The sequence below is a fragment of the Lactuca virosa genome, chromosome 4, assembly GCF_052849685.1.
Source record: "Lactuca virosa cultivar CGN04683 chromosome 4, Lactuca_virosa_CGN04683_v6, whole genome shotgun sequence".
Taxonomy (NCBI): Eukaryota; Viridiplantae; Streptophyta; class Magnoliopsida; order Asterales; family Asteraceae; genus Lactuca; species Lactuca virosa.
In genome coordinates, this window is record NC_136429.1 from 140,901,519 (window position 1) to 140,973,607 (window position 72,089).

Below are 72,089 nucleotides of genomic sequence, written 5' to 3' on the forward strand. Positions count from 1 at the left end.
CGAGAGTAACCTAAAAGTTTAGGCTCTATTTGTCATACATGACATAATATGATAATTTTATATTGAGTTTAATGTGCATTTGATTAAGATACGAGTGATTTCGGTAATGGCACAGTAGAGTGTTTCAAGTTCTAGTTTGGTAAAAGAGAAATCGGCATCCAGAGAACTAGTGGATAACTTTTTGGTTTGATAGCAACTCTGGTGGAAGTAAGTATGTAAGATATTAATCTTCCATGTGTTTTGCTATCTATCAAAAAAACAGGTATCCATTCCAAAAATTTTGGACAAAGTGTAGACGTTTAAGGAATATGTTGGAAAACTTATGGTATATTATGTAACTTTATTTTGATTAGTAATAAATTTACGGGTTATTATAGTAATTAAACATGACATATTACATAAGGCAAACTGCCTTAAATACGTCTTTCACGGATTTTGTGATCTGAATGTCAATCACAATAATAGCTTAAGCATCTTGCTTCTGAACAATAATATGTTTATGAAAGGTGCTTTTGGTTCGTGGTAGATGTGTAGCCTCATCATCACCACCTATATGCTTATCTTTTATTTTTGCTATTTCTCAAATGAATGGTCAAAATGTGAATGTAATTAAGAAATGTGGTCATATTGGTGAATATCCCCAGTTTAATACATTTTTTTTGTTAAGTACATTGCGATCTACATAAAACATTCATGCACAGCCATGATCTTCCATGAACAGCAGCAAAATTCTGCATGAAAATATCAGACAAGAAGATACCACAGAGCTCAAGTCTTCAATATGTCCATTTTGCAGTATCAATTTATCAATAGCAAATCAGGACTGTAGTCAAACCAACTACCTAGTAAAATTCATCACAGTAAAAAAAACAATGAGAAATAGCAACATACTTCCATTTACTTGTATATTATGACATTATACTCTGAAAGTTCTACCCAATTAAACTTGAGTAAAAAATTATCGATTAACGATAATTTTTCATCTATTTTTCCTTTTAAAATCTTTAGGACCAACAAGATCCTCCATACATTCATTCATCTCCTCCAACAACTTTCCCGCCAATTCCAACTTCCCCAATCTCTTCAAATTACTAATCATGGATCTATAAACATAAATCGAAGGACGAATTTGCCCTCGCTTCATCTCTTCAAAGAGTCTCAATGATTCTTCCACATTTCCAGATCGGAAAAAACACTCAATCAAAGCAGTATAAGTCCTCAAATCAAATTTCAATCCCACTTCCCCAACCTCTTTCATAACCACCACACACAAATCAAATCTCCCGACCTTTCGCAAACTATTTACCACTGTATTATACGAAACAATATCCGGGGGTATTTCTGTCTTTTTCATATTGGAAAACACATCAAGCATTTCATCCAATCGTCCCTCTTTACCATATACCCCCAAAATGGTATTATAAGTAAGCAAATCTGGTTTACATTTTAAACTCTTCATATTATCAAAAACAAGAATCGCATTATGTACGTGTCCACATTCTGCAAATCCGTAAATAATCCGGTTAAAAACTGTCACATCTCTAGTGTAATTTAAGTCTGAGATTTCTTTAAGGAAAGATAAAATGAAAGTTAAATCGTTGCTCTTGGAAATGGCTTTGGTGGTGTAAAAATAGGTGGTGGAGTTCATAGGAAGGTGGTTAATGTACATATGTTTGAAAATATGGGCGGCGATTTTTGTATTGTTGTTTTCACTGGCGGCGTTGAGGAGGAGATTGTATGATGGGAGGATGTCGATGCCATTGATGGCGTGTTTATTGTGTAATAATTGGAGGAGAATAGTAGCTGCTTGGAGGTTTTTTGTTTTACAGAGATTATTGATGTGATTGGTGCATAATTCGTTGATGGAATTTGGGGTTTTTTGTAACTCAGATATGATTTTGTCCAAGATTTGATGTGCTAATTCTTCGTCCTCAATGGATGCTTGAGTTACCAATGAACGGGTTTTGAATGTGCAGGTTCTTAGCATGGGATATAGTGGACGTATCCATGGAAGTTTAACTGGGGTTGATGTGATTTGCATCTGCATAAGTAAGATTAGTTAAAATTTACAGTACATTATGGTCGACATTATGTATTTAGACTAAACAAGCTGTAGTCTATTGTGGAGATTTTTGCAACAATGGTGGTTTCTTTTTAACAAAAAAAAAAAAACATAGCTCAAGTACTCCCAATCAAATGCAAAATGCGTACAAAAAACAGAGCCAAAACACATACGACAAATGAGAATTTGAAAAACCCTAATGAAAACGCAAGAATATCAATCACCGTGAAGCAGAAATGGATGTTAACAAGCACAAACCCTAGAGTGAAATGCGAAATTTTAAATTTTGCAAAGAGAAGAAAAACGACTTACATGTAGTACCTTCGGAGAGAAATCTGATTCTCCACGATCAGAACTCTGGTAGCTACAACTATTGCATAAGGAGGAAATACACAACAAATAGGGGGTTTTCCATCGGGGAATAACCACTATTTTCAAGCGATTCGAAGCAGATAGCATCTAATCCGACAATATTTTTTCGATTTTTAGGGTTTATCTAGGGTTTAAGCAGAATGTCAGCATTTTGAATAGTCGGTTACAAATGTCATCGCTCAATTGTCCATTTTGCCCCTGACGACCTTTTGGGGTATACGAGGGTTCTTGCCATAGCGATTGATGCTGTTTTGAAGTTGAATTGAAACTGGAATTGCTAAAAGGTTTCCCGCAATTGAGTTGGGAGTAAAATTCTGAGTGCGGTTGCTTTGGTGTTGCCCTCAGATTTCTTTGCAATTGTGGGATATTTCCAACTGCCCATTAAATCTTAGTTGCAATATAACAATATTTGGTTAATCCCCCCTTTGTATGTGCTTTTATTGGTTCTGGTGCAGATTTTAGCTGAGTTCATTTATAGTAGTCTTCAATACTTCAATTTAGGGGTGAGTTGGGTTTCTGAACCAGCCAGGATAGAACTGATTCGCAATCGAAAAATGAGAATCAAATTTATGGATACGAAGGAATTGAGAACCGAACCGACATATTCGGTTTCAAATCGGTTCCGGTTCGGCTCCAACGAGTATTTTGCACACTCCTAGTTGTTAGGGTCCGGAACCGAAAAATCGAGAATCGAATATATGGATATGGAGAAACCGAGAACTGAACCGAATTACATATTGGATTCCCAATTGGTTTCTATTCCGGTTCGGTTCCAACAAGTATTTTTATTCAACCCTAGTCTTCATGGGTGTTTGATGGTGACACTATCTTGACTTTGAACATCTTGTATTGTTGTCCAGCTAACTTTTCTTTTTTTATTTATGCTATTGCTTGCTATTTTAAGAAAATGTCGTGAAAGTCTCACAAATCTAGAAATTTGATCCGCATACATGTTTGATTGCATCGAATTTAAGTTTGGTGTACAAGATTTTGTTTTATAGATAATGAGATTTAAGCCTAATGTGGCAATCGTGACTTGTGGGTTCATGTCGTGTCAAAACAGTAAATTGGTTGAAAGTGCTTGACGCTAACCCGACCCGTTTAATTAATGTGTTGTGTCAATCTGTTCATTTTCGTGTCGAGTTCGTGTCGGGTTTCACGTTAGGGGTATACCTTGTAATGTGTTGTGTCATGTGAGACTGAAATACTAAACATGTTGAAAGAATAGGAGTTAGGTAGGCGGACAATAAAAATTAATAGTTGGGAGACGGAATACATAAAGTCATAGCAAGTTCAGATGACTAAATAACCTTAAATACCCCTGTAAATGCACTCAACAAAGTCTAGAGCCGTTCATACTCAAAAGAACCAAAATATTGGGACAAAATGGCATAACTTCAACATCTAATCTAGATCTATCAATGGAGGCATAAAGGTACAAACTTTATACCTTCTGGAGATGAATCAGGGAGAAGAACTTCCAAATCCAAGGTTCACTCAAGCTTCCAAGCACCACCACCACCTTCTTCTTTCTTTAAATGCACCCAAAAACACACTTTTAAGCTTACAATGCACTAATATGGAGTTAGGGTTTCAAGGGAGTCGTTTGGAGGAATGGAGGGTGGGAATGGAAAGTGGTCATGAAGGTTAAGGTGTAACGCCCGCAGATTCGGGCTAGTCAATTCAGAGACGATAAGCGTCAAAAATGACTTTTTGATAGAGGATTATTTAGAATAAATAATCTTAACTAAGTTGTAGTATATGTGTGTGAAATATTTGTTATTGCCTGAAATACAAGTATTGATTAAAGTATTAAATATATGTGTGTGAAATATTTGTTATTGCCTGAAATACGTGTTAAGAGCATATATGATAATATATGATGATTTAGGATACAGAGTAAACCTAAATTAATTAAGAGGAATATTGGGTAGTATATTCTTATGAGTACGAGTGAGATATACACAGATGGTAGAACTTTAAAATATGTCATCAATTCGAGAGCATGGATTAGACAGTCATTCGTCCCTAGTCCGAGAGTATGGATAGGACATAGTTATTTGTTATTAATCCGGGAGTATGGATTAAGACGTAGTCAATTGTCCCTAGTCCGAGAGTATGGAATGGGCATAGTTATTGATCCGGGAGTATGGATCAGACATACCCGATCCGGGAGTATGGATTAGGTAAAGAGGTAAATTTCAGATCCGGGAGTATGGATTAGGTAAAGAGGTAAATTTTGGATCCGGGAGTATGGATCAGGTAAAGAGGTAAATTTTAGATCCGAGAGTATGGATTAGGTAAAGAGATTAATTTTAGATATGAGAGTATAGATCGTGTCGTTGTGAGAATCGACGGGGTAGGGTAAAGTTGCTTATATATTGTGAAATTGTATATTTTGTGAGTTCTAAAATATATATATGATATAACATTGTGGGATTGAAATCCCTATGTACTCACCAGGTTTCCCAACCTAAATCACTCAATATATTTGTATCACAGGTGTCGATATGAAGCTATATTACACTGAGAGATTAAATGAGATTTAAATCACTAGTGTAAATGAATGTAATATCTGTTTATGCTTATGTTTCTGTATTGACGATGACATCTCAATGTTTTAATATAAACAAAATACATTTCTTCGGAAATGCTTTGATGATATATTTATCATGTTTTTCTGGGAACAAATTCCGCAATATATTTCTTTAAAAATATACTCTGATTTTCAAATAAAGCATAAACAAATCGGTCTTTTCTGGCCGTGAAATTGGGAATGTCACATAAGGTGCTTAAATAGGGCTCAAAACCCCAAATTTAGGGTTTGGACCCTGGCCGAGTACGCCCTGCCTACTCCTATCTACGACTCACATAGTTTATTAAAGGCCTGCCAATATTTTCCCCATCTACGCAGCGCGTAGAGGCTATCTACGTCATGCGTAGATCGAAACTCATTATTCATACTTAACAAATATATCAAGGAAATACTTGCAAGGACCGGGTGTTACAGTTCTCTCCCACTTGAATCATACATCGTCCTCTAAGTCCGGTGCCATGAATAAATCTGGATAGTGCTCGCGCATCTCCGCCTCGGGTTCCCATATTCACTCATAACCCTTCCGATGCTACCACTGAACCTTGACCAAAGGTACTACCTTGTTGCGCAAGGCCTTCGTCTTCTTACCCAAAATAGACAGCGACCTCTCCACATAATTCAGGCACTCATCAACCTAGATACCGTCCAAAGGAACCACTACTGAATCGTCAACCAGAAGATGAGAAACATGGAAGGTGTTGTGAATCTGGCTAAGCTCCTAAAGTAGGTCCAATTGGTAAGTTACCCTGCCTACCCTGGCCACTACTCGGAAAGGTCCAATAAATCGAGCCCCAACTTTCCCCTATTCCTGAAGCGTATAACACCCTTCCAGGGTGATACCTTCAGCAAAACCATATCCCCGAACTGGAACTCTAACTTGGGGCGTGGTCTGCTAGCATAACTCTTCTGTCAGCTCTAAGCCGTCTGCAAACTCTGACTGATCTGCTAAATGAGCTCTGTTGTCTGGAGAACTACCTCAATCTTCCCCATGACCTGGTGGCCGACCTCTCTCTAGCATAACGACGTACGACACTTCCTACCGTAGAGAAGCTCGAAAGGCGACACACTAATACTAGAATGATAACTGTTGTTGTAAGTGTTAGGATCGAGACACTTAACACACGACTCTAAACACACACACAGCTCACGAAAAACAAGAACACAAGGATGAACACGAGGGATTTAACGTGGTTCGGTCCTTCTCTGACCTACGTCCACCGGTAACTAGGAGTTTATATTTCTTGGTGCTAATCTGCACTCACTCTTTGTTGCTTATTTTTTACAATACAGATGAGACTCATATATAGAGTCTGAAGTAAACAATTGAACAAGAAAAGCAGCCATGAAACATGCATCCGGGAAATATGGATCACCTCTCCTTTTCCACCTTTTTGACTTGCTTTTCTTCCATGTTTTCTGCCATGTTTTCTGCCATGTTTTCTGCCTTTTGACCAGCCCAATGGCTTCACACTCAACAATCTCCCACTTGAAGCCACAAAACAATCTTCACCATATCTTCAACTGTGTATCTGTATTTCTGTAAAAACTTTTGATCTTGACTCCTTCCTAGTTACCCTGGCCTTCTCTTCAATTTACCTGAAGGCTAGTTGAAGCTTCCGTTAGCTCCAACACATCAGTCATGACTAAGTCTGCCACTGACCTGTTCTCTGTCTCCACCGGCTCCCACTGAAATGAACTGCCCGATCCTGGAACATCTTGAGAACAAACGACACTCTCCATATGAAGCAGATAATCTGGAGATACTTTTACAGATGGAATACTGGTTCTCTTAACCCACTGTGTTCTGGGTATTCTAGCTGAAGCACAACCCTTGATCCCACTGCTATGAATGCCCTTGACTGGTTTTTCTGAACCGTTCCAAACACGTTCAACCTGAATCTGACCTGTGACTCTGGGTTTGCCATCTGCAAAGCAAACCTTCTTCTGTCCACGAGACTCTATGAACCGGATTTTGTTTTTCTTCTGAACTGGGACGATTACTCCCTCAGATGGTAATCTGACCATATATAATGAACCCTTCTTATGTCCACGAGCTATCACAAGATTTCCTTTGACAACCTTCCACTGCCCATTCCTGAACTTAACCTCGTGTCCCTGTTCATCCAACTGCCCAACAGAAATCAATTGTTTCTTCAGACTTGGAATTACCCGGACATCCTTCAAAGTCCATGGACCAACTGGAGTCTTCAAAACTAAGTCACCTATGCTCGTCACATCAAGAACCTCATCGTTCGCCAGTCTTACCTTACCAAAATCTCCTTCTTTTAGATTCTGCAGTGCTTCACGGCTGTGGGTAGCGTGAAATGAAGCACCCGAATCCATAACCCAGGAATCGACATTGCTCTCCACACTACAGATCAAAACATCATCATCTGAATGGTCTACTGCAGCGTTAACTTCTTTCTTGTCTTTTGGACATTGATTCCTGAAATGTCTAACCTCTTTACAGTTCCAACAAGTCACATCATTTCGAGTCCTCGACTGACTCCTTCTCCTGTTCCCGCTCCCACTACCTCTGTTATTTTTTCTACCTCTGACCGCATTCAATTGTTCACTTGATGATTCCCCGGAATTTCTTCGTCTGACGTCTTCGCCTAGAATTAAATCCCGAATTCCCTCAAAAGTGAGCTCTTTCGATCCTGAGGAACTAGTAACGGCTGTAACTGTTCCGGACCAACTGTCAGGTAATGATGATAACAGTAGTAAAGCTTGAACTTCGTCCTCAAATTTTATTCCCACTGACCCAAGTCTGGATAAAATCGAGTTCAAATTGTTGATGTGTACTGTAACTGAACTTCCTTCCCTCATCCTCGTGTTGACTAGCTCCCGAATCAGGAAGACTTTATTTGCTGCCGACGGCTTCTCGTACATATTAGACAATGCCTCCATGATTCCCTTTGCCGAGGTCTCCTTCAAAATGTTGAAGGCAACATCCTTTGACAACGTCAGTCTAATAAATGCCTTGGCCTTCTTATCCAAAATCTCCCAGTTTGCCTGTGTTATCGCCTCCGGTTTTTCACCTAAAACTGCGTCCAAGTCTTTCTGCACGAGCAAATCTTCAATTTGTATCTTCCACCAACCAAAATCTTTCCCATCAAACTTCTCAATCTGATGCTTACTGTTTTCTGCCATTTTCTGAAAGATTAGGGGCTAAACTGCAATTTTCTGAAAGTTCAGGGGCTAAACTGCAATTTTCTGAAAGTTCAGGGGCTAAACTGCAATTTTTCAAATCTGCTACAGTGTTGCTACAGTGCCTGCTGAGTGTCGTCTTCTCCGGCAGAACTCCGGTGCTACAGTGTCGTCTTCTCCGGCGGAACTTCGGTGCTACAGTGTCGTCTTCTCCGGCGGAACTTCGGTGCTATAGTGTCGTCTTCTCCGGCGGAACTTCGATGCTACAGTGTCATCTTCTCCGACGAAACTGGTTTTTCCGGTAACTATTCCGGCAACCTTTGACCGGCGATTTGGACGTCTTCCGGTGGTCAAAAAATTCAGAAAAAAATATTTTCGGAATCTTCGGAACGAGACCTTTCCAACGGTATACACCAAAATCGTTTTTTACGAAAACAAATTTCGACCAAAAAACTGAAAATCACCTTCTGGAGCTAAACCAACGCTCTGATACCACTTGTTAGGATCGAGACACTTAACACACGACTCTAAACACACACACAGCTCACGAAAAACAAGAGCACAAGGATGAACACGAGGGATTTAACGTGGTTCGGTCCTTCTCTGACCTACGTCCACCGGTAACTAGGAGTTTATATTTCTTGGTGCTAATCTGCACTCACTCTTTGTTGCTTATTTTTTACAATACAGATGAGACTCATATATAGAGTCTGAAGTAAACAATTGAACAAGAAAAGCAGCCATGAAACATGCATCCGGGAAATATGGATCACCTCTCCTTTTCCACCTTTTTGACTTGCTTTTCTTCCATGTTTTCTGCCATGTTTTCTGCCTTTTGACCAGCCCAATGGCTTCACACTCAACAGTAAGAAAACCCAGCTAGGGGAAGATAGGAGTCCCAACTCCCACTGAAATCAATGACACAAAGCCTCAGCATATCCTCGAGTGTCTGAATGGTCCGTTCACTCTGTCCATCCGTTTGAGGGTGATAAGTCGTGCTGAAATGTAGTCTGGTACCCAGCTCCTCGTGAAATTCTGCCAAAACCGAGAAGTAAACAACACATCACGGTCGGAGACGATAGAAACCGACACATCATGGCGAGCAACGATCTCACGCACGTATACGTCGGCCAACTTCTCGACCGAAGAAATATCCTAAATGGCGAGAAAGTGGGCACTCTTGGTTAACCGGACAACAATAACCCAAACTGCGTCAAAACCCTTGGCCATCCTCGGTAACTTGGTGATGAAATCCATAGTGATCTGTTCCCATTTCCATATGGGAACCTCTAAGGGCTTCAACTTGCCATGCGGTCTCCGGTGCTCGGCCTTGACCATCCGACAGGTCAAACATCTCTCTACATACCATGAAATCTCTCGCTTCATGCATGGCCACCAATAGCTAAGTCTCAAGTCCCGATACATCTTTGTGGCTCCAGGTTGGATCAAGAACCTAGACTTATGAGCCTCCTACAATACTATCTCCCATACCCCGCCATAAAATGGCACCCATACTCGACCGCACCGGGTCAAAAGTATGCGACTGTCGGTAGAAAACCTGTCGATTTCACCCCTGATCCTCTTATGCTTCCAATTTTCCTTCTTGACTCCCTCGGCCTGAGCCTCCCTGATCAAATCCATAAGCAGGGAGTCGATGGTCATCCTCAAACAGTGCTCTCGGGCAGAAGTACTAGCCACCTTGCGGCTCAAAGCATTGGCGACCACATTGGCCTTCCCTGGATGATAAATAATCTCGCAGTCATAATCCTTGACCACGTCAAGCCACCTACGTTGTCGCATGTTCAGATTCGGCTGATCCATGAGGTACCTCATACTCTTGTGATCCGTGCAGATGGTACATCGGAACCTATAGAGGTAATGTTGCCAAATCTTGAGGGCAAAAACCATAGCCCCCAACTCCAAATCATGAGTCGGATACCTAGCCTCATGAGGCTTCAACTGCCTGGATACATAAACAATGACTCTACCTCTCTGCATGAGAACTGCCCCTAAACCTTGTTGGATATAGTGTCTAAGTCCATAACTATATTTGGTATGTACTTGACCCGACCCGGCATGCTCCATTTGGGTTGCACTTCACCCGAACAATTTATGGATAATCTTTTGAGAATAGTATAAGTTATGATTTATTAATATATTATAAGTTCTAATATATTAATATAAATCATATTATTTAATTAGTATTGAGCTATAATTAATCTAGGATTAATTTAGAGATCAAAAGTATGACTAATTAAATATGGGCTCTTGTATTTATATAGTGTGGGCTAATGCTTATTTGGAATGGGCTAGGCTTGCATGGAAAGTCCATGGATACTCCATGGAGCTTTAACCCATGGATCTCATGGAAATGAAAAGACATGGGTATTAGGGTTTACATGGATGTAACCCTAATCCACCACACTATATAAAGGAGGTTTTGGTTCTTGAAATCACACTAGTTGTGGTAAGTAAACCAAGAGGGCCGATTTCAAGAAGTTTGTGACTATTCTCTCAAGTTTCCAAGTTTGCGGTGATTTGTGACTTCCATTTGAGGCATCCACATTATTGGTGCTAGGCTCTCAAACTCCAAGCAATCAACTACTACTACAAGGTAAGTAATTCTACTAGTTTTATTTGATTCAAGTATCCCATGCCATGCTAGTTAGGATAAGAACCTTGGAAAAATAATTATTTGCATGTATCTTAGTCAAACATAGATCCAAGGTTTCTAGGGTTGCATGTACACCATAGGAGTGTTAGAATGCTCAAAACCCATCAGTGGTATCAGAGCCATGGGTTGTTTATTTGATACTTGATGCAAAAAAAAAAAAAAAAAAAAAAAAAAAAAAAAAAAAAACTTGAAAATCAAAGTTTTGTTCAAAAGCTCGTATCAAAATTTCAAGTTTTGTATATGTACTTACGATTCTTGAAATTTTTGATATGAACATTCATAAACATATGAGTTTAGAAGATCATAGAAATTATGTGCTAATAATTGATTAGATTAATTCTTGATCTTTATGTGTTTTAATGGAGTCCATAACTAGTTCTTAAGTTATGGATAACCAAAAGTCACATTTATAAATAACCATTGAAAGAACACATAGGTTACAAAAAATGAAGAGTCTTCATTTTTAATAACCATTAACTCATAAGTTATGAGAAATGAAAAGTTTTGAAAGTTTACAAAACTTGCCCTCAAGTTTTGGAACATGTAAAGTCATATTAAAAACTTTAGTTCCAACCCCTAGAATTTTAAAAGTTAAAATTCAACCCTTATACTTTATAATATTATAAGTTTAATAATATTTATATATGTATAAGATCAAGTCGTCTTACCGCTAGTACGCCTCATTCACGAAGCCGGTCTATAAGGGGGGTATAAGGTTGTTGCCTATAAAATGGCAACTTAATGGGTGTCCACTCTCACCCACCGCTTCCTTGATCGGTGGAGGGTCGTTAGCCGAACGGGTAGGACAAGGACTTATAAATTCTCATTAAAAGTATAATGATAATACTAAAGTAACTAAACTTTATTGAATTCCCAATCTTAGTTATTTTAGGAAAATGTGAATAAGGTGCTAATCCATGAAATTACACTTTACACTTTGTTTAAGTCGTTAGTGGAGCGTGTGTGGTTAACCGACACACTAACTTGAACTTAACAAGGTAGGTAAAGGGTGACTTAATGTTTATCATAGTATCGATGGAGCGTGTATGGTTAACCGGCACATCGATTGAGGGGTAATACATTAAGGGTACCAAGTAATTTGCATGGTTACTTCACACCTTGTTTTGTGATCCTCGGCATCCCAGTCACAAAACTTGAAGGGCACACTCGAGATTGAAACATGCCATTGAAGAAAGTTCAATGAATCTAGGAGTTTCTAAACCAATTAAAACCTAATTAAATATTTCGTTTTTCATGGTGGAAATTGGTGAATCGTCATTCACCTACCTTCAAATATCTTATAGCTTAGATTACGACATCACTCTTCTAAGTTATAAAATATTGTGTTGGGTCCTAGCCTTAATATTACATTTGGGTGTTTTGTTAAGGACTATCTCTATATCTAATCTAATCTATTCCCTCTTATTTTCAGATGTCTTCCAATAACAATGCTTCTGGCTCAAACCCTACTAGCTCCTTCTCTCTCATGAATCTTTGTGGGAGAGTCATCTTTGATGGGTCCAACTTTACAGATTGGATCAGAAACATCAGGATGGTCACTCGGTATGAGAACAAAGAATATGTTCTCGATAAGGAGTTGAAGGTACCCGAGCCAACTGCTACTCCTGAAGAGCTTGCTGAATATAAGGTACATGAAAGAGATGCTACAAAAGTGGCATGCATCATGATGGCCACCATGACAGCCGAGCTCCAAAAGTCCTATGAGGACTATTATCCTTTTGAGATGCACCAGGACTTGATGGACCGCTACCATCAAAGTGCTCATTAAGAGCGATATGAAATAATCTCCTCCATGATAACAACCCGAATGAAGGATGGTGAACCCATCACGGGCCACATGCAGAAAATGCAAAGGTATGTGGACCGTTTACTGAAGCTGAATGTGAACTTCCCTGAGGAGTTAGCAATAGACATCATTTTGCACTCCTTGCCATCGTGTTATGATCAATTCCGCATGACATATCACATGAACAAGGAAGAAGTCACCCTCAACAAACTTCAAGGACTCTTGAAGACCGCCGAAAGTGGTCTAAAGGGTAAGTCGGTTGTTACTACTCCTACTCTTACTCCAACTGCGGCCAATGTCTTGGCAATCGGGCATGGCAAAGGGAAGAAGAGAAAGAACCCTTCTAAGGGTACCAAGGGTAAGACCCTTGAAGGCTCCTCCTCAAGCAAAACCAAGAAAGGTTTTGTCACTCCTTCTGCTAACCCTAATGAGGCTGAATGCTTCTATTGCCATGAAAAGTCGCACTGGAAGCGAAACTGCCCAAAGTACCAGCAAGATTTGAAGGATGGGAAAGTAAAACCCAACCATGCAGGTATATACACTATATTGTCTAATAACTCACCTCATTCTAAGTCTTGGGTCCTTGATACAGGTTGTGGTATTCACATATGTTGTGATTTGCAGGGACTAAAAAGAAGTGAGAATGTGGAGCAGAGAAAGATAAACTTGATCATGGGAAACAGGAAAGCTTCACCTGTCACCAAGATAGGAGTTTATTCCTTAGTGCTAAATAGTAGGTTTACATTAGATTTGAATAAATGTTATTATTCGCCAGAAATGGCAAGAAATGTTATTTCCTTTCATGCATTGTATAAACAAGGTTTTACCTTTTATTTTGATAATAATAATCGTAGTATTGATGCTTTCTTTAATAATGTTCTTTATTTTAAAGCATTACCTTGTGATGGCGTGTATGAAACTGTATCTGTTGTAGATAATCTTGGAAATAATGTATTGTGTATTAACTCTTCCACTAGCTTAGATAAAGCATCCTTATGGCATTGTCGTCTTGGACATGTAAGCAAGAAACGCATAGGCCAACTCCAAAAGGATGGAGTCTTGGAGTCATTCGACCTAAAGTCAGATGATAGTTGTGAATCTTGTTTGCTTGGTAAAATGACAAAGTCACCTTTTACTGGCACTTGTGCTAGGGGTGAAGGTTTGTTGGACCTCATACACACGAATGTGTGTGGACCCTTCAGAACCGCCACAAGAGATGCTAATCGGTTCTATGTGACTTTTACTGATGATTTTAGTAGATATGGATATGTCTACCTAATCAAGCATAAGTCAGAAACCTTTGAGAAATTCAAAGAGTTTAAGCAAGAAGTGGAGAATCAGTTGGGCAGGAACATTAAGATGCTTCGATCCGATCGTGGTGGTGAGTATCTTAGTACTGAGTTCCTTGACCATCTTAAGGAATGTGAGATTGTCTCACAATTGACACCTCCTACGACACCACATTTGAATGGTGTAGCTGAGAGGCGCAATCGGACCTTGTTGGACATGGTTCGTTCCATGATGAGTCGAGCTTCGCTACCAATCTCATTTGGGGGTATGCCTTAGAGACTGCCGCCCATATCCTTAATCTAGTCCCTACAAAGAAGGTTGCCAAAACACCTCACGAGTTGTGGACTGGAAAAGTTCCCAATCTAGACCACATCAAGATTTGGGGTTGCGAGGCTTTCGTGAGACGCGAGGCTCACGATAAGCTCAAACCCCGAAGCGAAAGGTGTATTTTCATCGGCTACCCACAGAAATCCTTTGGTTACATCTTCTACAGACCCAGTGATAATGTGGTCTTTGTAGCAAGAAGAGGATTCTTTCGAGAGAGAGAATTCATGAGCCAAGGAGACAGTGGGAGGCAAATTGACCTGGAGGAAATTCAAGAGTCAAGTGGTGAAGAAACCTCAAACCCTAGCCCTCAACCTGAGGAGGAAACTCCTGTTGAGCCGACTGAAGAATCTATACCTCTAAGGCGTTCCACCAGAGTTAGGAATGCACCTGAGCATTATTATGGTTTTCATATTACTGCAGAAGGTGAGACACTTATAAGTGATAACACACTGGTAAATCTGGATGAGCCTAACAGCTACACGGAAGCCATGGCAGGCCCTGAGGATGCTAAATGGAAAGAGGCTATAGATAGCGAGATACAGTCCATGTATGACAATCAAGTTTGGAAATTGGTTGACAATGTACCTGATCGTAAGATAGTTGGGTGCAAATGGATCTTCAAGAAGAAGACCGACATGGATGGTAATGTACACACTTATAAGGCACGACTGGTTGCAAAGGGTTATTCTCAAACTCTGGGAGTTGATTATGATGAGACCTTTTCACCAGTGGCCAAGATTAAGTCTATTAGGGTTCTGTTAGCCATTGCTGCATTTCATGATTATGAAATATGGCAAATGGATGCCAAAACCGCTTTCCTTAATGGAAAGTTGGCTGAAGATGTTTACATGGTTCAGCCAGAGGGTTTTGTCAATACAGAGTACCCCAGTAGAGTGTGTAAGCTCGAGAAATCCATTTATGGATTAAAACAGGCACCTCGCAGATGGAATCTTTGCTTTGATGAGAAAGTCAAAGAATTTGGCTTTTCAAGGAATGAAGATGAATCTAGTGTCTATATCAAGGCTAGTGGGAGTATAGTCAACTTTTTGGTACTGTATGTGGATGACATACTACTCATAGGAAATGACATCCCAACCCTGCAGGAAGTAAAGTCCTGGCTTGGGAAGTGTTTCGCTATGAAGGACCTTGGAGAAGCTGCCTATATCCTAGGGATAAGGATTTTGAGAAACAGGAGTAAAAGACTAATTGGACTTAGTCAAAGCACCTATGTGGACAAAGTGTTGAAAAGGTTCAACATGCATAACTCCAAGAAAAGAGAGTTACCCATCCAGAGTAACGCCAGATTGAGTAAGACACAAAGCCCTAGTACTGAGGCTGAGATAGCAGAAATGAGTCGAATACCTTATGCTTCAACTGTAGGATCGATCATGTATGCTATGACGTGTACTCGACCTGATGTAGCCTTTGCTTTGAGCATGGTTAGCAGGTATCAGGGGAACCCTGACAAGGCACACTGGACTGCGGTAAAGAATATCCTCAAGTACCTACGGAGGACTAAGGACTGGGTCCTTACCCTCGGTGGCAGTGAGGACTTGAGAGTTGTAGGGTACAGTGATGCTAGCTTTCGGACTGACAGGGATAATTTCCGCTCTCAGTCGGGTTGGGTCTTTACTCTAAACGGAGGGGCAACTACTTGGAAAAGTTCCAAGCAGGAGACAGTGGCTGATTCCACTTGTGAATCAGAGTATATAGCAGCAAGCGAGGCAGCAAAGGAGGCTATATGGCTAAAGAACTTCATCGGAGACCTTGGAGTTGTACCAGCTATAAAGGAGCCAATGGAGATTTTCTGTGACAGCAATAGTGCGGTTGCCTTAGCCAAGGAACCAAGAGATCATGGGAGATCCAGACACATTGACAGAAAATATCACTTCATCAGACATCGAATAGAAGAAGGAATCCTCGTGGCAAAGAGGGTATCATCGGATGAGAACCCAGCAGATCCCCTCACGAAGGGACTGACTCAGGCTAAGCATCTCCAGCATGCTCGGAGCATAGGGCTGAAGGATGATATTAGTTTTAGTAGTTAGATAATCTTGAAATTTGTAAAATGTAATTGACATTTGATGATAAATAAAAGCTGTTATTTATGAGTAAAGTGTTGTTATCTCTTGTCAATCGTTTACTATTATTTCTTTTTGCATGTTTTGACTTCTAGAATAATTATGTTATGGTTTATATCATATTATTCAAACTCTCCACAGTCGGTCATATGTTGGAAGTAGATATGAATCAAGACTGTCATGGGTTGGCTTGTAGAGGTCTAAGATATTAGACAAAGCGGGGCTACAACACTCATGAGTGCTCATAAGTTCTGAGTATTGGATTCAACCCACGCTCACTTGTATCACTTCATGGAATTTATCTCGAGTGATCGTGAGACAGTAATATCATATAAGTCTTCAAACCTAGAGATATGATTTGTTGCCTATGAGTTGGTTATGCATTGATTGCACGAAAATGCATTGGTAACTCGATGTTATAAACCGTGCTTTTGTGTGTAATTCAACAAGTAGTAGAGCAAACATATGAGTCGAAGTTTATCTGTTCCTTCTAGGATTAGAAGCGATATCTGGGCCCCTCGATGATTTTGTTTTGACCTATGTATCGGGCCCGGTCAGAACTACATTGATGTGTTCAGTTAAGTTCTATGTCAAACAAATCAGAAATCGGGAAACAAATGCTGGACAATAAGCAAGACCATGTTCCATGTATTTGTCCGGCTGATATCTAGAACAGAGGATTATATGATCACTTATCTAAAATGACGCTTCATAGTTCAACAGAGTTTTAAGAGCTACGATTGCTGATCGGTTCCTGAAGTCATACTTGCAACTATAGTTATTAGACTTATCCAAGTGGGAGACTGTTGGAGATAGTGTCTAAGTCCATAACTATATTTGGTATGTACTTGACCCGACCCGACATGGTCCATTTGGGTTGCACTTCACCCGAACAATTTATGGATAATCTTTTGAGAATAGTATAAGTTATAATTTATTAATATATTATAAGTTCTAATATATTAATATAAAATCATATTATTTAATTAGTATTGATCTATAATTAATCTAGGATTAATTTAGAGATAAAAAGTATGACTAATTAAATATGGGCTCTTGTATTTATATAGTGTGGGCTAATGCTTATTTGGAATGGGCTTGGCTTGCATGGAAAGTCCATGGATACTCCATGGAGCTTTAACCCATGGATCTCATGGAAATGAAAAGACATGGGTATTAGGGTTTACATGGATGTAACCCTAATCCATCACACTATATAAAGGAGGCTTTGGTTCTTAAAATCACACTAGTTGTGGTAAGTAAACCAAGAGGGCCGATTTCAAGAAGTTTGTGACTATTCTCTCAAGTTTCCAAGTTTGTGGTGATTTGTGACTTCCATTTGAGGCATCCACATTATTGGTGCTAGGCTCTCAAACTCCAAGCAATCAACTACTACTACAAGGTTAGTAATTCTACTAGTTTTATTTGATTCAAGTATCCCATGCCATGCTAGTTAGGATAAGAACCTTGGAAAAATAATTATTTGCATGTATCTTAGTCAAACATAGATCCAAGGTTTCTAGGGTTGCATGTACACCATAGGAGTGTTAGAATGCTCAAAACCCATCAAACCTGTGATCGATGCATCACAAAATACCACAAAATCCTCAACACCCTCAAGGAGGGTCAACACTGGGGCCTCACATAACTTCTTCCTCAATGTCTCAAATGTGACTTGCTGCTCAGGCCCCCAACGGAAATCCACACCCTTCATCGTCAGGCGGGTTAGAGGAACAACAATCTTGGAAAAATCCTGAATAAATCTCTGATAATACCCAACCAATCCCAGAAAACTCTGAATCTCAGATGCGGACTTCGGGACCTCCCACTGCATCACCGCCTCAATCTTGGCCGAATCGACCAAAATCTTGTTCTGATTGACAAGGTGTCCCAGAAACTGGACCTCTCGTAACCAGAACTCACACTTTGAGAACTTGGCATAAAGCCTCTCATGTCTCAATACTCCCAGCAACTCTCTAAGATGCTCCTCATGCTGCCCCCTGGTCTTGGAGTAGACCAGTATATCATCAATGAAAACAATAACGGACCAGAGTAGCATTGACTTTCATACCCGAATCATTAAATCCATGAACACTGCAGGAGCGTTGGTGAGCCCAAACGACATCACCACGAACTCGTAATGACCATAACGAGTCTGGAACGCTGTCTTCTCCACATCCTCCTCCCTGACTCTCATCCGATGGTAACCCGACATCAAATCAATCTTGGAGAACCAATATGAACCCTGTAGCCGATCGAAGAGATCATCAATCCTGGGGAGTGGGTAACGGTTCTACACTGTCAACTTGTTCAACTCCTGATAATCTATACACATGCGATGAGTACCATCCTTCTTCTTCACAAACAAGATCGGTGATACCCAGGGTGAACTGCTCAGTCGGATAAACTGATTGCCTAACAACTCCTAAAGCTGAGAGGACAACTCCTGCATCTATGACGGTGCGAGGCAATACGACACCTTAACAATCAGTGTTGCATCAGGGATCAATCGATCCTGAACTCCACCTGCCTCATGGGAGGCACACCGGGTAAATCCTCAGGAAATACATATGGAAACTCCGTGACCACTGACACATCTGAAACCGAAACTCTCCCCTCAAACTAGGGTATCAACCACATAAGCGAGATAACCCAAACATCCATGTTGAAGATACTGTCAAGCCCTGGAAACTGAACAAAAGGCCGAACCAACCCTGGTACCCTCACCATAAATAACCAGTTCTCCCCCATTTAGGGTTAGAACTACCACCCACTATCTCTCATAGGTGATCATGGCTCTAAATCTACTCAACCAGTCCATCCCCAATATCACACACACATTCCCCATGGAGATGGGAATCAAGTCGATCAGATAAGAAACCCCAGATATCTCCAAGGTACAATCTCGAAAAACACTCATCGCAGAAATCCCGTGTTCATTGGCGATGGAAACTCGCAACGGAGACTCCAACTCCCCAACAAACATGAAAAATCCCTACTGAAGGACTGAGATACAAAGGACCGACTCGTACCCGGGTCAAAAAGCACAAGAGAAGGCAAAGAGTTCACTAAGAATGTACCTAAAAGAAACACATTCATAAGCATATAAGAAAACTACTTAACATAATAACAAATGGGAACATACCAGTAACGACGTCACGTGCTGCCCTGGCCTGCTTTGATGTCAGCTGAAAAGCACGACCCCTGGCCTTCAGGCCCTTAACTCTCCCCTATCGCCCGTACGTGATCTGAAGAATCGATGAAGTCGAGGCCTGCATGCTCCTGGCAGCTGTAACACCCAGATTTCCAGGTATATTATTTTAATAATTTATTTTTGTGAATCATTGAACTACTCGACGAGTTGGTGCTATAACTCGTCGAGTAGAAGCGGGGTGGCCACGTGAGTTTAATGAACTACTCGACGAGTCCAAGAGTAGACTCGCCGAGTAGGCGTTGTGGGTGGAAACCCTAAATCCTCGGGCCTGTGCCCTATTTAAGGAACCTTATGGCCCTCATTTGCGGCTACCAGTCCAGAGAGAGAAACCCTAGTGAGCTTGAGTGTGTGGTGTGAAGAGAAGGGCTATTTTAATCCTTGTTGGTGTGGTTTTTGCAAAGAAGAAGGAGATTCCAGCAAAAGAAGGTCAAGGGGGTTGCTATTCTGTGATTTCAAGCAAGGAAACTCCATCTTTGAGGTATTAAATCGAACCCTTTTCTGTTTTGGTGAAGAACCCTTGAATCTAGGGTTTTCTCTATCCTTTATTGGCTTGGATATGATGCTTATGATGTCCCTTTGAGTGTTAAACTCTGGATCTGGACCTTGAGAGGTCCAGAGAGCCCCAACCTCCCTGCTTTATGCTACTTCCTTAGAGATATGAGCCTAGGTTGCCATTTTAGAGGCTATTTCACCAAAAGAAGCATATTGAACGTTGCATGAGTGTAAAGGTCGGACCTTTACGTGATTATTGAGTATGGTAGGGTCAGATCTATAGGTTAGAGAAACAGATCTGGCCTCAGAAGGTCATTTGAGTGTTGCCATGGAAGGAACTCGCCGAGTCCATAAGGGGACTCGACGAGTCGAGTAGGGTTGCCCCGCGATTCATGACCGGTAGTAACCCGTCGAGTGAAAGGTTAACTCGACGAGTCGAGTGAGGATCTATGAGGATTCGGAAGACGCCTGGACTCGCCGAGTCACACGAGTGCACTCGACGAGTCTGGTCAAAGTTTGACCGTTGACTTGAGTTGACTTCAGTTGACCGTAGGGTTTTGGTCAAGCTGGTTCTAGAGAGAGACTTGGGAGGGGTAGAATGGTCTTCTACCCACTCCTTAGAAATGAGGACAAGAGAAAGTATTAATTAGAGATGTTATTGTGTTGATAGGAGGAGGCTAGGTCAGGTTATCGAGCACGAGAGGTTATCTGACATCGTACGAGGTGATTCTTCTCACTATACTTTACCTAGAGTGGTAATATGTGTGACCGGAAGGTCTTATGTGTCATGAGGAGTATGTGATGTATGCTGTTATTTAATATGTATGTGCTATGTTATGTTATGAGTAGTATGTTATGGACCGGAAGGTCATTATGATATGGACCGGAAGGTCATTATGATGTGGACCGGAAGGTCATTAGGGGTAGGACCGGAAGGTCTACCAGGATCGTGGGACGGAAGTCCCCTGAGACACATGGACCGGAAGGTCTTGTAGAGCTATAGCCTTGAGTGGCATATGTGCGTATGTGGTATTTTGTGGAACTCACTAAGCATTTATGCTTACAGTGTTTGTGTGATGTGTTTCAGGTACTAGTGAGGATCGCGGGAAGGCGCCGACATGATCTGTATACACTGATGGGATTTATGTATTAGAGATCTTGGGATTTGTTTTATTATGATGACATGTGACACAATGGATTCTTATGATATCTTATGAATGAAATTATGTTTTAAAAATAAAAAATTGTTTTGAAAATTTACGTTGTTACAGCAGCAAGTAAAGGGCATTGGGCCTTTACATGGCCCACCTGATCACAATGATAACAAATACGAAGCCCATAGAGTTTGACGATCTCAAGGACCCGATTGTTGCTATGAGGTGGTTATCAGATGTGGAGGGCTGTTTCTTCACTTGTTCGTGTCTAGAGGACCAGAAGTTCAGGTGCGCCATGGACCTTCTTTGTTTGGGAGCGAAGGACTGGTGGAAGCTGGTGATCAATGCTTATTCTCCCGCGAAGAAAGCCGCAGTGACTTGGGAGCAGTTTTTGAAGATGTTCTGTATTGAGTATGTGCCGCTAGTGGAGAGGGAGAGATTATCCCAACAATGTCTGTCGTTGAAGCAGATGACAAAGTCGGTAACGGAGATCACCAATATGTTTACTGAGAGAGCTCTTTAACTTGTAACATCCCAAAAATCATGACAAAATTACATAAAAACATAGTTTCAAAGACCAAAATCATGAATCAGAGTATCCAAAAATCATAAGTCAATAAAATCCAGGATGATGTGCACAATCATGCCTTCGACTTGCCCATGTCCTCTGAAGTACCTGAAACCATAAAATCAAACTGTAAGCTAAAGCTTAGTGAGTTTCCCCCAAAGCACCACACATAACCAAGCAGATATCAACCTGCAATATATATGAGCCTTCAGCCTGACCGGACCTCCTCATTAGGCTTGCAACCTATCTGAACCGCTCTACGGGCCAACCGTCTGACTGGACCGCCTCACAAGGCCTACAACTTATCCGGACCGCCCTGGGTATCTTGGCCTTCAGCACAAAGCAAGCCTCAACCTAACCAAAATATGTCGACATATAGGGATGAGCATTTGGACCGAGGAACCGGCCGGAACCGATGCGGAACCGGATAGAACCGATCGGGCCGGGACCAGGACGATATTCTTGTGGATTTTTGGAACCGGGAACCGGTAGAACCGGAAAAAACCGGAACCGTATGTTGCTATTTCTCGAGGACCGGTTCCAACATTGAAGAAACAATAAGAACCGGTAGGAACCGGGAACCAGTAGAACCGGCGGTCCGATTCAGTTCTTAATTTCGGCCGACTTTGGTTCCTAGGCCGGGTCCGGTTCGGGCCAGTTCCAGCCAGTTCGGTTCCTTTGCTCATCCCTATCGACATATGCAACAGATAAACATAAACAAATAACCAAAAGGTACAAGTAATCATACAGATCTACCAATCTAACAGTTCGCTACAACATAGCAACATCCTATATAACAAGATACATAACACAAGCTAGTGGGCCGACATTGGTTCCTTCGACCCACGAGTACAGTGAGGAAAACCCACCTCACAAACTGGAAGATAGCTAAATTGATCACTACTCCAAACACTACCTCTTCAGATCACCTATGCAATAAACAAGGATCCAGTCTCAAACTATAATTCAAATTACCCTAAAAGACCTAAATTCAAACTTATTCAAAGTCAACAGTTAACTGTCAAAAGTCAAAAATCAACATACAGACCGAGTACGCCCTACGTACTCTAGCTCTACGCCGTGCGTAGAGTGTTGCTTGGCTTTACAGGACGATACAGGGGTACGCGCTGCGTGCCAATATGTACACCCTACGTACTCATGTTGAAGCCAATAACCCCATTAAGTGCTTAATACAGAAAGGCATCACGTCCAACTCTCAGATCTGGTCTAAATAAGTGTCCTAAGTGATAAAGTTCCAAACCTTATGCACTTTCATGGCTAATCAAGTCTCAAGAGCAAGCCCCAATCTCATAACAACTTCTGAGGATCTCAAACTCATGCATGAAAGGATAGAAATGGCAAGTCACCATTTTTGTGACTAAATAACCTTAAATACCTATGGAAATGCACTCAACAAAGTCTAGAGTCGTTCATACTCAAAGGGACCAAAATAATGGGACAAAATGGCATAACTTCAACATCTAATCTAGATCTATCAATGGAGGCATAAAGGTACAAACTTTATACCTTCTGGAGATGAATGAAGGAGAGGAACTTCCAGATCCAAGGTTGAATCAAGCTTCCAACCACCAATATGGGGTTAAGGTTTCAAGGGAGTCGTTTGGAGGAATGAAGGCTGAGAATGGAAAGGGGTCATGAAGGTTAGGGTGCTTAAATATGGCTCAAAACCCCAAATTTAGGGTTTAGACCCTGGCCGAGTACGACATTGTACTCCTATCTACCCCCCGCGTAGTTCATTAAAGGCCTGTCAACATTTTCCCCATCTACGCAACGCGTAGAGGCTATCCACGACCTGCATAGATCGAAACTCGTTACTTAAAACATAACTTTGTAAATAACTTAAAACATAAAATTATGACATAATACTAGACTTTAAAACATGACTTATTAAATTAATCCTCCCGATTAATTTTTTTGGCAAGATTCTCCTTTGCCTTTGCCACAACCCAACGAGTCTCCTTGGACAAATTTGATTCGTCTTTCATCAAGAGTTTTAGTGCTCAGTTTTTTTTACTTCATTCGCCTCCAACAATTTGTTGATTTTAGTGTCCTACACTTGAATCTCCTCCCTCGCGGACTCAATGTTACTAAATGAACCAACAACACCTTTAAGCTTCTTTCTTGCGTATCTCGTACCATAGGAAGATGTGTCACGTTGTATGGGTCGACGGTGTTGAGGTTAAACTCGACATGGCCATCAGAAGATTAGCTATGGGTTGTCTCGAACGATTTGTTTTTCTAGACATTGCACTCGTAAAATCGTCAGTCGATTTAAGACAAATTCATTTTGGTTTGTTCTTCATGACTTGCCAAAACGACTCATTTGCTAAAGGTTTATTATATCTGGCATGGTAAACTGCACGAGCTTTTGCAATAATGTCTGCATCATTTGCACCACTTTGTGGATTGCAGACGATCATGTAAATGTCATTGAACTCCATGGCATTTTTGTTAGCCGTCCTCCATTTCGAGTAAATATGCGAATATGAGCGATACATATTCTCTATCCGGATACAAAAGCTTCTCCACACTTGTATTTTTTTTATTTTGGTTGTCGCCTCTCTTCGAGTCTTCCGATACTTCAAGCCATGCTTCGGCTAACACCTTCTTTTTCCATTCGTTTGTGGCATGGGCTCCTCGTCGCGTTAGAATTATGACATGGGCCCCTCATCGGAAGATTCGGTATCTTCATTGATTAGGCGTTGTCGTTCGGTTTGGAAATTAGGTTGGGAAACAAATTGGGTTTCGACAACCGTCTCAAAAGGGTTAAATCGTGGGATCAAGTTTGGGTTGGATTTGGAAACTAGTTTGGGTTGAGAGATGTTTTGAGATAAAATAAGATTGTGTGCGGTGAAATTTTGAGGTTTAAATGTGTATTTATAGTGTTTGGAAGAAAGTTTAATTTTTGAATTTCATAAAAACGACTACTTTTGTTCAACAAAAAATGGTATAAATTATATAAAAATGGTTGGAATTTGGTTTAAATATGGTCAAATTGTCAAAAAGCACCCATCACCATCACTCTCTATCCTCTCTTCTCTCGCTGGCGAACTAGCATGTTTGGGTTAACGACCCCCTTGGTGTGTGCTAGGGGGTGGTGTTTGGCGAGGAAGACATGCCAGGTGAGGAGCTTGGTGCACCCCACTCCCCATATAATTATAGTTGTGGGTTTTTAGTCAGGGGTGGTTATGAGAGAGTAATACAACGTCACTTGCAAACACAAATCAAGATGTATCTGCGTCTTCACCCAAATCGTGACCGATCTTCAGGGAACTTGTTCTAAGTGGGAATGCATTTTAATGGAGTGTGAGTAGAGTTGTATGGAAAATGATATGATGATGTCATAATTAATTAAACATTTTAGAGTTTAATGCATTGGTTATGACCTTAGTCTATTGTATCAAGTCAAGTGCTCGACAACATAACCAAAAGATCATTTATTTCCTTCATATTGTGTAGAATTACAACACAATCATCTATAGTTTCGATGGAACAATCCTTTTTTATAAGAACTTCTATAGTGAAATTTCACGAACTAACATAAAAGTTTTGTGCTAAAATACACTATTATTCCTTGTATTTAATCTTCATATTTGTAAAGGATTGCGTTAGTTTATCCTTATATTTATATTAGGGCCACTTTATTTGTATAAATCACCTTTTGTATTGGAAACTTTTGTGGATTATAATTTATTGTCACTAGTATGTGCTAATGTGCTAATTGTCAACAGAGTTCGACATCCTCCTCTAGTTATCACCACTATGTCTCTAGAGACACACTTCCTACTTTAGTTGTCGTTGTTGTCTACTCTAGCCATCAACACTGCTGCTTCTCTAGTAGTTGTCATTACTTCTCTAGTAGTTGTCATTACTGCATCCTCTAGCCGACAACCGTTGTTGGTGTTCGGTTCCTATTTTATCTATGTTGCAATTATCCCGTCTCAGTTCTTGGGAATAACTGACTCTGCCGCCACATACCGCTCTAAGTCGTTCTTCAGCAGTCCTCCTCCAAAGCCATACTTATCCACCTCTGCTTCCCTATGACATTTTGACAAGGCCTTCCTTTTCGCCACCATCTTCACCGACTCACTTGTCTTCTGCAGGGGTGGAGCCATAATTTTAGCATAAGAGGGGATTAAATTATAATAAGATATTAAAGTGTGTGTGTTTTTTTATATCATTAAAATGTTAAAGTGTATATTTATATCTCAATTGAAAGAGAATTTGACAAAAAGAAATCGTCTAAGAAGCATTTTGAAGCATACGATCATCAATATTATTGCTATAAGAAGCAATGACTTTATCAATTCAAGAAAATTACGTTGATTTTTCGAGTTAGGTCGTTAATGATGACATCTTAAAGTACATGCTCGAAACCTGAGCCATTTGATAGCCTTAATAGAAACTTTACGGTGTAGCATATCATCACATTTGTTAGTTGTATAACTTAAGATCGAAGGTCGTTTAGTTACGAAAAAATGGGTCGTTTTCCGGAAAAATTTTCCAAGAAAAATGAGAATTTTGAAAACATGTTTAGTTCAACCATTTTTCAAATTTTTTCACGAAAAATGAAAATTTTCTATTTTCCAAAATTACAAAGAATTTTGAAAATTTTAGAAAACCGATAATTATTGTTTTCCACTTTTTTCTAATTCCAAAAAATTTCTAAAATATAAACACACACCCACACCCACCCCCACCCTAACACCCCTACCCACCCACTCCCAAGCCCCACCCCACCCCCAACCCTACAAACACAAACACCTACCCACCACCGCTACCACCACAATCATTGACCTAGCATCACCACCACCACTAACCATCACCGCCACCACTACCACCACTACCACCACTACCACCCCCATAACCACCACCACCACTGCCACCGCTATCATCGCCACCACCACTGCCACCGCCATCATCGCCACTGTCACTGCCACTGCCACCACCACCACCGTCGCCATCCCATACCACCACCGCCACCATCACATCTACCACCACCCACCCCGCACACCCCCACCACTACCGTTTTCTAAAAATGAAACCGATAGCAAAATACACATCTAAATACGTTTTCTAATTTTCAAAAACAGAAAATGAAAAATGAATAAGTTTTAACTAACCACGTTTTATAATTTTTCCAATGAAAACTGAAAATGGAAAACGAAAACAGAAAACGGAAAACGGAAAACAAGAAATGAAAACTGTTTTTCCGTAACTAAACGCAACCTAAGTTTACCTCTTAAATTCATAATATTTTTTTTTCAAGTTCAAACATTAGTTTGTTTTTCGATATTATTATTCATTTGGTTCTTCCATCTTTGATATTATTATTCCTTCGAGGTTACCAAGGGCGGAGCCACCCTAGCACCAGGGTAGCCCAGGCCCACCCTCACATTTTTATTCTTTTTTCTTTTCAAAATAAGATATAATACTTATTGATATATGCTATTTTTTCTCTATAACTTGTATTGTTATTTCATTTTTCATTTGGTTTTTTCATTAATTAGTTTTTATCTTTTATATATATATATATATATATATATATATATATATATATATATATATATATATTTTTTGAGGACCACCCTAAATTTTTTTTTTTTTTTTGGCTTCTTTGAGGTTACTATTCCTTTGATGTTGTGGCGTGTATTAATGTATTATGAACATCTTCCAAATATTATCACTAATAATATGCAATCGTGGTCATACATATCTTCTTTTCATTTGAAAAAGAATTAATGGTTATTTACCTACCTTTGATTATTATATCATTTACCCTATGATTATATAAGAAACTAATCATAATATATCATTTATAAAATATATTGCTAAAAAAATAACTAAAAGTTAGAGAAAACTAAAATGTGCAATAATCAATAAGAATTTAAACGACTTGTTATTGAAATTGACGTTTTCAAAGAGATGACGTTCACCGTCGTTTTTTTTAACGGCAATGAATATTATAAAAAAGATGATATTTATGTGACTGGGAATTCCTTAAAGCCTTGAGACAAAATAAATTATTGGGTCATACGGGTGGCAGGTGGGCTAAATGGTGAAAAACCATGGGATTAATTAGTGATGAAATTATGTTATGAAAGAGAGACTTCGGTACCACACAAATTCAAGTTGGCTTCTACTATACTACTTTGAGGGGTGTTTGTATTAGCTTATTAGCTTATTTGTGGTGAGAATAAGCAATAAGTAAGGGAGGAGATGCTTAAAATTAGTTTATTTCTAACCCAATAAACTGATTTTTAAGGATTTTATCCAAACACTTAAACTTAGCTTATTGTGGTGAGAATACTAATCAAGTGGCTAAAGCACGCTTTATCCACTTGTACATTCGCAGGTGGATTATTTTTTATAATTTTTTTTTCTATATATATAGGGCATGGCAGGCTTAAATCGCAGATGGACACAGTCCATCTGCGATTTCCTCTGTATTCCATCTGCGATTTTACGATTTTTTTAAATTTTTTTTATTTATTTTGACTATGAAATCAATTGGTTTGACTACGAAATAATCTTACTATATATAAACTTTTGTAGAAAATTATCAGTTTAGTTGTTATTTTTTTAGGAAATTTCTCTAAAATTTCTCTAAAAAAATGATTGAATATTTGGTTTGTCTTGTAACCGGTGGGAGATGACAAGTTATTGAAATAAATCTGGAATACGTATGTCCACATGGAGGTATTTCTGAATACGCTTTGATATTTTCTGAGTATATTAGTTATAGTGATTTTGTATCTTTGGTGAGAAGCAAAATTGGTTTGTTAGACAAATATAGAATTAGTCTTCGTTTCCATCATCCTGAATTGAATTATTATATAGCTATAGTTGAAGACATGGATGTTAGAATGTTGATAAATGTAATCAAATGTAGTGGAGGAGGGCTTTCAAAGTGTTTGTGGTGGTTGATGATGGAGATGAGGTTAATGAGGCTGGTCACAGTGGAAATCAGCCGGTTGGTAATTTATGCAGCTATAAAGGGAGCAACGATCTGATAGGTACTTTCAATACTCCTAGTGTACCTCAGTTTCACAGTGTTGGTGAAAATGTTAATGTTAGTTATTCACCTATTCACTATGTGGATCCTGAGAATTACAAGTATGTTGGTGATGATGATGTTGGTACATATCTTAATGATGTGGGTGGTCGTTGTGATGATGTTGCCGAATAAGAAGTTAAAGTTATGAATAGGCGTGTAGTAGATAAAAGTAAAAAAGAAAAAAAATTCGAGTCAAAAAAATGAAAAAAAGCATGTTTACGGGGGATTATGTTGATGTTGCTGATGTACGTTTAGATATAACCAACTTACAAAGCAATTCAGATAGAGATGAGTTGGGTGATGAAGTTAAAGCTAAGTTTCCCGATAACCTTTTTTACGGTATGCCCCCTGTACCATCATGCCCAGTTGATATTAATGAAGATATCCCAACACAGATGGTAGACATGAATCTTCAAAAGATTGAATGTGAGAGTATATTTAATAACAAAGAACTTTTAAAGCGGTGTATTGGTAAAAAATGTCTTCGAGAAGGTTTTCAGACGAGGACAAGTAGATCCACCAAATCAAGGTATGAGGCTGTGTGTGTTTCGAAAAATTATTCTTGGTTACTAAGAGCAAAAGCAATTAAAAATTCTGATGGACTTTTCCAAGTGAATAAATTTGTTGATGTACACACATGTTCTTCAACAATTTTGCAACCTAATCATCGACAAGCAAACAAATATGTTTTGGGTGAATATCTTGCTGATGTTTTGGCTGAAGATTATAGTAGAGTTTATTGGGGAAAAGATATTATTAATGATATGAATGCTCAATTGAATATCAATATCTCATACCATCAGGCATGGCGTGCGAAGCAATATGCATTGTTGTTGTTAAGGGGTACGAAAGAGGATTCTTTTACCAAACTTCCTGCTTATTGTCACAATTTGGTCAAACATAATCCGGGTACGGTGACACATATTAAAACAGATGGTGATGATCGCTTTGAGTTTTTTTACGTTGCACTTGGTTGCTCGGTTAGTATTATAATATTTTATTAATTTTTTTCATTTTTATTTTGGTGTATTTGAATAGATATACAATGTATTGTAGGTACACGCTTTTGTCAAATTTTGTAAACCGACCCTAGTAGTAGATGGAGCCCACCTAAAGGGCGAGTTCAAAGGTACCATGTTACTTGCAGTTACTAAGGACGGACAAAACCAAATATTACCGGTTGCATATGGTATATGCAAAAATGAGTGTACCGATTCTTGGACATGGTTTTTTCAAAAACTACGTGATTGCATAGGCAATATGCAGGAGCTTACAATTATATCTGATAGGTCTTCATCTATAGCAACATCTGTTGCCAACATTTTTCCTCACGCTCATCACGGAATATGTGGTGTCCATTTGTATTTCAACATAGTATCTAGATTCGGGAAGAGTAACACAGTTAAAGGAATTTTTTGGGAGGCTTGTAGGGCGTACACAGTTGATGCTTTTGACGCTGCCATGGATGTTATGAAAAAGACAAAAGAGACAGTATGGGAGTACTTAAAAAGTATAAATCCGGAAACTTGGTCAAGGGCACCTTTTAAAGGGAACCGATACAATCTTATGTCGTCCAACAGTGCAGAGTCTATAAATGCATTATCTAGACACGCACGTAAGGCGCCGATACTTATGTTGATCGATTTTTTTCATGCAACAATGCAACAGTGGTGGTTTCAAAGACGTAACTTTGCAGGTATTAAGTTAATTTTTAATATTAATGTTTTATTAATTTAATGTTATTGATCTTAACTTCTTCATTTTGCCTGTTTTTTTAGCGGAAGCAACAACAGTACTTACCCCTTGGGCCGATGATATTGTAAAAGAAAACAAAAAAAGTTTTAGTAAGTGGGATGTTCGCATGATCTCAAATACGAAATGCGAGGTCAAAAAGGGGGCACAAAACATGATTTTTGATTTCCAACATATGACATGTACATGTAGGCATTGGCAACTTGATGGGATACCTTGTGGTCATGTCATAAGATGTTTAACAGTGAACAATTACCAAGACTGCTCGAGGTATGCATTAAATGCTTACTTTACTGAAACACTGAGGAAAACGTATGAGGATCAATAAACCCTTTGCCAAAGCCATCCGAATGGGATATCCCCGATGATTTGATGATTGTTAAGCCACCTATAATGGATAAACGTCAGCCAGGCAGGCCAAGAAACACAGACTGCATTCCATCCCAAGGCGAGGGTCCAATTAGAAAAGAGTGTTCTACATGTGGTCAACTAGGACACATGAGAAACAATTGTACTGGAAGGGCGTCCGGTAGTGGAGCACGTCGCACAATTTCTACTGCAGAAATGACATTTAATATTGGTGGTTCAGCGAGTTGCTCACAAACCTATAACGCTGATTTTGATATAAAACAACCTTGAAATGAAGAGTTGTTAACTTATTATGTATTGTAATTTTTTTTATTAAATCTTACAAGACATTGCTATGCTTTCATATTTTAGTTTAGTTTGTAGATTATAACAATTAATGAAGCTTTTATATTATAAAATTTAGTTTGCAGATTATAACAATTACAAGATGTTATTTAAAAAAAAACAACAAACGATCCTTTTGCAACCAAAGGTGTATCATGATAATATTACAACAATTTTGTAACTAATTTTTAAACTCAGGGAACTGCAATGGGTACTTCTCTTTCTCTATTGTTATATAGTCATCCCTAATTCTCATTTTGTCTTCCAAACGATCCTTTTGCACCATAATGTGTATCAACTGCTCGTCCTTCTCAGCAAGCCATTTTTCAGTCGTTTTGATTGTCTTCTTAGTCTTTTTTTATCCATTCTTCATGCTCTTTGATTTTGTTTTTATTGAGGTCTATCCATTCTTGAGCTTGTTTGCATTCCGATGCAATATCATTACCACGTTGAGTAAGAAGTCGGGATGACTCTTTGTCCTCTTCTTGTTGTTCTTCAGCCTTCTTCAATTCTTCAAAATTTTCATCTGACATATATGGCCCGGCTGAAGAGGGTGTAAAAAAAGGGTCGACTGAATCACAATAGTAACAATCTACTTCGTTGCATGAGCAAACTTCGAATTTGTGTGAGGAACTCATAATAAAGTCGACATTATAAAAAACTGGTGCTATAAGTGGTATTTATACATACTAGTCTAAATGCTACCATTTCGTAGTCAGAGTTCTAATTCATAGTCCAACTTTGAAATGACTAGACATTAATGACAAGTCACTGTAGTAACCTGCAAATCGTAGTCAAACTCTAAAGGGACAAGACGTAGATGACTGTTTGACATGATAAGTCACTGCAGTAACCTGCAAATCGTAGTCAAACTCTTAAGTGACAAGACATAAATGACTGTTTGACATGATAAGTCACTGCAGAAACCTGCAAATCGTAGTCCAAATGCAACCATTTCGTAGTCAAAGTTGTAATTCATAGTCTTGTATTTATTAATATAAATAGATGTTTAAGATCTAAAAACCAAACACCCAAATCACCTAAACGAAATGAACTCCCATATTTAGAAATGTCGTCGAATGCAGCAAGTTCTTCGAATGAAGTACCTGGTTCCAATTCTGAAAGGCCATGGACGACAAACGAGGTGTTGGTTCTTACACGATTCTGGCTAAGTGTTAAGGATGGTGTATCATTACTTCCTCCCCCACATTCCCTAGTAGGTGATGAATGGACTCGCATAACAGCTTTATTCAACCATGAGATGGGAGAAGGACAACAACGAGAACAATCAGATGTTGTTACTAAATGGATGGATGTAAAGGAAGAAGTGACATGGTTCAATCGAGCGTGTAATTATGCGAAAAGTACCAAACTTCGTTGTCGGGACGAAGAAGAGTTCTTGGAAGTTGTTACAGATTTTTACACCTGTGAGCGTGACGGCAGAGACTTCGAATATGAGGAAGTTTGGAAGGTTGTTAAAAATAATCAGTATTTCATGTAGACCTCTCTAATTTCCGTTAATAATAACCCATGGACTTGTTTTTTTATTTTAATGCTTTGTTTGTAGTATTTCGTTGTTTTTCATGTAATTGTTGTAATGTTTGTAATGGTTCATGGAATTCTTGTTAGTAATGTATTCTAATGTATTGTGAAAACTAATGCAATGAGCATTTATTAATTAAAATTAAACATAGAAGATGCATCCAATACATACGTAATACATGAAAATAACCTAGTACTCACCAAATAAACTGAAATAGATTTTAAATAAACGGGATATATTTCAAAATATTCCGAGGGGCTTCAAACTGGAATTCCAACCCGTCACTTAATGACTTGTATTCCTCCTTAGCAGCTACCAAGATGACATCCTCAATAGCATTTAAATGGGTGTCGTCAATTTTGGTATAAACATCGTTGAATAATAGAACTTCGGTTTTCATTTCATACCATCTTGCTAAGATGTCTAGTTCGTCACGATCGTTTCTTGTAGTCATTCGGTTTTCAACGTTGAAAATATTGGTTAAACGACTCAAAAACATTGGATCATTCAACTTGCTGGTCTCGTACACATGAATATAAGCACGTGTAAGAACCAAGAACTCGTCATTGCTCCATGGTATAGAACTCATTTTGATTGAAACAAAGAGAGTAAAATCTCAAAAATAATATATGAACATCTGTAACATCGTTTAGTAAACTATTTATTTAACTTAATGTCAATTTATAGTAGTTTATACACAATATCGCAGTCCAATATTCTAATATGTCTGCAATTCATAGTCAAACTTAACTGACGAACGCAGTGTACTAAGTGAGAACACAACAGATCACTGTTCGAGTTGACAAGTCATTCCGTCGAATGACAACACAATACACTGCTACTTGAGTTGACAAGCCATTGCACCGGGAAAATAAGGAGTCGCTATAAATAGTTGTTAATATCCATTTTAATTGTATCGCATTACTTCTCCCCTTGCAATTATGGACTCACCTGTACCACATATATGGAGGAACGAAGAGGAGGTCGCTTTGGTTCAAGCTTGGATTGTAACTGTAGAGGAGGATTTTCCACCGGGTCCCCCACAAGTTCGCGCTGGATCATTTTGGTCTCGTGTCTGTCATTTGTTTCACCATTTAATGGGGCGTACTCAATATCGAAGAAGAAAAGATGTCAAAGAGAAGTTTCTGGATTTGAAAATAAAGGTGAAACAATTTCAACGTATTTATAACGAGTTGGATAATGAACATGCAAATATGGATGAAGACATTCTGCGACAGGTGGCTTTGGAACTATACCGTTTTGAATATGATGGTAGCGAGTTTACCCACGCAGATGCATGAAATCTTTTAAAGAATGTCCCTCATTTTTAATATGCATGTTGGTTAAGGTAATTGTTTTTCGTTAGTTAAGTTGCTTGTTGTTGTACGTGTGTTTTGTGACTAGTTAATAAATGTCCCTTACTTTTAATGTATGTTGTTTCCTCAATCGCAATTAAAAAAGAATTAAAAAAACAGGTACATAAATAACTAATACATAATACGACATAAAATGCAAACGGGGTACATGAATAAGTAATACATAATACGACATAAAATGCAAACGGGGTACATGAATAACTAATACATAATACGACATAAAATACAAACGGGGTACATGAATAACTACTTATTTGAGGGAGGTAACAGGACCACCGTTTCATTTGGTATTTCCCACTGCACATGTGATGGTATAGAATTCACCAACTCAGATCCAAATGCAAGTCGATACACGAAAGCAGTGAACTTGTAATCAACCATTTCGTGAATGGCTTCAGGCGTACAGGTTCTTAGAGATGTTATAGCGTGGCCACATGGTATACCGCTTTTTTGTCATTTCCCCACAACTACATACCCTATGTTCAAGTTGTACTTTGCTGGTTGCAAAATTGTCATCGACTTCAAATGTATCCCCATACAAACGTCTTGCCATCCAATTATAAGACTTGTTGACACGTTTTTGAACCTTACTCTCAACATAAGGGGTCAACCCACCAGACAACCTCCCTGGAAAATTTGATAATTTTAGAAAAATAATAACACAAGAAAAAAACTAAATATAACAATCTCCCTTACCCGCCACTTCAGCCCGTTCAGCATACTTTGATTGTATCGGCGTATTGATTAACTCATTTATCGTTGTTATAGTAAACTCACGTGTGGACGTGGATATAATTTGCAACATTTCAGGGACATTAATCGATTTAACATTGTAACGTACTTTTGGGAAAAATGCTCGTGTCCATTTTGAAATTGCTATATCGTCAAGCCAGAAAATTGGACTCCTAAGCAAGGTGCAGAAAGGTGGTTTCCTACATGCACTTTGCAACCTTTCCAGACACAAGTAAAAATCATGAACACTATATGCATTGCATGACTTCCAAAACAACGATTCGACTTCCGTATCGTTATGTCCGACAGACTCACGTATTTTTCGAGCTATATCTTTAGGACAATATCCATGATACGAATCCGGGTAGGCACTCTGAACACCAAAGTCTATTTTATCACATAGGTTGCTTATGAAACCAACCTCTGTATCCTCACCTAAACACTCTTTTAACTTCATCATGAACCATCTCCATGATTCTTCACACTCTAAGGTTCCCAAACCAATTGCTAAGAGTAGGGGTTCATGATTTCCATCCAAAGCCACTGCGAAGTACATTGTTGTCAGATAGCTCCCAGGAAGGGGTAAATAACCCACATATATCAACGGTATCATGCACCTAAGGAAGGTACGAATCTGCATAAAAAAAGAAACATAAATTAGTGATAAGTAAAGAGTACACGAGATACATTAGCAAGAAATATTAATTAAGTCAATAAAACTAATATGTTATACCACGCAACCTAAAGCCACAAAACATAATTGAAAGCGGTTGGTAACCGTTTTCTTGATGGCTGTGAAGGTATTAGGATTTGTTCTTTGTAGATCATGCAGGAATATTGGTAGCTGAGAAAGGCTTCTTTCGGTGTAAGTACTCATTTTCACAAGCAATGAAAGTGTATTATAATCATCACACAAATACAATTTTAATTATATACAAATTGGTGTTTCTCTACAGTTCATATTTCATAGTTCAACTTTTTAAATTTGTAGTCAAACCAGTTCATTTCATAGTCAAACATCGCTGACCGACAAGACAAGACAATGTACTTGTATGCAGTTCATAGTTCAACTTTTTAAATTCGTAGTCAAACCAGTTCATTTCATAGTCAAATATCACTGACCGACAAGACAACACAATGTACTTGTATGCAGTTCATAGTTCAACTTTTTAAATTCGTAGTCAAACCAGTTCATTTCATAGTCAAAGATACTTGTCTGTAATAAAATTTCTTCTATAAATGGGTGTAATGTAACTTCATTAAATTTATATGTGAAAGTAATTCATATTAGATAGACTAAAAAAGGCGAATGACATACTGTAATTGCGGAGGTGAACGTATCATTAGGATTTCGAGTACAACTAAAAACTCAGGAAGATTATTTTACGCTTGCCCATATATGGTATCATGTTCTTAACTTCATTCATATTTACACCCTAATCATTATATGGAAACAATTCTTATTGTCAATGTTTAAATTTACAGGGACCAAAATGCGGGTTTATTAATTGGGTTGATGAAGAGAAGGACCAATCATCTATCATAATAGCTAAAATAACTAACAGTAACAAGCTCTTTCAATCAGAAAATAAGCAGTTAAAGATAGCCTTGGTTTGTAGTTGAGTGTTGTTTTTGGCAATTATTGTTTACAAGTTGTAAGCTTTTTAGTATTGTTTTGATAGTTTTCAGGTTGTTACATCAATAAATTGTTGTATTTGTTGTTATGTTTAGAGCAGTGTACTTGTTACTTTAAAACAAATGGTGGTGTCGTTCTTATGTTGTAAGTATTTAAGTTATTACTAGGTCATTAAATCCAACATACAATTACATATACAAATATATAATCCAACTACATAGGACCAAGACTCGACCCCCAATAAATTTTTGCCATCCTTTGGCGAAACTCTAAAGCTGCGTTCCTTGGGTCAATAAGTTTACGTATTGGTTGACCTGAAACTAATTGTTCCATAAACATACAAACAAAAACACTGCAATCTCCCAAATGGCTACTTTGTTGGGGAACATTTGTTTCGAATATGAATTGCATATTCAATGGAATCCTTGGGATGTTCCTCCGGGCCCAATAGTTAATCTTGTCTAAATAATCTGCCACCCGAGCTTCAAATTTGGTAAAGGTTCCATCAGAGTTGAATTTTTCATATGCCTCTCTACCGAGACTGTCATAAATAGGGACTTCAATATTCGCCAATCGTAGTTCCCCAAATAACCAGTGATTAGGGGCTGAATGAATCGGAAATAGGACCTGTATAAGGATAAAAAAGAAATAAATTTTGTTTAGAAATAAGAATACAAAAACATAGCGACAACAACGATAATATTTTCAAAAAATAAAATTTAGTTTACCGTATCGACATCCCACCAAGCAACCATGAAGTTGGGGTATTTAGCAATACCAGCCATAAACGCCCTCCAATCCTGCCCTTCCTCCAGAGCATGGCAAACAAAAAAATTTGGCGGCATTATTGTATGTCGGTCGCTATCAAAACGTCTCTCCATCAGTAGTCTATACCAAAGGGTGATATGCTGCACAAAATTATGATACTTTTGTTATTAACTAAAAAAGAAAATACTTTAAAAAAAATAAATTAAGTATTATTTTACCGCTGCCTCCAACCATCCGTCGTGTGTATGCCCAAACAAGGCGCTCCAAAATTCTCTATCTAACACCAAATTAAACAAACGATGATGCACGTCATATGAATGAAATAAATAATTCTGGATCACAACCTCACCGCCTGCTACGTAAGGTTGCAGGCGCAACACGGAGAAGTCGTGAGCAACAGCAAATGCTGGAGGAGGAACGGGGCTTGTTGATTTCATATCAACCTTCCTTTTTGGTCTTCTTTTTTGCTTCGGTGTTGTGTGCAGCTAAAACAATATTGAAATGTTTAGATCTCTATCTTTCAAATAATTCACATAAAAAATTCTATTATTACGATATAAGTTTTTAAATTAAACGAATACCTCGGTGTATGGAGGGCACAAATACTTTGATGGATTTCGAGCCCTCGGTCTATCGGGTATAACTTCTTTGCCATCAAAACCATAAGCATCATAATAATTTACATTTCCCGTAATTTGTATTTCATCTTCCTCCGACACCTAAATTAATAAGCAAAAATCTCTAATTAAAATATGTTTCAATCTACTAAATAAAAATTAAAATAAATGTAAGTATAATAACCTCTTTAGCTTCATTATCATTTACATCAAACACATCATCATCAAATTTGTTCCTACTACAACCCGCATTCTCATTCCTCTCCTCCAACTCCTACATTAAAATTAACACATTATAGTTATTAACGAAAGACACATTAAAAATTAATTATTAAAATCGTAAATGTAATATCGATAATAACCTTGTCGTCTTCAATATCACCAAAAATAATTTCATTTGTATTATTTTTATTCATCACTTCATCTTCTACAACCTAAATTTGCAAATATAAAATATGAACACAAATATTCATATATGTTAATAAATTAAAAAAAATAATGTAGCGTGTAACTAACCCGTTCATCAAATTTTGTTTGGAATACTGCAGGCTCCTCAAAACTGATGTTATTCCATAGATCTTCGTTATTCACTTCTTCAACAAACACCTCTGTAGGTTCTTGGTTCGTAAACACATGTTGCTCCAGTGCATGTAGCCGTTTCAACACCTCCTCTAGGTTGGGTTTTCCACTGCGCCCACCTCTACCATGACAGCGACCACTAGACGACATACTAGACGAAGATTCGTCTTGTCTCCTAAAATGGTCCCGTACTGGGGATGAAACTGATTTCCGTTCACCATATACATACTCTTGAAATGACATATAATAACAAGATGTCATCTCATCATCACTCGGTGACATTTTATTTCTTGGTGGTTGTCCCTCCTAAAAAATTGAACATATTAAAAATGCATATAAAAGTATAATAATGAATTTTATTAATAATAAAAAAATATTTATAAACCTGTGTCGTTGAAAAAATCTTGTTCACATCAACCCATTTCAATTTTTTTGTCCCACTCCATCGTTTCATCCGAGACATGTCTCTATTTTTTCTCAATACAAATCCACAGGCACGAACAGCCGGAAGCATCTCATATATCCATATCTACAATTTTTACAATCATAGTAATAAAAGTTAAAATTAAAATAACTAACATAACAATAAAACTATTTAAATATATGTAAATTTTTATACCCTAATTGGAGCCGTAAATCCTGAGACGATGTATTTTAAAGTTTGACGACGCTCAGGAAGTGATAAATATTTATTTATCTTGTTCCATGTATCCTCAAGGTCATCATACGTAAAATCCCATAAATAGCTACCCCAAGCGAAACTAACAAAACAAAAAAAATTTAGTTATAATATAAATTAACATTAATAATATAAAACTTTCAAAGCAAACAAAAAATACCTGTTCCAGACATCCAAATTCTCAGCCAAAAAAAACCAATCTTGTGGCACGCGATCATTTATTTCTTTTCCCAAAAAACCTTCACATAAAATGTATATCAAACATACTCTAACTGCATCGGCGTTGTCAACTTCTAAGAATGGTTGATTTAAAATAAAACTTTTCAGGTCACCGATTTTCACCGAACTATTTGTATAGTTCGGAAATAGTCGCTCATGCAATAAACATCTTTTTTTACTACTAACTATTTTTTCTGACACTTTTTTCCCGATGTTTTTTGGATACTCCGCAAATTTCAACCCGGTTATCAAACAAAACTCTTCCGGCCCATATACCATTTTCGTATCGCCTACTCTAAAATATAACCGTTTTATTCCATCTGGAGATAAAACAGCGTCCGACCGTATCTGATGAATGAACATTTTGTGGAACAGCAATCCGTCCCCTTGTAAACGAGGGACGTCCAACAAGTAACCAAATACTGTATCTCTAAATATATCACGTCTCACACAATCTAACACTTCAAATACTTCTCATATGTTACACCCCGATCCCTTTAAGTTTACAATAGCTTTCACATCGAAATTATTATAATCATGCTGCACAAAACACAATAACATATTAGAAAACTAAACAACTATTTCATTTTAAAATATATGATTATTAAATGCAATAATAACATAAACAATAATAACAATGCAAATACAAATATTTAATAAATAATTTATATATTTACGATAAAAAACAATAACATACTATAACAATTTTTCAACTTAAACGACAACTATATAAACAATTTTCCAAGTTATACGACAAATATACAAACGATTTTTATCTTTCTAATTATATAAAATAACATTTTCTAACCATATAAACAAATAATTTTTCAACTAAAACGACAACTAAATTAACAAATTTTCAACTTATACGACAAATATACAAACAATTTTTAACTTTCAAATGATATAAAATAACATTTTCTAACCATACTATAAGATTTTTTCTACTAAAACAACAAATATATACAAATTTTCAACTTATACGACAAAATATACAAACGATTATTGTACACAAATATATAAAATAACATTTTCTAACCATACTATCAAATTTTTATACTTCACCAACAAATATATACAAATTTTCAACTTATACGACAAATATACAAACGACTATTGTACACATATTGTAAACATTATTTTAACAATTTTTCAATTTATAAAAACAATTATACGATAAGAATATACAATTTTTCAAGTTATACAACAACTATACAAACGGTAAATAACATATTCTAACCATGCTATATCAATTTATCAACTTAAACCACTAACCAAACATATTGTAAACATTATTCTAACAATTTATTTAACTAATAACTTAAAAAAATTAGCATATTCTAACCATTTTACTAAATGTACAACTACCCGATGCACACTCTACGCAGTCTCTACTTGTACATTCATACAACCACTAATAAAATAACATTTAAACTTCAAGTTTACTAATAACAAATATTAAAACTATCAAATACAACAAAATTACCCTATCAAAAACAATATAATTTCTTTTTTTTTTACACTAACTAATACAATAAATAATAAAATAATAAAGACATATACTAAATAAATGTTAATTAAAACATAAAAAGAGTTAAAATCTAACCATATTTTCGGGATTGTTGAAATAATCGTCCATTTTCTTCAAGAAATCGTCAAAAGGAATCCCCGAGAGAGAGTTTTTCTATATTGAAGAGTGAAAAATTAGGAAAAAAAATCGTTTTATAGATTCACAACCAAAATCGCAGATGAATAGTACAAATCGCAGATGGACTTTTCCATCTGCGAATGTACAAGTGCCTAAAGCACAACTGTGCTTTAGGCACTTGTACATTCGCAGATGGAAAGCCAAAATCGCAGATGGGGCATTTCCATCTGCGAATTTAGTGGTTATTTTTGCAATTTCTATTTTTTTTGGCTAAATTTGTAAGGTAATTAGTGTATTTGGTTAATTTTGTAATTTTCTCTATCAATATTCCTTATATTTAGTCTTTGTATTTACATAACATTACATTTCTTTATCCTTATGCTTATATTAGGGTTATTATTTTCGCTGTATAAATAAATATTAGTCCTCCTTTGTATCGTGGAACCTAATATAAATTGAGAAATTAAATATCCTCCTACTTTTTGTTCCTACATATCCTCCTACCCAATGAAATGATGACATGCGTAACATTTAATGTTCATTTAATGAAATTTAATGATATTTTAGGATACTAATATTACACATGTCATCATTTAAATGGGTAGGAGGATTGGTAGGATCAAAATGTAGGAGGATATTTAATTTCTCATATAAATTATATTAATTTTCTCTCCCTTGCAATATTTTGACGAACCTATGTTCGAAAGTTACAATTTGTTACATTAAAGGAAGTTGGGATGTATAAAAAAAAGGATACAATCCCTGACCTCCCTTTAGAAGCACAAAATGGCCGCACTAAGAGGGTTTTTTCGTATTGATCAAGCAAGGACGTTATCAAAAGTGACTAATTCGGACCGGACAGTGACATCATCAAATTCGACCAGCCCGTACTAAACTTTTTGGCGGATGACTTGTCCATAACCACCTTCATTCGAGCATCTTGAAACTTGACCGAATGTTTTATTTTGTTTTGTCATTTTTGATTTTTTGTCATGAATAATCTCATTTTTTTAAAAAATAATGGATCAAATTTCATAAAGTTCGAACTAATTCGGGACTAGTTTGTGAATTGATCTTTCATCAATCTGCATAGTCATGCACTGGGACCTATTGGCATCGGGCATGACTTAAAATAGGGTACTAAGGGCATCTCCAACCCATCCCCAAACTCCATATCTTCTCCCATTTCTTCCCCCATTCCTACCCCATTTTCACCTCCATTTTCCAAAAATAGAGGTGAAGTTTGGTTGCCAATTTTAGTCCCTCTCATTTTTATTTTATACATTTCTAGTTTATTTTATCTACTAATTATACTTTAAATGCAATATTTAATATTTATAATATCATGTTATATACTAATTTATATTAATTAATCATAAATATAGAGTTTAATTAGTAGAGGGGTGTATTTGACAATATATAAGTTATAAAAATGGAATATTCTAGGAATATACTTTTTGGGGTAAAAAAATGGGATAGAAAATAGAGTAGGGTTGGAGATGAAACACTATTTACTCTATTTTTTACTCTATTTACAGGAGAAAAAATGGAGATGAGTTGGAGATGGTCTAATCGAGTAGAGATGAGCATCGGAACCGGGTACCCGCTTTTGGAACTGGAACCGCCTTGGAACTGCCGATTTTGGAACTGGAACCGCGTAAGGCGGTTCCGGTTCCTAAAGTTATGGAACTGCCTTAAGTGGTTCCGGTTCCGGTTCTTGTTTTTTCGGAACTGCTACCCGCTGGGTTCCCGCCGGAACCGGTATATATATATATATATATATATATATATATATATATATATATATAATTTCATATAAATATGTGTGTTACTTAGACCGGTTCAGAATATATTGGTCCGATTTTGTCCGTCTTTGGTCCAAATTGATTTGATTTGGATTGAACTAAATTACGGTTTTATCGACAAAAGTTAACAAAATTAATTTAACCGATTTTCTATTTGGCAAACAAACTTTGTGAAGGTAATTTTGTATTTTAAGGATCATCTAACTTTTAGCATTTCCATTTTAAAAAGTGCATAAAATATCAACATGCAAAAAGTATAGAAATAAAATAATTACACGTTATTATGAATATTCCATATTATAGAAAGCAAAACTCAAGCTTTGCCTTTCTCCGACACAAAATCAACCAAATATTTTCTTACATTTTCACACTCGATCTTAAAAACTCAAATTTTGACAAAGTAACTCACATTGGGTCTATTGGTTAACCGAACCCGGTTTTCTAATTCATGAACAAACTTTTAAATTGTTCCAATCGTTCCATCTTAATATGTGTATACCAAACAAGAAAAGAAAATATAGAAATGAAATGGCATCATGTTATTATATGAATATTCCATTTATAACAGAAAGCAAAAGTCAGCTTTCTCCAAAACACAAACAGTAACACAAACAATTAACAAACCTTTTAAGGGTAATTTCGTCTTTCATACTCAATCTTCTTCAAAACTCAATATTTGACAAACTCTTTCCTCATCGACACAACCCCCAAAGTAAGACTTCTTCCCAACCAACTCAGCCACCCTCTTCGCCGGACCCGAATCCCGACCCGGCTCATCACCACACCGGACAGCCCTAATCCTCGGCAATGCCTCCGGCACCACCTCTTGCATCATCAATGGCGCCACAACATCGATAGAACCAGCAAAATCCCCGGAGCCATTCTCGCTATAATCGTCTTCAAGATCCAACTTTTTTGGGATCACAATCTCACTAGGAATCTCCCATTTCTTCTTCAGCCGACCCTCGGTCCCACGAGATTTTCCTCCGATGATGTTATCGATTGCCGATCTTTTCCTCATTGATGAAGTGACGGTGGCTTGGTTGTAGCGACTCGGGATCACCCTACCGGGCTTCAATGGCTTCTTAGCAGGAACCGATTGTTCTCCAAATAGTTTCTTGGGGTGAATACTTCCGAGAATCAGATCGTCTTTTTTTGTCGGCCTTTTCGATCCGACGGTTGTGATTGCTTGCCGGGGTTTGCCTCTCGAGAACCCAATTCTTTCTTCTTCAATGTCATCTAGTTTCCAAAAACAAGATTGCCTTCTGTTCTGTGTGGATTGAATTGGAGTGGTACCTGATTGTTTTGATTTTGGATTTGTTGTATACATGATCTCGTTAGGTCCCAAACTAAAACCTCTTCGTTTAATCTTGGTTTTAGGAAAACCCGATTCTTCGATCTTTTTAACTCCGGAATCCTTGTTCTTGAGAGGCTCCACAACCTTAGCAGCGACTGGTTTCCCCTGTTTTTCGAGTCTAATTGCCTCCAATCTTGCATACAACCTACTGATTTCATTCTCGATTTCAATCTCCTCATTGGTTTTCTCCTCCAAATTCTCAAGAACACCTGATTTTGATAACCCAAATGGAAGATTCTTCAAGGGCTTCGACTTGTGAAGGGGGTGATGAACGAAACCAGAGGGTTTCGAGGAGCTAATTGGGATTTGGTTTTCTTTACTGGAAAACGAAGAATGGATAGAGTCGCAAGAATCGGAAGATCGGTTTACGGTTACTGGTTTCTTCACAAACCACGATGGCGATTTGATGAGATTGTTCGAATTCAAGCTCTCGGAATCAGCGCCATTGTCGAACACTGCATTGTTCCATACCTGTAGATCTTTCTTGTTGATGATTACTTCTGGGTGTTCGCCAAGAACACTCATTTTTACAGGAAGAAAAGAATTTAGGACAGAAATTGGAAAGAGATTGAGAGAATTGATTAGGGTTGATGGAGGAAGAGGGATAAATCGGGGGAAGTTTGTAGGGTTTTGATTTTGTGACCGTTGAGAAAATTAGACGTTTGAGCATATGCGCTCCTCAGTGTGACGCTCCGATTGTGATTTGAGGGTTAATTAGTAATTATGCCTAGTATTTACGATTGCGTAAAGTGGGAGTTTTTGATAATGCAACTTGCAAGATTGGTACAAATTATAAAGTTTATTTCTTTTTCTACCCTAGCATTCAAGAACTTCACAAATTAGACTCCCTCTTGCTAAGTAAGATTGCGTTTGTTGCACATAGCAACTAAACGAGATTGTACAAGCTCTCTTATTTAAATGAAACCGATAAATGAAAAAAAAATATAAAAAAAATATTATTGCGGGTTCGGATCAGATCGAGTCGTAAAAGCAAAAAAAAAATATATATATATATATATATATAAAATTAAGTTCTTACAATTGTACTCGACGAGGTCTTGATGAGATCTTATAGCTTGATATAATTTCACAATTGTACCATTACTAATACTATCTATAACATTTTTTTTTCAATATATGACACCAAACTATCATTTAAAAATTGATCACCCATTTTGTTGCGTACATCAGTATTTACCAACTTCATTGCTGAAAATACACGTTCCACACTCGTTGTTGCAATGGGTAAGATCAATGCACTTTTCGAGACAAAGTAACCTTAGGATATATTATATGTTTTTGTGCTTCGACCATCTTTTTGGCATTAGAATTCCAAAAGACCAAAACTAACAAAATTAATATAAAGAATTACCATATATTTGTTGTTCACAATTCACAAAATTAATAAAATTGACTAATTGAGTAAAATACATGTGGTGGGCAAATGGTTATAATATGATCGCCGATTTGAATGAAGTAGAAGCCTTCATGCGTCGCTGTGAAAAATGTTCGTGAGAGACCTTAACTTTTTTTTTTTTTTTTTTTTTTTTTTTGGTATTGGGCTATGCATATTGGATTATACCTTAAAAACATTTGGCTATTAAAACATAGAACAAGGGCTCTAAATATTTGACTTATTATTATATATATTTTTGTCAAAAATATTAAGATGGTTCACTCATATTTTTTAAGGCAGGTCACACTAATTTATTATATATAACTTGTAATATAAAAAAAAGGTGGGGCAAATGACCCACCAAATATGTATATAAACTCGCCACTGACTTATTATTATATATATTTTTGTCAAAAATATTAAGATGGTTCACTCATATTTTTTAAGGTAGGTCACACTAATTTATTATATATAACTTGTAATTTAAAAAAAAGGTGGGGCAAATGACCCACCAAATATGTATATAAACTCGCCACTGTTCTTAATAAAGAGAATGATTATGACATTCACAACTCTTGTGTTGGTGAATTGTTTCACTAAGGAGTCGTTTGATATGGTGTCTAACTAAGTCTATAAAAAAACCAATTGACATGTTTGATAGGGATTATAGATGTAGGGACTCAGTCCAATATGTGGACTCGGTCCAATAAAAACACCAAACTCGGTCCTTGCTTTCTATTTGATGGACCGAGAAAAGAAAACAAAAAACACATTACCTTATTAATGTTGCGACACATCTTCTGATTTCATCCCCTCCCCCTGATAATCTCCCATCTACGAAGCAACAACAGTAGCAAACACGACCAACAACAACATCAGGAGCAAACGTCCATCAACATGTAACGTTCTTCCTTTATTCATTCCTTCTCTTTCAAAATTCTTCTTTAAATGTTCTATGATTTAATGTTATGATTTCTTCCCCCCCACTTGTTCCATACACATTTGCCTTCCTTGTTTCCATCCTCTTTATCATTCTCTTTATACATATAATATTGATCTTAAAAACATACACATATGCATACGTCTGCTGTTATATTGTTGTTATTATAAATGTTGAACACAAACATAGTCATTTATTTGTCAAATATAGGTACATATATAATTAGATTTCAGCAGTCTATCTATGATTTTGTTTGTTTTTTGGCTGTTATTTATTTTATTGTTGTTGATATTACATTGCTATTAAATGACAGATTCCATTTATGTGTATGTGTGTATATTTGTGAATATTTGTGTACATGTGTATATGTATATATATTTGTGTATATGAGTGCAAATTTGTGTGTATATTGGTGTATACATGTATATGTGTATATATATCTGTGTAACATGTTTATCATTCATTTATTCCTTAGACATGACAGAAAAGAGAAGTAGAGCTAGTTGGTCTTTGGATTTTGTGAACACAACTTTTCTTGATGCATGTATACAAGAACTAACAAGTAACGGTCGGGAGGGCAGTGGTCTCAAAGGTACTTCATGGAATACAATAGATGAAAAACTAAAAAAAGAACATGACTTTGTTGTTGAAAAAAACAAATGAAATATCGTTATGACTACTTGAAAAGCAAGTATGCAGTTTGGTTGAAATTAAAAAACAAAATTGGAAATCTCTATAATCCTATAACAAACACGTTTCAAATGACAGATGAAGAGTGGAAAGTGGAGGCGAATGTATTCTTTTAGTTTAAAACACATTATTATTTTGTTTTAAAAGTTTAATAATAAAATCATTTTTTCAAACAGTTGAACAAGATGGTTGAGAAATTAAGAAATGTGCCCCTCCTTTACCCAGATCTATGCACCTAGTTGTTTGACGGTGCGACCTCGACCGATGCTGCCAGTTGGGGACCATCTTCGATACTCCCTCATCCCACAGAAGTGTTTACTACACAAGATTATGAGGATATCGAGATGGTAGATTGTCACACCCCCAAACCGGAACGGCGGAAACGTTCGGGGGTGGAGGACGTCATGCTCAGTATCACAACCATAGTGAAGAAAGTAAACACAACCATCATAAATATAATTTAAAAGGTTACATCATTGCAAAAAATACATGTTTTCAAATAAATTACATATGATGTCAAAATAGTTCAAAAGAAATCTGCGCCTTAGCGTCTTGCCTTCAAAAATCTTGTGGTTACCTGTATTACTGAATACCTGAGAATACAAGTTGTTTTTGAAAGAGTATCAGCATTAAAGCTGGTGAGTTCATAAGCAGTTTATGAATGAAAAAATGAATGTTGTTCCTTAAAGTTTATTACAAGTTTGTTTCCAGAAAATCCAATATTTTCTAAAAGGTTTGTTGTAGTCTTAACCGAACCAAGACTTAGTATATATAAGTAAATCGTCATACTTATGTGTGTGGTTTTATATTTAAATAAACTCCTTAAATTTCCGTGAACTGTGTGTTTTGTTAATTCCCCATGTGAGATGTTATAACCATACTAAAAACTCGAAGACCTCGTACTCGACGTTCTTCAGGCGTCGGAATGTTATGACACTTGTCACCCCAGACATGCCGGTCTAGCTGTTGCAAGCAGCTTAGGTGCGGGTTTGTCAGACCCAATATAGATCTATACACAACTATCACGCTCTCCCTCCAGGAGATTCTGATTATAACTACAGGACTTTTCTGTGGTACTTAAGAGTACCCCTAAAGAGAATGTCTCACAAATTTATTCATTAACAAGTTCACGTAATCTGTAATGAAATACCCGTTTTGTAAATCGATTGTGTTACTGTTTTCTTTGTTAAACGAAGTGCTCAAACTATACCTATTATAGTTTATCAAAAGTGTTGTGTGTTTGAATGAAACTTTGTTATGCATGCCTTTGTATTTCAATAAAATGACATTGAAAATACTAAGTGTAAATCGTACACACCTTGCTCAGCATGTTACAAGGTGTGGATAACTCTTAAACATGTTTTTGACAGTTTTACTCTTAACTGTCACTGTTTTAGAATATTCATAGAAAAATCATCGTAAGTCGAAAACTGAATCCGTAACCTCGGAGAGTTTATAAAAAGAGTCTACTGTATTCATAAATGTTTCTATAATTTTTGGTGGTCTCAAAGCAGTGTGAAAATGTTCATCTTCACAACCTGGTCCGACTTTGTTGCTGCAGTGATAGGCAGTTTTGTAAAAATCACCATAAATTGTAGAAAGAACGTATGGAGATGTGTAAGTAGTCATTTTAAAGGTATAAACCTTAGCTATTTATTTGCATATTAAACAGTTTTGAAAAATATTAAGTTTAAGTTGTGTAAAACAGTTCGTGAACAGGTCACAACTTTTCTGTTGTAAGCTGTTAAGTTAAGTTTTAAATATGTTTTGGTGTTTTAACTGTATCCCCCCTGAAAACTAAAGAAAGCTGGAAAATGTAGGGGTATGAACTCACCTTTAGTGATTTCTTGAAGAGTGGAAGGTCGAAGACGAGGAGTATCAAGTCAAGAACACTTGATGATCACGTGAAAGCTTGGATGATCCTAAGAACGATCTTTGGTGTTAAAATGTGGGTCGATGATCCAAGAGTGTTAGGAAAATATGGAATAACACTTGAGTTTAGATGAAATGCTTACCAAAAAGTGAAGTAGTAGCTCAAGAACACTTCAAAAAGTTGTTGGAAGTAGAGAGAAAAAGAGGCTCTCTAGAGAGGTTTAAGAGGTGTGTAAGTGTTGGAAGTGATCAAAGTGAACAAAGAAATCCTCCAGGGATTTCTTTATATAGATGTTGTTGGAGCAATTTGCAAAGTTGAAAGGATGTTTACCTTAGTTTGTGTGATATGGATAGGGTTGGACCAATGAGAAGATGACACATGGAGATAAGTGGGCACACTTGACCCACTTGTGGGGTAGAATACTCTTCTTAATATAAATTAATGATTTTTAATTAATAAATCCTTGAGAAATGAATAAAATATGAGTTTAGGGAGTTTAAAATGGTAAAAATATGAATTTGGTAAAAAAATTCCCCGTCAAAAACATCAAAAACGGGCTTAACAGGCGAAAGTGGTCGAAAACCGGACATTAGAAGCGAACCTGCGAGGTTCGGTCCTTAGGAGGTGAGAATCTGAGAGAAGGGAGAAGGAACCGAAGGTGGGAGATGGGACCAAAAGTGGCAGGGAACCGAAATGGACCGAGGGCTCGGTCTATTTCGGGCGTAGGGAGGGTTCGGCTCTGACTGGCTTCGGTTCGCAGGAGGTTCGGTCCGAGATGCTGACTTCGGTCCTGAAGGTATAAGTTCGGTTCTCAGCAGTTCGGTCCTGAGGGGCTAAGTTCGGTCCTCACAAGGGACCTTCGGCCCTAATAGAAGGTTCGGCTCTAAGAGGGTTCGATTCCTAAGAAGGGTTTCGACCCTAATTAGCTGTTTTTCGATATAACTTCCCGATTCAAGCGGTTTTTGGCCAATTTAAGGGTCGGGATGACCCGGTTGACTATAAAAAGTTGAGACAGATTTGGGAGAGATTTAATTTTAGCCATTATTATTGTATAACCTCGTAATGCAAGGTTCGTGAACCCCGTTATGCTTCGTTTATGATCATTTCAAGTCCCGAAAAAGGGTCCATAGTCATGTTTTGATGCATTTAACTCCCCTTTTTAGGGTTTTACATTGATAAACACATAGATTCTCAGAGACACTTGAATTCTTGACATACAAATGCACATTTTTATACATAGAATAAGTTTTAACATACAAGTACTAGTTAAGTTTGACCGGTTTGACTTGTTGACTTTGACTTTGACTTGTTGACTTTAACTTTGACTGGAATTTGACGGTTTTCACATAGATACACCACCTCAAATGGATATCCCAGCCTCAGCTTCAACAGTACCCCCACCTACAAGTGCATCACATGCAAGTGAAGATTCGTCTGGCCAGTCCAAAAACAAAAGAGGAAAACGAAATGCACCCAAGGACACACTGGAGGATGACATAAGAGAGGTTGTCAAGGAAATTATGAAGGCGGCTCAGTCGTTCGCGCAAACAAATAATCTTGAAAAGGAGATGGATGAATGTATTGATAAATTGAAAGGCTTGGAGTGGGGAAATTCTGATCCGAAATACATCACTGCTCTTATGTTATTCGATGAAAATGCTGGTAACAGGGAAATTTGGTTACGCCTCGAGTCTTCGACTTGCGAGTTGTGGGTGACAAGTGCGGGAAAGAATTTTGGATTACTTGGTTGACTTCAGTATGACTTTAGGATGTTTTTGGCTTTATGCTTTATGGATTTATATTATGGTACATGTTATGGATTTTTATATGTAGGGTTGTTATGTGTTATGTTTAGGATTTTTATGTTTAGGTTTTTTATGTGTTATGTTTAGGATTGTTATATGGTACTTATTTTTATGTTATGGATTTTTATGTGATGGATTTATATGTGATGGATTTTTATGTTATTGATTTATGTTATGGTTTATGTTATAAATGTATGTGATTTATATTTAACATTTAACATTTAACAGGTTACATATGGATAAGGAATGTGAGTTTTTAGGTTTCCTTATACTCTCATGGTATTGGTTGATGTTGGTCCGACAAAGGAAAAAAAGAATTGGAAGAATAAAAGCTAGTGAATCAGAAGAAACCGGGCATCCGTATACACAAGATTTGATACACGAATGTCTATATAATGTTACGATATGATGCGTATTTCACAAGATGCATTTGTATTATTATGCAATCATTTTACTCAAGAAAATTGGTTGCAACGTAGTAGGACTATAAGAATTAAAGAGAAGATGGCTATATTTTTACATGTTATAGGACATAATGAACGTTTTCGAGCCGTTAAAGAAATGTTTCACCACTCCACACAAACGATTCATCAATGTTTTCATGAGGTCCTAAGTGCAATGATGTGTTTTTCAAGAGAAACTATTGTACCAACATCTTCTAATACAACAATAAATACCTTGGAATGCCATAGACGGCTAAAAACCATAATTCCTGGAGCATTAGGTGCACTAGATGGAACACTTGTACATGTAGTTGTGCCCGTTGATGAACAAACTCAATATAGGGGAAGAGGAAAAGGTGAATATTATCAAAATGTAATAGGAATTTGTGATTTTGATATGATATTCACCTTTGTGTGGGTTGGATGGGAGGGCATAGCACATGATTCAAAAGTTTTGAAAAAAGTTGCATTTAATCCAACGTCCGGATTTCCATTCCTTTCACCAGGTATGTAATCTTTTATAACTTTTATTATCTATATTCTTTATATAATCAATATTACCTTTTTAACCAACACACATATATAATAAATGTGACACTAATTTATAGATAAATATTACCTTTTTGACGTCGCATATACCAACACATGTGGATTTATGGCTCCCTACCGCAATGCTAGGTATTGGTTAACCGATTTTCGAAGAAACAGAGCTTTCAGTAATGAAGAAAGGTTTAATCATGCTCATGCACAACTTAGAAATGTTATTGAACGTGCATATGGTGTATTGAAGGCGAGATTTCTAATCTTAAAACGAATGGCTCCTTATCCGTTTCTAGTGCAAAGAGACATAGTCATTGTGTGTGTCGCTGTTCATAATTTTATACGGAAATTCAATATTCAAGATGACTTATTTACAAACTTTGAACATAACAATATGGTTAATCCTAGGGATGAGCGTTGGAACCACAGGAACTGGAACCAGACCGGATTTAATATAACGGTTCGGTTAGCGGTTCTTTAGTTTTAGCAAAACTAGTCCCAGTTCCAAAACCGATTTGGGTCCACAAAAAACCGGTTAAAAAACGGGAACCGGTCCGAAAGTTTAAAAGACAAAAACAATGCAAATATTTTTTTTTAAAATATTTTGTGATCATCTTAAATCTTAACCAAATCTATTCCTAATTTACCTAAGAAAAAGAACCGATCACTCAATCGACGATCACAGATGCGAATCGACATTCACTGAGGAAAAAAAATCAGAATCGACAATACAAAGGCTAGCACAATCGATGATCACAGATTCATAGTTCAAGGAATTAGCAATCAACATGAAACAACTCATCCCTAATCTCGACTCTCGGTTCTTGCTTGGGCCTTGGGTAATCACGATCGGTTCAACAAATATCAACAATAGTGAAGTCAAGCTCAAGTAATTGGGTTAATACGAAATTGGATGAAACTCAAGTAAGTCTTTGTTTTGTTTTAAAAATTGGTCTAACTTCTTTAATGGCTTCAATTCTGGTGAATACTGAATAGATAAACTGTTTGATTTCAACTTTGGAAAAAAAATTGAACATATATTCTAATGTGCGGCAGGCTTCAATTCTAATATGCATGATTTGCAAAATTAGAAGATTAATAATCTAAGTAATTGGTATGTGCATGCCTTGTATATATTGTGTCTTTAAAACCTCTGGACATGCATTGTCTATGCTTTACACAGTATATTGCTACATGAAAACTTGATATTATAAAAACAAAACAAATATGCCTTTTTAAAGACATTTTCCAGAAAGTTCTAAGAATGTTGATTTGTTTAATATTATTGAATCCACGAGTTATTGTAATGTCACTTTTGATTATGTCATTATTGTGTTCCTAATTGGTTTGAAGTGAATGAGGCTTGGTTTGTTAGATGATATATAATATATTTTTGAACTCATTTTGGTAGATGATATATAATATTTTTTTGAACTCATTTTGCAAATATAGGATCATGAAGATGACTTAATTGATGATACACCACCGGTAGTTAATAATATTAGTAACGGGTCCGAAAAAGAACACGTGCCAAAGCCAAGTCCTAAGAAACGAAAAAGGAATGGAGGCGTGCCAAAACCAATTACTAGCAAACGAGAAAGAGCAAGGAATAATGGTAAAGGAACCACTTCTTGTTGGGCAGCGTTCGAGCCGGTGTGGATTATAGAGGATAATGGTGTTGAAAGGAAAATGCGGAATGTATTCATTGTAAAACATTACTTAAAGCCGATACATACTGAAACGGGACTTCTAATATGAACAAACATTGAAGGAATTGCAAGTTAAACCCGGACAACAAAGAAAAGAATGATAAAAAGCAAGCCAAATTGAATTTTAAGAAGGAACCAAATGGTGAGACTAGTGTACAAACATGGAAACATGATGACGCTAGGATCAAACGAGCATTACTAGGCCTTTTTACCGTTGGTGAACTACCATTCAAGTATGTTGAAAATGAAGCATTTATTGAATATACTAACGCGCTTAATGGTAGGGTGATCTTGCCTTCTAGACATAAAATTTCCCGAGACGTAGGCAAGTTTTACTTAGACGAGAGGAATAAATTTCTCAAGTATTTTAGTAATGCAAAAACCGCTATACACTTGACAACCGACACTTAGACATCCTCTTGTAAAAAGGTCAATTACATGGTTGTCACGACCCATTTTATTGATGACGAGTGGGTCATGCACAAGAGAGTCATCAATTTTAGAGAGATAGATACACATAAATGTGAGGAAATTGGACGAGAGTTACTAGCATGCATACATGGGTGGGGTATGAAAAATGTTATGTCAATGACTGTCGATAATGCCACGTGTAACGACACGACAATCAAATTTTTGGTTAAAATGTTTCCCATGATTTACGATGGTGGAAAACATTTCCACATACAGTGTATTGCTCACATCCTAAACCTTATCGTGAATGTTGGGATAAAATACCATAACTATCATGTGGAATGTGTACAAAAGGCGATGAAGTATATTAGATGTTCAACACAAAGGATTAAGAAGTTTAAAAAAACCATCAAAGATGTGGGGTTGGAAACAAAGAAATTTTTGTGTGGCGACTCTCCAACCCGATGGAACTCGACATTCGAGTTGTTGAAGACCGCCTACGAGTTATGGGAAGCTTTTGTAGAATTTGGCATCAAAGGTATTACTTTTCTTTTTTGTTTAAACACATTTTATTATTGTGTCCCGATTTTTAAAATAGCATAACTCACTCATATGAAATCGGAATCACTTGATTTTTTTTTTCAACATGTAGCTTAGTGTTTATAATTCAGTTTAGACTTTTAGAAATCATATTTTGGTTAAATATTGAATTAGATACAAGCCTGGAAAGACAACATATGAATGCATCATTTTTTCTATTTTAGCACATTTTATTATTGTGTCCCAGTTTTTAAAATAGCATAACTCACTCATATCAAGTCCGAATCGCTTGATTTTTTTTTCAACATGTAGATTAGTGTTTATACTTCAGTTTACACTTTTAAAAATCATACTTTGGTTAAATATTGAATTAGATAAAAGCCTGGAAAGACAACATATGAATGCACCATTTTTTCTGTTTCAGCACATTTCATTATTGTGTCCCGGTTTTTAAAATAGCATAACTCACTCATATGAAGTCGGAATCACTTGATTTGTTTTTTCAACATGTAGCTTAGTGTTTATACTTCAGTTTAGAATTTTAAAAACCATATTTTGGTTAAATATTGAATTATATACAAGCCTGGAAAGACAGCATATGAATGCAACATTTTTTCTGTTTCGACACATTTTATTATTGGGTCCCGGTTTTTAGAATAGCATAACTCACTCATATTAAGTCAGAATCACTTGATTTTTTTTCAACATGTAGCTTAGTGTTTATACTTCAGCTTAGACTTTTAAAAATCATATTTTGGTTAAATACTGAATTAGATACAAGCCTGGAAAGACAACATATCAATGCAACATTTTTTTCATTTTTTTATATAGGAAAGTTTAATTAGTTCTTATTTTTTATTTTTGATAGAAAAATCGTATGAGAAGTATCTATAAAGAGTACCGGATCGTTTGGACTTCGAGGCGATAAAAGAGATGGTGAATTTCCTTGAAATGTTTAAGACGAAAACGGAGAACGTTTCGGCTTCAACAAAACCTTTAGTCCATCGATTAATCTGGGAAATCTTAGATGTGAACCTACATCTAAAAAAATGGTCAGCCAAAGTCAACTTTGTTCATTTGATACCCGACATGAAGGAAAAATATGACAAATATTGGGGCGACTACACAAAGATGAGTGATTATGTTTACTTTGCGATTTGCTAAATCCTACAATGAAGTCTCAATTATTGTTGTATATTTTTAAAGAAATGATTGGTTCCAAGGATGGAATGTTATCAAAGTCGGAGATAGAATTGAAAGCATATGAAATGCTTTATGACGACGAGAGGAAGATTGAGAAATTTTTTAAGACCTACTTGGAAAAATACGACAATGGCGGGTCTTCTCAACAACAAAGTTCTCAACAAGTCGTTGATTGTGATGATGATAACGACTTTTTTGGCAACTTCCTTAATAGTGGAGGTAACAACTGGGATGCGGTGGAAAATGAATTAATTATATATTTGAAAGAGCCCCGAGTTATGTACAATAAAAGTTTTGATATCCTAAGTTGGTGGAAACTTAACGGGTTAAGATTCCCGATAGTTGCTCGAATGGCAAAAGGTATTGACTTTTTTTTTAAGATTTAATATTTCTTTTAATAATTAATGATGTTAAATTTAACAATAATTTATTTTTTAATAGATATTTTGGGGATACAAATCTCAACTGTAGCATCGAAGTCTGCGTTTAGCACAAGCCGTAGAGTTTTAACCGACTATCGTGCTAACTTGTCGAACATGATAGTTGAAGCTTTTTTGTGTACCCAAGATTGGGTTAGAAAGAGTAGAAAACCTATAATAGACAACGTGGACGACATTTTAAATGACGATGAAGTAGCTATGGGTATTTTGTACTTTCAATTCTTGTCATATTTTTATACGACCTTTACATTTTAGTAAATGCTAACAACATTTTTGTTTTGTGTTTTATATAGAGATTGAGGAAGCTTTACACAATGACAAAACAATGGGAAAGAGACCAATGGAGAAGTAGATGATAGTTAGAAAGAATTGTTTTGGTTGAAACTTGAGTGGTTGAATTGTGTTAAATCTGATATGCGGGGATGAGTTTGTTTTTTGAACACTACTATGTTTTTTTTGAAACTTGATTATTGAATATTATGTTTTTTTTGAAGCCAACTTAACAACATGTAAGTATTATGAATTGCATCGTCGTTAGTTGCACCTAATGTATAACCGGTTCTTGTTTGGAAAAATAACCGAAAAACTCATTAGTTTCACCTAATTTATAACCGGTTCTTGTTTGAAAAAATAACCGAAAAACCGGGACCGGACTGGAACCGGTGGTCCGGTTATCGGTTCTTATACTATCGTAATACCGGTTCCGGTTCCGGTCCGGTTTCGGTTCAGTTCCAACGCTCATCCCTATTTAATCCTAACGTGCAAGGTGGAGGAAGTGAGGGCCAAAATGTACAAGACATAGAATGAGGTTCAGAAGCCGTTGAATATATGGCTACTTTGCGTAACCAGATTGCTAATCAACTTCTTTTAAATGGTTAACATTAAATATCTATGCAAATTATTACGTTGTTTTTTATTTGTATTTCAATTTGTATTTGGATTTTGTATGACAATTTGTATTTGAATTTGAAATGATGTATGTTTTATTTAGATTTTATGTGACATTTTGTACTTTTATAATTATTTTATCTAGCACAAAATAAGGGTAATATGGTAATTTTTCATCATTCACCTCAGTCAGATAAATAATCAAACAGCATAAACTCAGTCAGATGTGGACACAGTCAGAACTTCTAACACAGTCAGCTTCTAACTCGGTCAACTTTAACTCAGGTAGCAACTATCAAACGATCCCTAAGTGTATTTAAGTGTAATGGATTAACTTGTTGATCAAATCAATCTTGATGAATATTAAACAAGTACGGAAGGTGTGGACTACACAATTATTTAATTTATTCAAGATTTTAAGTAAGGGCTAAATTGATTTCAGAATTGGTTTGAAATCGGAACAAAAACAATTTCGGAATAAGTGTTGGACCGAAACTGATTTTGGAGTGTAGTTGGTCTCGGACCAAAAGTGATATTAGACCAATACTAAATTCGTATTTTGAGGTTATGTGAATGCGATCAGATGCGAATGAGATTTTGGAATACTGGTTGCGAATGCAGATTTGCAACGATAATATGCTACTGTTCAATTGTGATCGTTCGCAACTAGTTGCAACAATGTACTAAGGAATGAATGAGATTTAGTATTTGGAGGTAATTGCGATGCTAATGCACTTTCATAATGAAAGTGGTTGCTGTTCAATTGCGATTGATCACAACTAGTTGGAACATTATGCATCAGAACTTTCGCATCGCATTGCATCATAACTATTCACTCTCGCTTCGATACGACCCACATAGGATCGCATCGAAACGACTCATATCGTAACGATCGAAATGAAATTGTTTTCACAACCTTAAATCGCAACAAGATTACGTCGGAACACGTGTTGTTCAGTGTTATATCCAATGGTTAAAACGACGGTTATGTGATAGGTTTGACTATTGGTGGATATCCGTTGGTTAAACTAATTATCCAATGGTTAAAAGCCTAATTTTGTGGGTTGGAACGTTACAACTTTCTTGTGATAGTTTTCAACCAAATGACATATTTAAGCAAATTTTGGTTAGACTATTATATATAATGGTACATTTCGTTGAAGCACTCAATGGAAAAAAACAAAACTTCTCATTCTCTTTCTTGTTATTAAACTTCTGAGTATTATCCAATTGAAAAATTGGGAGTACCACCCAAATACTTCGATTTAAAAGTGTCAGTCACCATATCAAAATTTCCAAGTGCTTTAATCCCAAATTACCAACAGAAATATAAGCATATTTCTAACAAAAATCGAAGTATTATGGTGATCATGGCTAGTGGCGATTCTGTGAAGGATATGACAAGCAAGTTTGATAAACTGAACAAGTTTGAAGGGCAAGATTTTCATAGATGGCAAAAGAAGATGCATTTTCTCCTTACTACTCTGAAAGTGGTGTATGTTCTTAGTACACCCATGCCATAATTTGCTGAAGAGGAAACTTTGGAGGGAACAAGAAGAAGATCAAAATGGGACAATGATGACTAGATCTGTCGTGGTCATATTCTCAATGGTATGTCTGTTTCTCTGTTTGATATCTATCAAAATGTTGAAACTGAAAAAGAATTATGGGATTCTCTTGAATCCAAGTACATGACTGAAGATGCTTCAAGTAAGAAGTTTGTAATCAATAACTTTATGGGTTACAAGATGTCTGACTCCAGGCTTGTTATGGAACAATTCCATGAAATGTTAAGGATCTTGGGACAATTTACTCAACACAATCTGAAAATGGATGAAGCTATTTCAGTGGCTATGATTATTGACAAACTGCCCCTTCATGGAAAGTATTTTAAACACAATCTAAAACATAACAAAAAGGAATTGACTTTGACTCAACTTAGAAGGCATTTATGGATTGAAGAGTCATAAGAACTCAAGAACTTCATAAAAATCTGAAAGACAAGAATCAAGTTGGTTCCTCTTCTGTGAACATGGTTGAAGGAGAAAGTTTAAAGAATTCCAAAAAGTTTAAGGGAAAAGGAAGTTCAAAGGAAAGGATGATAAGTCTGCCAACAAGAAAGCGAAATTGGTTTGTTGGAATTGTAACAAACCGGGTCACTTGAAGAAAGATTGTCGTCTTCGTAAAGTGAATAAGGATGGTGTTGGACCAAGTGGATCCAAGGATCCAGAAAAGCAACAAGGTAAGTTTTCTGTTTTCATGCAGAATTCTAAACATGTTCAGAATTATATTTCTGTGATTTATGAAGCATTTTATGTTTAGGATCAAGCTACACCAATCTGGAAAATGGGTGTTACAATGCTCCCCTCCTTAAACTAGATTTCTTCCTCAAAATCATTCCTTACAACTTACTCTATTACATTGGCCAACCCTGACTGAAATTCCTTACAACCAAAACAGAATTGAGAAATCATCTCACACAGATGACCACCTTTCGCTACCACTTTTATCGAACCAATCTTCGCACGAACACATAACCTAATAGAGGAACGAAGATTAACATGATGCCCTTAACAAACAAAGAGAAAATGCAACTACTTCGCCCGAAAACTGAAAACCCTATACTATGCCTAACTTCCAGACAGACCGAACCATTCCAACCACATCCATGACGACTCCGATCTGCAACTCGAATCGAACAACACCCCTCCGATCCTGAACATCTCACTGATAGCTGATAAACATAACCCTGACCATTCACTGACGCCAAAAACCTCTCACTCGAAAACAAAGGCGACTCCCAACACGAGTCTCAACCATTGGCACCAAAACAATACGTAGCACACATCCTGCTAATTTTTTTTTGCAGATTCGATCTATCCGAGATCTCCTAATTCCACATTGACCTTTTAATAAATGAGGATGTAAAATCCATAACCCTTTGCTAACACTGACAATCTCATGCAAAGTTGTACAACAAGGCTCTGGCCAAGAGTCTAATTGATAAAGGCTAACCTAGCCTTTCTGCCACATGGATCCAACCCGCTGACCACTGAGCTTCCCTAATCCAATTTGCTCAAACGCCCCAACCATGCCAGACACTACCGGTTCCCACCCTCATGATTCTTACACTTACTGATTCACGATACATCGTGACACCATTTAATCCAATTGAACATTTAGATCACAAAACACCGTGATCTTTCCAACATTCCATCACTGGCCTGGGGACTTACCGCCAATACCATATGCCCTGAGAATAACCTCAAATATCTGAATGGTCCGCTTACCCAAGATAACTTGACCAATCGGGCCTCGCCTATGGGTCTCACCCAAGCTAGCATAACCAAACGGGCCTTGCCCATAGGTATCACCCAAGCTAGTATAGTCAAGCGGGCCTCACCCTCAATCGGAAGTTATACAAGTCCAATCACTCATACAGCTCTAATAGTCCTCCAGCTCGAACACGGGGCAGTTAAATAACAATAACAAGCTTGAATCAACCTGAACGAAGGATGTGATCCCCTTACAGTCTTAAAACCATTACTGTAATAGCCAAACTCATCCTAACAGATACTACGTGCCAATCCGTAGTCCTGCCATGCATCCACTAAAGCCATGCGCCAAACCCATGGTCTTTCCGTTTATCCACAATACCGATCCAAAATCAACATAAGCTGAAACCCTATTCAGATTAAACTATTCAGGCGTTCGACTCGTGCTTCGAACCCCAAAACCTTCATCAAACAATAACGTGCAGAGAGGTTCTAACACAACTCTCAACCTGAACCTAGTCACGAACCTACAATGTGATACTACCGACGCTTCATGTCCTGGGACTAGATAACCTGAATCCTTAACATTTCTCTCCTGATTACAAATGAACAACGAACATTATTCCTTGCATAAACATTGACTCCTACCACAACCAAAATTGGCTCTCACTTGACTTAGAATATGAAATTCCATATTGATTCACACTTGGAAATATTCCCATTAATCAAAACGATTGGATTTTCTGAGCCATCACACAACCCCACTTGGATTCAGTTACACTCTGCCAATCTCATAACCATTGGATTTTCTGAGCAATAACACAACCTCACTACTCCACCACCACCATCCCGAGCTTACAAGTGCTAACATTCCGTGACCAAACAATTGGGGAACACACATCCCAAAAACAAATTAAACACTTCACTAATCTTGCCGAAAAAACATTGCCGCATCTAAATCACCTTCCCTTTGATGCAATTCTAAATCCCTGAACAGCCTCAACTGATGATAAAGAATGAAATATCTCACTATTGGAACATATATATAGCAATCCAATGACTCACCTGCTATTGGGCAAAACCCACGCAAACATGCATCATCCACACTCGCAAGTTAATAGATCACAACATTCTTACCCTACTAATGAAAACGATTGGTTCAACGAGCTAACCAACCCTTCAACTGACACCCAAGCTGAGTGGCACAACACCTCTGAAATCTATCTTCGTTGTCCCAGAAGGGACAACCGGCTACAACGAGATCTTATCCTAGAATCTTCCGATGTGAGGACCACATGTTGTAACATTCCGATTATGAGGTATTTTCAAATTTAACCTTAAGTGTGAAGAGTTATTGCATTTTAGCCCTTGTACATGAGAAAGCTTGCAAAATGGCCCATAGTGGCATTTTTGTAATTTTAGGGCGAGCTCACATACACTGAGCGTACCTAGCGTACGCGTCCGCATGTGTCTGATCCATAAACCCTAATTTTTAGGGCTTGGAACATATTTAAACATCCTTAAGTCCCCAACCTACCTTTTTTCATCAGCCTCCAACTCACTTTCGTCCCTAAACAAACCCTAATCCACTTTTGAGTACTCTTGAGCTTTGTGTGTGTGTTTTGGTTACCTTGAATGAGAGAGGAATAAGAGATAATCATCTTGGAGGAGTAGGACTATTTGGATCCAGAATCTCATCACCATTTGGCATCACTTGGAGGTAAAAAGCTTTGAACTTGATGAAGCTATGCATAGATCTAAGTTAGTCATGAAGTTTGTGTCCTTTTGGTCCTATTAGTTGGGTATTTTGAGTATGAGCTACTCCAATCCGTTTAAGCTGTCCTTTCAGACGTTTTGAGATGTTTAGAAGCATAAAAATGTGGTCTTGATCATTTCTTCCCTTCCATGCATGAGTTACAAGGTCTTAATGGGTTAAGTAGTTAAGGTTTTTAGTGTTGAGCACTTATTGGCCATGTACGACCATAAAGTTGGAAATTTTATGGTCAAAGACGACATTTGGGGCTTGGAGACGTAAGGGTTTGATGTATTAAGCTCTTAATAAGAGAAGGGGATGACCAGGTATGTACGTTGGGCGTACCAAATGGTACGCTACACGTATGTGGTCAAATTCCCGACTTCTGGGTCAAATGAAGTACGCCCTGCATACAGATGAGTATACCCAGCGTACTCGACTGGTTGTTGACTTTGACCTTTGACCTTTGACATTTGACCAATTTTGACCTAAGGGTATTTTAGGTAATTTGAGTGGTATTTGAGATCGGTCATTATTTGGTGTTTGGGTGACCAGTTGAGTTGTTATTCAGATTTGTGTTCTGTTAGGTATCTTTTCAGACTGAGAGGTGAGTTTTCCTCACTGTACTCATGGGTCAAAGGCACCAATGTCGGCCTACTAGATTGTTTATCCTTGTTATAGGATAGTGTTATGCTAGTATGTGATTGAGTAGTAGATTTGTATCGTTATCTGTATTTTCTGGTTCTGTGTATGTTCGTTTGTTACATATGTCGACATATTGTGGTTGGGTTGAGGCAGTGGCCAAGACACCCGGGGGGATCTGGATAGGCTGTAGGCCTTGCAAGGCGGTCCAGTCAGGATGGAGGCTCATATTTTCATGTTTTGTTTGTTATGTAGTGTGTTGATACTTTGGGGGAATTCACTAAGCTTTGGCTTACAGTTTTAGTTTATTGTTTCAGGTACTTTTGAGGATTATGGGAAAGCAAAGGCCTAATCTTGCACATCTTCCTATTTTCATGATATGGATTTTTGGGACACTCTGATGTAACTTTACTTTTGAAACAATGACTCTTTTTATAAACTATGATGGTTAATGGTTGATTTTAAAATTTAAAATTTTTATGATTTTTGGGATGTTACACATGCACAACCCTGAAAGCATAAATCTGACAACAACTCACCCTAAACTCGTGCTCTAACCAAACCCTTATACCTCACAAGCATGAAAGATGTCAACAATCTCGAATACTAAAAATTCAGTGAGCTTACACTGCAACTTCCTCCGACCCATTGCGATGGAACGATCATAATCAATATGGCTACTAATCCTCCAAGTAGAATACTCAGTTCTTTCCCACCTAGGGCTCACGATATTACCGGCCATTGCCTCATGAACTATCGCCTACAACCAGATCAACCAAATACTCTTCAAACATGATCCTCGGCATGCAAAATGGCATATAACAAACCCTCAGATAAAATAACCAGCCATTCATAAAGAAACTTCGATTCTTAGGTGGAGAATTAACTAAACCGAACATAACATCTCACATACAGAATCACATGATCATAAGAACAATATAATTGTAACATCCGGATTCCCAGGTATCTTATTTTAGTTATTTATTTTGGGTTTTATGGAGGGACTCGGCGAGTAGACGCTCAGACTCGCCGAGTAGGATCGCGAGTTCTTGACTGGATTAATGACCGGACTCGACGAGTAGATACGTGGACTCGGCGAGTCCGCGCTGTAAAGTGAAACCCTAAATCCCCGGGCATGTGCCCTATTTAAAGGCCTTTATGGCCTCCATTTGCGGCCAATGCACCCCAAAGAAACCCTAGAGAGAGCAGTGAGAGAGTTGAGAGCAAGAAGAGGCTAATACATCACTTTTGGTGTAGTTTTGCTAGAAGGAAGAAGGAAACACCCATCTAGAGCGTGAAGGGAGCTTGGATCTGGGCTAATCATCTTGAGAGCTCATCTCTGGAGGTATAATCCCTTCTATTTCGTGTTGATATGATAGATTTCATGATTTTAGGGTTTTTACCTCCATTTTATGTAAGATCTAGTGAGTATGAGGCACCCTTTGTGTTAATAGCATCAGATATGGACCATGAGAGGTCCATAGAGTCACTATCCCTCAGCTTTATGAAAGCAAATGAAAGATTGGGGACTAGGTTGCCATTTTTAGAGTTATTTCTCCATTTATGACTTGTTGTGGGTTGCATGCACGTAAAGGTTGCACCTTTACGTGACATTTGAACATTTGAAGGGTAGATCTGATAGTTAGGGAAGCATATCTGACCTTAGGAGGTCATTTGAGGATGAACATGGAGGCAACTCGCCAAGTCCATAAGTGGACTCGACGAGTCGAGTCGGGATTGCCCCGTGATTCGTGACAGGTGTAACCCGTCGAGTGGAAGGATGACTCGACGAGCCAAGAGAGGCTGAAAGGATTCAGAGGACCCGCATGGACTCGCCGATTTGCCCTTGTGCACTCGACGAGTCGGGTCAAAGTTGACCGTTGACTTTCGTTGACTTTAGGGTTCTGGTCAAGACTGATTCAGGAGAGTTCAGGGAAGGGTAGAATGGCCTTCTACCCAATCTGTAGAGATGAGATCATGAGTGAATATTGATCGGGGATGTTATCTGAATAATAGGAGGAGGCTAAGTCGGGACGTTGAGCATGAGAGTTTATCCGATTTCATTGAGGTGAGTCTTCTCACTATACATTACCTAGAGTGGTATTTATGTGTAGACCAGAGGGTCTTGTATGCTATGTGTATATATATGAGTTATGTGCATTGTGTTATATGTATGCTATGTGTTGAATAGACCGGGCCGGAGGGCCCAACGATATAGACCGGACCGAAGGGTCCAACGACACAGACTGGACCGAAGGGTCCAACGAGCTATGACCGGACCAGAGGGTCCAACGAGCTACGGGACTGGAGGGTCCCGCTGAGACACATCGACCGGAGGGTCGTATTGTAGCCTCGAGTGGCATATGTGTTGCATGTGGTATTTTGGGGAACTCACTAAGCATTTATGCTTACAGTTGTTGTGTTATGTGTTTCAGGTACTAGCGAGGATCGCGGGAAGGCGCCGGCATGATCCGTACACACTGAGAGGATTTATGTATTTGAGGATCTTGGGATTTGTTTATTGAGATAACATGTGTTACATTGGATTACTATGATATTTTATGAATGAGAGTATGTTTTTAAAATGAAAAATTGTTTTGGAAATTTACGTCGTTACAAGTTGGTATCAGAGCCTTGGTTTGAGAGACTCGGATACACCTCCGGGCGTATCTGAACTCAAACTGAGGATTTGAGAGAATTTTTCATAAAAGAAACAATTTTTCCAAAAGAGTAAAGGACTTTTGAGAAAAGCGGAACGGAGCAGTGTGTACGATCAGCCAGCGCCCGAACGGTGATTTCCCAAAATACCCTTACATTATGTGTTATGAGATATTATGTGATATGTTATGCATGCTAGAGTAGGCTAGGTATTGCCTTAGCCTAGGAGTTACTGCTACTATGAGATACTTCGAGAGTAAGTAGGTAGCAGCGAGGAACTTATGAGTGCTCTACCAGAGGGTAGCCTGAGTTTAATGAGATATAGAGTACTTGTGATCTGGGATCCTAGGAGGAGGACTTGGGGTGAATACCGATGCGTTGTGGAAGGTAGTATAAGGGCCCGTACTACTGGAACCACCGGATCGGTGAGCAGTCCAAGTAAGAATCGTCAGGGTACTAAAGAACAAGTAGGGTTGAGTATCGAGTGCGAGTACACTCGAACGAGTCTCTGATTCTTTTGTGTTGTATTTCAGAGACATCATGGTTGGGACGCGCCACCACCCAGGAGGCAGTGGTACCAGTGGTACCAGCGATGAGGAGATTCGTAGGTTGATTCACGAGGAGGTGGTTGCGGCCATTCGAGCTGAGATACCAGAGATGTTCGGGTCTATCAAGACCACGCTGATCGAGACTTTTGATGAGCGGTACGCTGCTCTTACTGAGGCTGCTGTTGTTGTGGCCACCGCAGCTGTCGCTGCTGCCAGGCCCCAGGGAGGTGACTCGTTGCTGTACCGAGAGTTCAGCAACTCGAAGCCACCATATTTTGATGGGACGCAGGACCCGATTTCTGTGATGAGGTGGATTTCTGACATCGAGGGATGCTTCTACACCTGCTCGTGTCCGGAGCATCTGAGGGTTAGGTTTGCGCTTAACCAGCTTCGCTTGGGAGCGAAGGATTGGTGCAAGTTTGTGACGACAGACTTCACTACGGCAGAGCTTACTGCGGTGACCTGGGAGAGGTTCACCACGATGTTTCGAGATGAGTATGTTCCCCCTGTAGAGAGGGAACGTCTAGCCCAGGAGTTCTTATCCCTCAAGCAGGGAACTGAGTCTGTGACGGTGATTACGAGGATGTTTCACGAGAGGGCGTTGTTTTGTCCTGAGCACGTGTCGACTGAGCAGGCACGTATGAGCCGGTACTTGAGCATACTGAGGAGGGATATCCGTGAGTTCGTGGCGAACTCGTCATACCGGACATTTGCCGAGCTTCAGGCAAATGCCCGGAAGAGAGAGATTGAGCTGGAGACTCAGGTCAGGGAGGAGGCCGAGTCTCAGAGGAGGGACAGACGACCGACACAGGCGCAGCCGGCAGCCAAGCGGGCAAAGCCCGCTGATTCGAGATCTGGGGGTCTGAAGGGCCGCACTTGTGGGAAGTGCGGCAAGAGTCACGAGGGGGTGTACAGAGCTGGGGTGTGTTACAAGTGTGGGAAGGAGGGGCATTTCGCGAGGGATTGCCCCAATGGATTCTCGGTTTGCTTTCATTGCAACCAGACCGACCATCGGAAGGCCGAGTGCCCTTAGCTACTACAGGGATCAGCACAGGGGTCTACACCTGCTGCTAGAGCTATCGAGGTCTGGCCAGCGAAGGCCGAGGCACCGAAGGCTTGCGGGATAGCCTTCCAGTTGACAGCGGTGGAGGTCCGCACAACGCCCGATGTCGTGGCCGGTATGTATTCTTTTACTTACCTATTTTGAGTTTGAGATTTTGTGCTTATATTGTGTTATGCTTAGTTACTTTTCTTGTGAGTTCTGTACCTGCGTTGGTGTTATTCGACTCGGGTGCGAGTCGATCTTTCGTGTCATTAGCATTTAGTCAGCACATCAGTGTTCAACGAGAGGCGTTGAGTCGACCTCTACGAGTTTCTATTGCCGACGAGCGAGCGGTGTATGCTACTGATGTGATCCGAGGATGTGTACTCGAGATCTTCGACGTTGAGTTTCCGATTGATTTGGTCCCGATTGCGATGGGAGATGTCTGTGTCATCGTGGGCATGGACTGGTTGAGCAGGTTTGGAGCAGTTATCGACTGCGAGCAATAGTTGGTGACCATACGAGACCCTAGTGGGGGAGTTCTTACGGTGTACGGTGAGGGTACCCGTTCAGGGTCAACATTCTGTTCGGCTGCTAGAGCGAGGCAGAGTCTACAACAGGGTTGTAGTGGGTTTGTGGCCTACGTGATGGACACACGAGTAGCAGCGGAGAGGCCTAGTTCTGTTGATGATGTGCCGATAGTGCGTGAGTTCCCGGATGTTTTCCCCGAGGAGTTGCCGGGTGTGCCTCCCGAGAGGCAGGTGGAGTTTCGCATCGATTTGGTTCCGGGAGCGGCACCTATCACCAAGGCGCCCTATCGCCTTGCGCCACCAGAGATGCATGAGTTATCCTCACAGCTTCAGGAGTTGTTGGGGAAGGGATTTATCAGACCGAGTAGCTCGCCGTGGGGAGCGCCGATCCTTTTTGTCAAGAAAAAGGATGGTTCACACCGGATGTGCATTGATTACCGGGAGTTGAACAAGTTAACGGTCAAGAACCGTTACCCACTGCCGAGGATTGATGATCTGTTTGATCAGTTGGAGGGAGCGTCTTGGTTCTCCAAGATTGATCTGAGGTCTGGATATCATCAGATGAGAGTGCGTGATGAGGATGTCCAGAAGACGGCGTTCAGGACTCATTATGGGCATTACGAGTTCGTGGTGATGCCTTTCGGGCTCACCAATGCACCGGCAGCGTTCATGGATCTCATGAACAGGGTGTGTAGGCCGATGTTGGATCGATCGGTGATCGTGTTCATCGATGACATATTGGTGTATTCGAGATCCAGAGAGCAGCATGAGGAGCATTTGAGGGAGATCCTCGGAGTTCTGAGATCGGAGAGGCTTTACGCCAAATTCTCCAAGTGTGATTTCTGGTTACGAGAGGTCCAGTTCCTGGGACATCTCGTTAATCAGAATGGGATATTGGTCGATCCGGCCAAGATTGAGGCGGTGATGAGTTAGGAGGTGCCGAGATCCCCCACCGAGATCAGGAGTTTCCTGGGGTTGGCCGGCTATTATAGGAGATTTATTAAAGATTTCTCCAAGATCGCCGTGCCTCTCACCAGGTTGACCCGGAAGGGCGTTACTTTTTCGTGGGGTCCTGAGCAGCAGGCCTCGTTTGAGACTCTTCGCCAGAGGTTGTGCGAAGCCCCGGTGTTATCCCTTCCAGAGGGAATGGAGGATTTTGTGGTGTACTGCGACGCATCGATATCAGGGTTGGGTGCGGTGCTTATGCAGAGAGGGCATGTGATAGCGTATACATCGAGGCAGCTGAAGCCTCATGAGACGAGGTATCCCACCCACGATCTGGAGTTGGGGGCAGTGGTGTTCGCCCTCAAGATCTGGCGCCATTACCTGTATGGGGTTCGGTGTACCATATACACGGACCACAAGAGTTTGAAGTATCTGATGGATCAGCCCAACCTGAATATGCGCCAGAGGAGATGGTTAGATGTGGTAAAGGATTACGATTGTGAGATCCTGTACCACCCGGGCAAAGCTAATGTTGTAGTTGATGCAATGAGTCGTAGGGCGGGGAGTGCCCCGATTCGAGACACTTGTATGCGATTGACAGTGATGACTCCGGTGTTGGACACCATTCAGGAGGCCCAGGCAGAGGCCGTGAGACCGGAGAACCGCAAGAGAGAGCGGGTGATTGGGCAGGTACCTGAGTTTGTTACCGATAGTCGTGGGCTGATGACCTTTCAGGGTCGGATTTGGGTGCCGTATGCAGGCGGGACGCGCACCACTTTGATGGAGGAGGCGCACCGATCGAGGTTCTCGATCCATCCCGGGGCCACTAAGATGTATTTGGACCTGAAGAGGGACTATTGGTGGCTCTGTATGAAGAGGGATGTAGCATGGTTTGTTGAGAGGTGCTTGACCTGTCGCAGGGTTAAGGCCGAGCACCAGCGTCCGCATGGCAAGTTGCAGCCACTTGAGGTTCCCCAATGGAAGTGGGAACAGATTTCTATGGATTTCATTGTTGGGTTTTGAGCATTCTAACACTCCTATGGTGTACATGCAACCCTATAAACCTTGGATCTATGTTTTCTCTATTATACATGCAAATATTAACTATTCCAAGGTTTCATCCTAACTAGCATATTATGAAGCACCTATACTACAAAGTTCTAGTTAGATAACATACCTTTTGATGTAGCTTGATGTCTTCAAGCTTTAAGAGCTTAGCCCCAATAGTGTGGAAGCCTCAAATGGAATCACAAATCACCAAAACACCTTGGAAGAACTTGAGAGAATATGTATGCACACTAAAATCAGCCCACTCTTATTTTCACACACTTGTGTCAATTTTGTGAGCCAAGGACCCCTTTATATATTATGGAGGATTAGGGTTACATCCATGTAAACCCTAATACCCATGACCTTTCATTTACATAGGATCCATGGGTTAAAAGCTCCATGGACCATCCATGAAAGCTTAGCCCAACCTAAATGAACTTGGCCCATTCCATATATATAAGAGTCCATATTTAATTAGTTCTTTTTGATCACTTAATTAATTCTAAATTAATTCTTGATCAATACTAATTAAATAATATGATTCCATATTAATATATTAGAACTTATAATATATTAATATAAATCATAAATATACTATTCTCAAAAGACTATCCATATAAATTGTGCCGGTGAAGTGCAACCCAAATGGACCATGCCGGGTCGGGTCAAGTACATACCAAATATAGTTATGGACTTAGACATTAATCCAACAGTCTTCCACTTGGATAAGTCTAAAACTATTATTGAGTATGACTTCAAAACCTAACTGGCAATCGTAGCTCTTAAAGCCGCTGTCGAACTCTGACCTTGTCAATGACTTGTCCATTAGATAAGGGATCATATATTCCTCCATTCTAGATATCATATGGACTGAGACATGGATTATAATCATTCTCTCTGTCCATTTGTTGTTTCCCGATTTTCAATTTATGATGACTGACTGATTGAACAAATCAAATCAGTCCTCGCTTGGCCAAGCACTCACATGTGTCATCGCTAAATCATCGAGGGGCCCACAGATATCGCTTTTATCCCGAAGGTAAAAGGAATGGATAAACTTCGACTCATATGGCTTGTTCTACTACTTGTTGAATCATACACAAAGGCACGTTTTATAACATCGAGTTACCAAATGCGTTTTCGTGCAATCAATGTATAACCAACTCATAGTAACAACTCATATCTCTAGGTTTGAAGAATATAAGATATTATCGTCTCATGATCACTCGTGATAAAATCCATGAAGTGATTCAAATGAGCGCGGGTTGAATCCAATACTCAGAACTTATGAGCACTCATGAGTGTTGTAGCACCACTTTGTCCACCAACTTGGACCTCTACAAACCAACCCATGACAGTCTTGATTCATATCTACTTCCAACATATGACCGACTGTGGATGGTTTGAATAACTTAATCATTCAGGAAGAGCGACTTAGTTATTCTGGAAGTCAAAACATGCAAAGTGAAACACAAGAATAAATGAATCAAATATGGTATCAAACCCTATGAATATAAATAAACACTTTTATTTATCACCATACTGATTACTCATTATTCATTGTTTCGGTTTTATCAACTTTATACTTGAATTAAAAACACTAGTTGTCCCATGCTCCAAGCATGTACACTATGTTTTTCTTAAACAATAGCTTTGCCATACACCAAGTATGCACTCTATGTTTGTCTATGATCTTTACTTTGTGAAATAAACCAATTGAACATAATTTCAATGATTCTAATTTCACACTCCCAAATCCTTATCGAAAAATGTGAGAATTTCAAATTCCTATCATTTATCGAAATCTGTTTAGATTTTAAACTTATATGCGCTGACCCTCCTGTAATGAATATGTACAAAGTCACAAAGACTTTTCAACAGTCATTATAAGGTATTCCAATGGAGATCAACTCCATGGAAACTAAGTCTCATATTCAAAGTACATTGCTTTGGACATGCTTCTTGCATTAAGTTTTCTAATCTTACACAGATAACTTACACCTATGGAGACAACTCCATATTCTCATTTTGACTATCACTTCTGAATAAGAGATGCTTCTTTTCAGAATATGTCAATATGGTCCTTCCAAAATTAGCACTATACTTCCAACTGTCCCTGAGCAACCAATCTTTGGTAAACCTCAGATTGTCCTCGACAATTGCTTAATCATTTTAGTCATATCCAATTCTAGACCTTTTCCCTTCTTAATGCCTCTAGGCATTTGGAAAAAATTAGAAATGACAAATATTATAGCACATGCAATCGATCCTGTACCCAAAGCAAATGGTACACGATTCATGATGTCTCACATAAAGACATGATTCTAGACCAGTCTTTTGCTATAATATTTTTATTTTCCATGTTTTCAAAATTTGACTATGAAGAGGGATGCCGTAATCATAATCGAATTTTGAGAACGCAATATATAGAATTTCCTTAAGTTGAACCAATCCAACATGAAATTCATATATATATATATATATATATATATATATATA

At 38.2% G+C, this 72,089-nt stretch overlaps 4 protein-coding genes and 1 long non-coding RNA gene across 7 annotated transcripts; 1 reads left to right on the plus strand and 4 right to left on the minus strand.

The window, feature by feature from the left end:
* Nucleotides 1–606: 606 nt before the first annotated feature.
* Nucleotides 607–2,803, minus strand: LOC145107470 (Tetratricopeptide repeat (TPR)-like superfamily protein). Of its 3 annotated transcripts, XM_079044367.1 has the most exons (3): nucleotides 2,375–2,802; nucleotides 937–2,041; nucleotides 607–842 (listed from the first exon to the last, which is right to left on the minus strand). In XM_079044367.1, exons 1-2 carry the CDS (start codon nucleotides 2,519–2,521, stop codon nucleotides 980–982), a joined length of 1,209 nt encoding a protein of 402 aa, XP_078900493.1. In that variant the 5' UTR covers nucleotides 2,522–2,802; the 3' UTR covers nucleotides 607–842; nucleotides 937–979. The 3 variants fall into 3 exon arrangements, with proteins under 3 accessions (XP_078900493.1, XP_078900494.1, XP_078900492.1); XM_079044368.1 differs by having other exon boundaries at nucleotides 607–2,041; nucleotides 2,384–2,803; XM_079044366.1 differs by having other exon boundaries at nucleotides 607–2,041.
* Nucleotides 2,804–29,065: 26,262 nt separating this feature from the next.
* LOC145105121 (uncharacterized) lies at nucleotides 29,066–30,945 on the plus strand. The gene is made up of 3 exons (XM_079042254.1): nucleotides 29,066–29,845; nucleotides 29,922–30,561; nucleotides 30,644–30,945. Exons 1-3 carry the CDS (start codon nucleotides 29,066–29,068, stop codon nucleotides 30,943–30,945), a joined length of 1,722 nt encoding a protein of 573 aa, XP_078898380.1.
* Nucleotides 30,946–34,623: 3,678 nt separating this feature from the next.
* LOC145105122 (uncharacterized) lies at nucleotides 34,624–35,517 on the minus strand. Its single transcript, XM_079042255.1, has 2 exons — nucleotides 34,926–35,517; nucleotides 34,624–34,856 (listed from the first exon to the last, which is right to left on the minus strand). The coding sequence occupies exons 1-2, from the start codon at nucleotides 35,515–35,517 to the stop codon at nucleotides 34,624–34,626; spliced, it is 825 nt and encodes a 274-aa protein (XP_078898381.1).
* A 2,498-nt stretch (nucleotides 35,518–38,015) lies between these two features.
* LOC145104048 (uncharacterized) lies at nucleotides 38,016–38,645 on the minus strand. Its single transcript, XR_013706996.1, has 3 exons — nucleotides 38,499–38,645; nucleotides 38,167–38,256; nucleotides 38,016–38,084 (listed from the first exon to the last, which is right to left on the minus strand). It is a non-coding gene; the product is annotated as an uncharacterized LOC145104048 (long non-coding RNA).
* Nucleotides 38,646–43,255: 4,610 nt separating this feature from the next.
* LOC145107471 (uncharacterized) lies at nucleotides 43,256–44,960 on the minus strand. The gene has a single exon (XM_079044370.1). The coding sequence runs from the start codon at nucleotides 44,792–44,794 to the stop codon at nucleotides 43,565–43,567; it is 1,230 nt and encodes a 409-aa protein (XP_078900496.1). The 5' UTR covers nucleotides 44,795–44,960; the 3' UTR covers nucleotides 43,256–43,564.
* Nucleotides 44,961–72,089: the final 27,129 nt, after the last annotated feature.

What these genes read in the sequence shown, in the direction of transcription:
- LOC145107471 (XM_079044370.1), bottom strand. Translation starts at nt 44,794, where the DNA reads ATGAGTGTTCTTGGCGAACACCCAGAAGTAATCATCAACAAGAAAGAT.
- LOC145107470 (XM_079044367.1), bottom strand. Translation starts at nt 2,521, where the DNA reads ATGCTATCTGCTTCGAATCGCTTGAAAATAGTGGTTATTCCCCGATGG. An exon ending in TCTCTCCGAAGGTACTACAT is followed by an intron (nt 2,042 to 2,374) that starts GTAAGTCGTTTT and finishes TTACTTATGCAG; the next exon opens with ATGCAAATCACATCAACCCC.
- LOC145105122 (XM_079042255.1), bottom strand. Translation starts at nt 35,517, where the DNA reads ATGTACTTCGCAGTGGCTTTGGATGGAAATCATGAACCCCTACTCTTA. An exon ending in TGAACGGGCTGAAGTGGCGG is followed by an intron (nt 34,857 to 34,925) that starts GTAAGGGAGATT and finishes CAAATTTTCCAG; the next exon opens with GGAGGTTGTCTGGTGGGTTG.
- LOC145105121 (XM_079042254.1), top strand. Translation starts at nt 29,066, where the DNA reads ATGAAAAAAAGCATGTTTACGGGGGATTATGTTGATGTTGCTGATGTA. An exon ending in ACGTTGCACTTGGTTGCTCG is followed by an intron (nt 29,846 to 29,921) that starts GTTAGTATTATA and finishes AATGTATTGTAG; the next exon opens with GTACACGCTTTTGTCAAATT. An exon ending in TCAAAGACGTAACTTTGCAG is followed by an intron (nt 30,562 to 30,643) that starts GTATTAAGTTAA and finishes CTGTTTTTTTAG; the next exon opens with CGGAAGCAACAACAGTACTT.